The sequence below is a fragment of the Pseudophryne corroboree genome, chromosome 2, assembly GCF_028390025.1.
Source record: "Pseudophryne corroboree isolate aPseCor3 chromosome 2, aPseCor3.hap2, whole genome shotgun sequence".
Lineage (NCBI taxonomy): Eukaryota > Metazoa > Chordata > Amphibia > Anura > Myobatrachidae > Pseudophryne > Pseudophryne corroboree.
Window position 1 is genome coordinate 46471412 of NC_086445.1, and position 72089 is coordinate 46543500.

General features: G+C 46.1%; 1 protein-coding gene across 1 annotated transcript; it reads right to left on the minus strand.

The window, feature by feature from the left end:
• Positions 1 to 2582: 2582 nt before the first annotated feature.
• On the minus strand, positions 2583 to 57248 carry LRRC32 (leucine rich repeat containing 32). Its single transcript, XM_063951253.1, has 3 exons — positions 57077 to 57248; positions 24527 to 24617; positions 2583 to 6785 (listed from the first exon to the last, which is right to left on the minus strand). Exons 2-3 carry the CDS (start codon positions 24611 to 24613, stop codon positions 4893 to 4895), a joined length of 1980 nt encoding a protein of 659 aa, XP_063807323.1. The 5' UTR covers positions 24614 to 24617; positions 57077 to 57248; the 3' UTR covers positions 2583 to 4892.
• Positions 57249 to 72089: the final 14841 nt, after the last annotated feature.

Below are 72089 nucleotides of genomic sequence, written 5' to 3' on the forward strand. Positions count from 1 at the left end.
TCCTCACGGAACACTAACAGTTCACGTTTCCATGTCACCCGGCAGGTGCCCTGTGTATCACTAACTGTCACATTTTAACAGTCCACAGGTGACCTGGAAAACATGAACTGATAGTTCTCCTTGAGGACCGAGTTTGGGAATCATTGAGCTAAGGGAACTGTCATCTAGATAAATTCATATTTACGATTTTAAAGACGTCCAGGTGGGTTTATAGGGAGCTGAAGGACCTGATGCAGAATTGTAAAAAAAAAAAACATACACCTGACAATATAGCAAAATTCATGGTGCACCAAACTGGGCTTTTTAGTGCTCCATGGATTTTGCAACTTAGCTACATCAAGCGTCCCATGAGAGATAAAGTGGAGAGAGATAAAATACCAACCAATCAGCTCCTGTCATTATTCAAATACAGCCTGTAATATGGCAGTTAGGAGCAGATAGACTGGTACTTTATCTTTCTCCACTTTATCACTCTCCCAAGGGGGACATTTACTAAGCAGTGATAAGAGCGGAGAAGTGAGCCAGTGGAGAAGTTGCCCATGGCAACCAATCAGCACTGAAGTAACATCTATAATTTGCGTACTATAAAATGATACAGAGCTGCTGATTGGTTGATGGGGCAATTTCTCCACTGGCTCACTTCTCTGCTCTTATCACTGCTTAGTAAATGTCCCCCCAACAAGTCTTGGTACATCTCCCCCAGGGTGCACAACTCAAACAGGCCAATGTACAGCTCAGCACGGGGGCTTATTTCGGAATATATATAAATAAAAATGATTTTTTTTTTTACAGTAAAACATTTAGAAGTTGCGTCATGGTAATCAGAGAGCGCTCAGGCCGGGCTGGCCTTATTCCAGCAAACCTATCTTACATGTCAAACATGTATACATCCAAGAGGCCCAGTGCTCTGGTTTGTTGCACACAACTTCCCCTCGGTGCCAGCATGTTCTATAACACATCAAGTTCTCGTGGAGTTTGTTTGCATTTCCCGATGGCTTCTGCTGAGTTAAGTAGTGGATGGATTAAACTATGTAAACATCTGGCCGTAGGTTTGTGATGGTCCAGTGAAGGCGACAAGATCATCGCGTGGGGAAATAAACTCTGAGGGAATTTTTCACTAAATAATTCACTTTCACTAGTAGTACTGGGGTCTGTTTAGCTCTTTGCAGGGATGAATTTCCCCCCTTGGAGCCTGCACGTAATAGCGAAACTGAACATGGAGTCACCCCCATTCCTGGACTTCTTGCGTGCGGAGGAAGGACCATAAGCGCACGCGAAAGGGGGCATGAAGCCAAGTGAAGCCCCCTGGAGTATTATGTTTTGGGGGCGTGGCCACATTGGGGGGCTTACCAATCGCTGTGGTAGCTGCTGGGCATCAACCGTCCTCATCCAGGATAGTGTGCTGCTCGCCGTGCTCTGTGACACCATCTGAGGGTATGACATCAAAATAGCAGAGCCAGGGCCGGTTCTAGACCTTGTGGCTCCCAGGGCAGAAGTTTCCTTTAGCGCCCCCCTAACAGGCAAATCAGGGATAGTGTGCGCCGTAGGCATTCGTAAAAAAACAGGGGAGTGGCTTCATAGGGAAGGGGCGGGGCCACAGCTGTGCCTCCTGTAGTTGTGCCCCCAGTAGAGTTATGCCCCTGTAGCTGTGCCCCCAGTAGAGTTGAGCCCCCAGTAGAGTTGTGCCCCTGTAGTTTTGCCCCCTGTAGAGGTGCCCCCTGTAGAGTTGTTGTGCCCCCTGTAGATGTACACCCAGTAGCGCCGCTTACAAAAAAAAATACAAAAATACCCACAAGCCCCGCTCCTGCTTCCCGACCGCTGCTGCTGTCCCTGGCCGCCCACTCCTCAGACCTATGGGAGAGACGTCATGACGTCTCTCCCCCTAGCTCCGCACAGACACTAGAGGTCAATTAGGACCTCTAGTGTCTGCGGCCGCTCCCACAATGCCGTGCGGTGAGCGATGACATCAGGCGCACCGCACACGGCAGCATGTGGGAGGGTCAGGAGGCCAGTGGCGGCGGCAACGCCCTTAAGGATGCGGTGCCTCGGGCCAAAATCCTGCTTGCCCATGGCAAGAGCCGCTCCTGAGCAGAGCAGCTGTACTATTTTGGTGTTACCACCTTGGATAGTGTCACCCGGTGATGTCAACGCCCCCCTAGTGATGCCATTGTCACAGTCAGAGGAAAGAACTGATAAAGCTTCACACAGTTGGATGGATAGATAGATAGATAGATAGATAGATAGATAGATAGATAGATAGATAGATAGATAGATAGATAGATAGTCAGTCAGTCACAATTTCACTAGATTGTCCTGACGTTTTCTCTTAGAACCTGGAAACCTTACTTTAGTTCTGCTGTACAGGTTACCTGATGCAGGAGGAGATTTATCAAATCTTGGAGACAGATAAAGTGGAAAGAGATAAAGTATCAACCAATCAGCTTGTGACTGACATTTTACAGGCTGTGCTAGAAATTGATTAGTACTTTGTTTCTCTTCACTTAATTTACAAAGTCCATTCACAATAAATATCTAGATATGTCATTTCGCCAACTACCCGGAACATTATAATTTCCGCTGAATAAAATAATACTGATTTTATTGCATTGATACAATAAATATTTTTACATTGACTTCTTCTGAAACAATATTTCACATGTAATTTTAGGTCCCTTCATTTTTCTGCAAAAGGCTGAATATACAAAACTGATTTTCAAGTGAATAAATGTTTTTTTTTTTCCCTAGAAGGAGGATTCTGAAATACTAATTGCACTGCATATTCTTTATAGGAGTGTTTCCTAAACTCAGTCTCTGAGACCCCTAATGGTGCATGTTTTCCAGATCTCCTAGGTATCACAATTGAAACAAATGACATACCTGCGGATATGTTAAAATGTGTACCAGTAATGACTAGGCTAGGAGATCTGGAAAACAGGTTGTGCTGGAGGTCCCAGAGGACTGACTTTGAGAAGAGCTGCTTTAAAACAATACCACTGTTACTTTATCATAGTGGTTTTCAAGTCCAGTCCTCAAGTACCCACAACAGGTCATGTTTTCAGGATTTCTGTCTGTTGAAACAGGTGTGATAATTGCAGACCCAGCAAAATAGATTAACTCACTTGTCCATGATTAAAGAAATACGAAAACATGACCTGTTGTGGTTACTTGAGAACTGGAGTTGAGAACCACTGCTTTATCCAAATCCATCAATTTGTCCAAATGTACCCAACAGACATTAAATTAAACAGAATATTACAGGGGGGTGGGTTATATCAAGCCTTGGAGCGAGATAAAGTAACTGTGCTAAACAAATGACATCAGCTGATTGTTTAATTGCCGCAACTTTTCCTCTTTATATCTCTCCAAGGCTTTTTAAAGTTATCTATGGGGGTAATTCCGAGTTGTCCGCAGCAGGAACTTTGTTAGCAGTTGGGCAAAACCATGGCCCTCATTCCGAGTTGTTCGCTCGCAAGCTGCTTTTAGCAGCTTTACACACGCTAAGCTGCCGCCTACTGGGAGTGAATCTTAGCTTCTTAAAATTGCGAACGAAAGATTCGCAATATTGCGAAAAGACATCTCTGTGCAGTTTCTGAGTAGCTCCAAACTTACTCGGCATCTGCGATCAGTTCAGTGCTTGTCGTTCCTGGTTTGACGTCACAAACACACCCAGCGCTCGCCCAGACACTCCTCCGTTTCTCCAGCCACTCCCGCGTTTTTCCCAGAAACTGTAGCGTTTTTTCCCACACGCCCATAAAACGGCCAGTTTCCGCCCAGAAACACCCACTTCCTGTCAATCACATTACGATCACCAGAACGAAGAAAAAACCGTGAGTAAAATACCTAACTGCATAGCAAATTTACTTGGTGCAGTCGCACTGCGGACATTGCGCATGCGCACTAAGCGGAAAATCGCTGCGATGCGAAAAAAATTACCGAGCGAACAACTCGGAATGACCACCCATGTGTACTGCAGGGGAGGCAGATATAACATGTGCAGAGAGAGTTAGATTTGGGTGGGGTGTGTTCAATCTGCAATCTAATTTGCAGTGTAAAAATAAAGCAGCCAGTGTTTACCCTGCACAGAAACAAAAATACCCACACAAATCTAACTCTCTCTGCACATGTTATATCTGTCTCCCCTGCAGTGCACATGGTTTTGCCCAACTGCTAACAAAGGTCCTGCTGCGATCAACTCAGAATTACCCCCTATGCACTTTAAATTTTCCTGCAGTGGAATGTATAAGCAGAGAGGTAAGGGTTATCTAGCTCCGCGTATGACTTCATATAATCAACTTTCCTTAAAAGTGCGTTGTGTGTTTAAGGAATCATACAGAAATGTAAATGATCCAAAATTAAATTTGAACATACGTGATTTTACATCAAAGCTGTTTAATGCTCCATATGGTCTTCAGACCATATTGAAAAACTTTATTAGTATTCTCTTTGAGGCGTATGCAGTGCTCATGAATCTAGATGGAGCACGTTTACCCCCAAATTTGATGTTAATTGCTTTGAACATTTGCAAAAGTACATAACTTAAGATTTTCCACAATTATGCAAAACATAGCAGAAACCTGTATTGTAGCAAACATTTTCCTTTATATTGTGACCTGCCACAGGAAGTCCAATAGAAAGTACTGTTCGTCTCAGGAGATTACTTGTTTCCCCCAGCATTGCTAAATATTCCATTACTGCGCAAGAAAGCAATCACCAACAATGGCGACATAGTGTTCCTCAGAATATCATGACTGTCAGTGTTTAGGAGGGAATATAAAACACAAACCATTTGTATTAAAATGATTTAAGTGGGTGCACAATTGGCTGCCAATTTGCTGGCTACACTTCTCGCCTAAGAACCTCATCGTCCACCATGCTAACAGAAATCCTTCATATTAAGCCTTAAATTGTTGGTTAAGTTTGTGTTTGCAGTAACAAACCAAAGACCCAACACCAACCGCTGTCACCAAAAACACAAAGACTACCGTTAAAATAATGACAGTGTTCGTGTTTTTCAAATCCTCCTTTTCACAATTGTCCGGACTGTTTTGACCTAAAAGTATCTCCTCCTTTTGACCATTAGAGTTTTGACATGTTGTGTCCTCCAGACCAGTGATGGTTACTGTGTTTCTTCTGACCATGTGGATGACCCAAGAGTTTGCACAACAGCCAAGCGGGTTTCCGCGTAAAGACAACGTTTTTAAAGTGTTTTCTAAGGCAGGGATATTGCTGTCTTTCAGATTGCTGAAGCTATTGTTGCTTAAGTCAAGTGTCTCCAGGTGACAATTTCTGTTCCATGTGGGCAGCCACGTCAGTTGATTTCCAGATAGATTTAAATATCTAAGTTGGACTAGTAGAGGCAGGTCAACATTCAACTGAAGGAGAGAACTATCTTCGATATGTAGAACTTCTAGAGAACTTTCCAATCCCTTCAAGGCATTTGGTCTTATTGTAAGACCAAGGTTCAAGGAGAGATCGAGAAAAGTCAGTGGAGTGCCATAAAATGCATACTGTGGTATAGCTTCCAACATATTCTCTCTGAGGTTTAAAAGTTGTAAAGTTGGAATGTTGGAAAAAGATACACATCCATCTCTCTCTGGCTCTTGACTCACCTTGCTGAGGTCCAGACCACACAAACCAACACTATTGCTTTGAAGGTTAATGGCGGCAATGCGGGGAAGAACTTGAAAAACTCTAGATTCGATCATGTGCAGTTGGTTATTTTGTAGATCAAGTACTCTCAAAGAACGCAAGGAGTCTGAAGCCAGCGATATATTCTGTAAAGAGTTACTACTTAAATCAAGGTATTCCAGGGAGTTTAGTTTAGTAGAGCCCACAAAGGAAATAAATTCAAAGCAATTCCTGCTGAGGTTCAAGAATTGGAGCATTGGCATCGTAGCAAAGAAATCCTCAGGTATGGATTTTATATTATTGTAACTTAGGTCTAGATGGGTGAGTTTCAGTAAACTGACCATGCTCCCATTTCTTAAGCCTTCTTCTTCCATCCAATCAAGTTCTTCATAAGAATTGTTTCCTCCAAAACTTATGAGATTCATAGATAAGTTTAAGGAGATGATACTGTTGTTGTTCGGAAATACAGGAAAATTCCCAAGCTTGTTGTCGCTTAGGTCAACGTATGCTAGACTGTATTCCTCTTCGGACTCCGATGTGTAAAATGTTTGTATGCTATTTTTACTGAGATTGAGGCTGCGGAGTTGTCGGAGATTAAATTGGGAAATGCAGGTGATGGAATTCATTACAAGGTCAATTTTGGTGAGATGAGTAAGGTGCTCGAACGAGCCTTCCTCGATGTCCATGATAATGTTATTACGAAGATCCACCTCTTCTAAAAACGGGGTGCCCGAAAATGTTTCTGATGAAATCATAGTAATGCTGTTTTCTGACAACGAAAGGTAACGTAGGTGGGGAGCATTCTCCAGAAAGAATCCAGTCATATCGGTGTACAAGCTGTTTCTTGACAGGTCCAACTTTTGTACATTGGGTAAGAGTCCGATGCCTGGCAACCCATAATTTGAAAATCTATCTAAATAGTTGTTGGACAGATTTATTTCTTTCAAATTGACCATATCCTTGAAGGTATCTGGCTGGATAAAGCTTATTTTGTTGTTGCTAAGATCAAGGATCTCTGTGAAGGAGTAGTAAGACAGTGGTTCCTTGGTGATGTTCCGTAAGCTGTTATTAGATAGGTTGAGTGCTTTGATGGCTGGGTGAAGGGCTACAGGAATCTGTTGCAAGGATCGATTCTGACAGGATGCCACCATCTCTTTCTGTTGGAGAGAGGAATATTAGAAGTGAACTAGTTAATAGTAACACATTAAAGCATAGAATTTCTAACATCTTTAATTAGTAATTAAAAATACCCTGTTACAAATTATGATCTCCTTTTCAAAATCTCTCCGGAGCATGCAAAATATGACTGTTAGTCATACAAGTTCACAGCTATATGTATATCATGTGATAGCCTGACCGGTCTTTCAGCCACTTCAGGCTGTGAATGAAGATCGACTCCATACAATGTGCAGTGTATGGAGGCACCTCAATTATCGTTGTGTCACTCCTCCCCTCCCCCACCTCAATTATTGTTACGTCACTCCTCTGTGTCTGCTGGTCACCTGGCCTAACATGCAGTCTATGTCCAGCTTTACTCTGCTTTTTTTGGCGTGGCCTGTGTTGGGTAATGTTGCTTTCCCTACCTCTCTTACCTCTCTATATACAGCATGACATACTTTACAGCATACATTTTTTTCCAGAAAAGTTCCCAGTTCCTACAAGATCTATCTGGGACAGGCAGAATGACATCACTGTACGTGTCTGTGTAAAGTAACTTTTCTGTGAAGCTGTAGAGCAGCAGGTCTGTAGAGCTATGTGTGTGTGGAGTTTGTATGTCCTCCCCGTGTTTGCATCTTAAAGACATGTACTGGTAGGCTACTGGACTTCTGACAAAAAAATTAACCCTAACATGTATGCTGTCCCCCTGTTAAGGAAAATAGATTGTAAGCTCTGGGGCATTGAGTTATGAGAATGACTAAATATTCTTTGTTAATACAGTAAATTGGCACTATTTAAAAAACCTGTTAGTAAATAATACAGATGTTCTTTAATCTTCAGTGCATGTTCCTGATCACACGAGACTATGGGAGATTCATTTGAATCTCATCTATTCAATACTCAAGTGATATTTTTCTCAATTTGACCCAGGAGACTTATAGTAATACCCATGCACATCCCTAAATCAGCTCATGCAGGTATCAGGGAACAAAGAGGGACCCTTTAGATCCCTCTCCAGGGGACTCTTGCATGGGCTTTTATAGTTAATGCCATCTATAGATGGAAGTGGCACTGCCTGTTGGACAGAATTAAAAGAAGATAAAAAAATATTTTTCTACTGTCAAGCTTGCCAATCATTGTCTACTATCCGCTGTATCATTCAACATGTATTGTTATCAAGTTACTGTATACCTGGGGGGAGGGGGTTGTTAGGGATAGGCACTTACAGGGGGGGTTAGTTGTACCCCCCCACAAAAGTCTTAGCCCTAGCCGCCACCACCCCCTGTGATTATCGATAGCCGCCACCCCCCACTATCTCAGCCTTAGCCACCACCCCGGGTGGATTGGCATTAGGGTTGGGCGCAAAGGAGGGGTGAATTAATTACCCAGTCCCCTGTTTGCATTCTAAAAGTCGGGATGCCATAGTCGGTCATGTGACTGCTGGCATCGCGAACGTCGTTATATACTATCACACCCAGTAAAAGAGTTCATTACTTCTACTTTAGCTCTCGACGTCTCCATTAATTGATCACATATTTATTTATTAACGGCCCTGTATATAGCGCACACATATTCCGCAGCGCTTTACAGAGAATATTTGGTCATTTACATCAGTCGCTGCCCCAGAGGAGCTTACACTCTATATTCCCTACCATACGTACACATATTCACTCTGGGGTTCTATTTTTCCTGTCAGTATGTTTTTAGATTGTGGGAGGTCGGAGCACCTGGGGGGGGGGGGAACCCACACAAAGGTATTAGTGGCAGCGATGCTAACCACTAGGCCAACCGTGCAACCCCAGATAGATTGTTGCTGCTGCTGTTGTTGTACAGAAGCTTGTGGCATCTCTTGTACATTCACTGTATATTGACCTCCAGCGCCATAGCACGTTGTAGTGAATTATCCAAGTGGTAAGACGTTATTCTTGGAATGGTGGCTGCTATATATCGGGAGTGGAAATCTCTCTAGAAATAAGTACTGTAGCTCACAGCAGCACATTTTTTTAAGCTTAGACCAGCTGACACTCTAGAGAGTACTTACAGACACTTTTATGTGATAAGTGATGATTTTAAGGCTAAAGTATATTTCAACATATGTTGTCACATATGCCTCCAAGAATTTCACCATGCCACAAAGAGACGCCTCCTACACCCTCATGAGTAAATGCCCTGTGAAAGTGCACAATCATTCTCTCCAGAGAGTATTTTAGGAAATGATGTTTTTGGAATGTAAAGCCCTTTTCAATGGAAATATTTACCATTCCTTAACTCCTGCTGTGTGACTCCCAGCATCTGTGTTCAAACTGGAATCTCCGTCGAAGAACATCAAAGAAATTAAGAGAGCATTAACTGTAAGAAATGTGTTTTATGTGCCGTAATCTTTTCTTGTAACTGATATTTCTTCCAATAAGCCCCGGAATCCGAGCTAGAACAGTTAATAGTTGGCCGAGGAACATGAAATAATATTTAATCCCTTCGCATAGTTCCCACCCAATTTAAATGCATCATTTAGATGTCAATTTCAGTTGTGAGAAAAATAAAGTACAAGTCTTTGCAATTAAGGTGAAACTAGGGTTTAGGCCGATATGAGGGGAAATCTTGCAATTTTTAGCGCAACCATTAATTGGCCAATATATGCGCAGATGGGCACGCTACATCGTGCTGAATTTAAATCCCACCTTTTAGGCAGGTTCTGTTCAGCACAATGAGCTGTCGAACAACACAATTTCTCCATCGGTACCTCGAACACTGCTAGCTTTCCTGGCGTGTGGAGGAAAACTTGCGATGTCGCTGGTCACAATATGCCCTTCTGGAGCAGGAACATCACCCATCTTTGTGAACACCACCATTATAGGATAGTTCCAAGGGCGTAGCTACCATAGGTGCAGGCAGTGCAGCTGCTATGGGGCCCAGAGCTGAGAGGGGCCACCTTCCCTGTCACAGTTACATGTGTTATATACAGGGGTGTAGCTACCATAGGTGCAGGGATTGCAGCTGCTATGTGGCCCAGAGCTGAGAGGAGCCACCTTCCCTGTCACAGTTACATGTGTTATATACAAGGGCGTGGCTACCATAGGTGCAGGCAGTGCAGCTGCTATGGGGCCCAGAGCTGAGAGGACCACTTTCCCTGTCACAGTTACATGTGTTATATACAACAATGTAGCTACCATAGGTGCTGGCAGTGCAGCTGCTATGGGGCCCAGAGCTGAGAGGGGCCACCTTCCCTGTCACAGTTACATGTGTTATATACATTTTTCACCACTGGATGGTACGTAGGGGTCCTGTCAAATTTTTTCCTTGGGGCCTGCAATATATCTAGGTATGCCCTTGGACCTGCTCATTGTAGAGTTGTATAAAATGAACTGGAGGGCATTTTAATGTTATATAATATGAACCGGGGCACTGTAATGAGGCACAATATGAACGGGTAGCACTAAATATCATAACGTGAATTGGGGGTACTGTGCGGCATAATGTGTACTGGCAGCTCTGAAATGTGACATAGGGGGAACTTAAGCACTACTGCTATTCATAAAATAAACTAGGGCACTACTATGGGGCATAACATTAAATAAGGCTCAACTATGGTTCAGAAAATTAACTAGGGCACTATTATAGGGCATAAAATGAACAACTGCTGCAGAGAAGTGTCTCCCTAGAAGCATTGGGACGGGGGCCCTTCAAAATGTTGCTATGGGGCCCACAAAGTTCTGGCTACGACCCTGGATAGTTCAGCAGATATTTTGCTAGATCTTGAAATACATCTTTTTTTTCTAGGTCTGCTTCAGCTCCCAATTACAAACATGTTTTAGCTTCTGAGCCGCACAAGCAAAAATATCCTATGAAGTCTGGACTACAGGGCGAATGTAAAACATGTGACGGTATTATGCAACTCCATCTGTTGCCACTTCACCCGCGCAGCCTTCATGTGCAGCAGATGTCTCTGTACAACTGCACCAATGAGTAGAAACTCCCACAGCCCTGAACACGGAGATCCTCTGTCCAGCCTTTTGTGGCACTGCCAAGTGTAACATGTATGGGAGAGCCACCCAAGATCGATTAACACGGCTTTTACACACATTATCTGGAATAGGTTCTCGATGCAGTTCTGTAATGAGCGAAACATAGAGGACAAGTACACAGTATGGACCCGATTAAAACTTTATAAAAGCAATACAGTGTGTGTGTGTGTGTGTGTGTGGGGGGGGGGGGGGGGGTGTATTAATATACCAACAGTAAAATGTTTAAATGCTCAGGCTGCTTGGGCTTTTTATTTTTTCCAAATTTTTTTGTTTGTTTGTTAGTGTTTTTAAGGCATGGTCAGGGATTTTCATGGGTAAATTCAGACTTATTGTGGTGCTTGTGGTCATTGAGTGGTTTGTGGTTGTGTGACTTATAGATAATGAAAAAGCTGTAATCACACTTGCCTACCCTACCGGAACGGCTGGTAGGCTCCTGAAAAATGGGTTTCGTTCCCAGCCTCCCAGGAAGGCCGGCAAATCACCCGCTCCCCTGCTCGGCCTCCCACAATAGAGCACAAGAACCCAATGACACGATTTGCACTGAATTGCGTCATCGTTGCCCCGCCCCCTGCCATATAGTGCCTTTTTTCTTGGCACTGTAGAGCAAGGGGCGGAGCCATGATGACTCAATTGTACCGCCACGCCTCCCGGACAGCCCAATTGTGTGTCGGCAATGCCCCCCGTGCACCGACCACACTGCCCCCTCCTGGAGGAGGTTTTGTGTCAGAAATAAAGTACCTGAGGCCAGGTGCGTCATTGTGCATAGAAATGCAAGACAGTACAGGTCACCACCCATTATACTACATTAACCTTTATTTTGTTTTGTTGACAATTTTTGATTTTTATTGTTTTTGTGTTTAAGATGAATAATGGTCTAGACAATGTGACTGTTATAGTGTAGGTATACAAATCGCAAAAGCTAATGATTATTAGAGGTTAAATAATTTCAGCACCAACTTATTTTTTTTTTAAAAAGTGATTTTCTATCTCCCGCAGTGACGCACGCTACAATATCCGAAGCATCTGACGCTTTCCCCAGGATTTGGGATATCTGTTTCATTCTTAGCAGTTTCCCAGTATTAAAGCCATGATTTTCCTAGCGTTTATTTCTTGGCTCATGTAAATATCGTTTCTTGAAAATACAATTTTTTCAGGTCCTGGTGGATTTGCCGTCACTATTTAAAGCTGCATTTTAAGCACAGGGCTGAAGGAAACTTCCCAAAGGATAAACTCCCATTGGTTCCTTATTGCAGCCTCAGCTTGCTGGAACCTGGCTCAGCTGTTTCCTGTATGCGCCGCAGCCCCCAAGTTTCATGGCCTGGAGACCTCCATTACAGAGGTCACCTAGAACTGTACGTCAACTGTCCAGTACGCTGCTCACCCTAATATATAGAAAGATATTTCTGTGAAATAGCGCCATTTAGAGTTAAACTACACAAACAGACAATGCGCTTACATGCCGGGGTGCAGCGAGGGGGGGGTGAGTACTAATTACCCAGGCCCGAGTTTGCATAAAGATGCCCAGGCCACCTTAGCAGGGGGAAAAATGCCCCCCTCTGTGCGGCGGCACGCATAATAATTGTCTTTTTTTTTTTTATGGGGCGAGCTAGGCCATGCCCGCATAATGTGGCCATGCCTACCCCATCACCTGGGCCCATCAGTGCTCTCTACAACCCTGCTCACACAACCACTGGGCCTCATTCATACTTCCTACCAGGGAAGGACAGGGGGTATATTTTGGACCCAGCATTCTGTACGCATGGGCTCAGAAAAGGGGGTGTGGTCATACATTACAGGGTGGCGAGTGACCCATCAGGTCATCAGCCCTTCTGGCATTTCCAGAAGTGTCAGATAGGCAGTCTGGCCGTGCTTTTTACAGTACCATGCAGCAGATGGATTTGATGATGGATGTGATGATAAGTTAGGAAAAGGAGAGGTGGGAGGTTCCTCATCTAGTCGGAAGGGAATTTTGGAGCATGCGCTCTTTCAATGGCATGCTCCAAATAGCACAAAAGGGATGTCTATGAGGGCACATCTGTATGGTGTAAAAAGAACATGAATAGAACAGAATGTGACGGAAGATAACAACCACTTGGTCCATCTAGTCTGCCCATTTGGGATGCCGGTGGTCAGAAGACCAATTGCGGCATCCTGGTGCTTAGAATCCCAACAGAGGCTAGGTAAGTATACTTACCTGCCCCCAATGCTCCCCTAACCCTCCCTTTCTGCAGCCTAAATCTAACCTCCCCTCCCCGCAGCCTAACCCTTACCCTCCCTTTCCCAGATCCTATCCCTAACCCTTTCCCCGCAGCCTAACCCTCTCTTTCCCAGAGCCTATCCCTAATGCTTTCCCCGCAGCCTAACCCTCCCTTTCCCAGAGCCTATCCCTAACGCTTTCCCCGCAGCCTAACCCTCCCTTTCCCAGAGCCTATCCCTAATGCTTTCCCCGCAGCCTAACCCTCCTTTTCCCAGAGCCTATCCCTAACCCTCTCCCCGCAGCCTAACCCTCCCTTTCCCAGAGCCTATCCCTTACCCTCTCCTCGCAGCCTAACCCTCCCTTTCCCAGAGCCTATGCCTAACCCTCTCCTTGCAGCCTAACCCTCCCTTTCCCAGAGCCTATCCCTAACCCTCTCACTGCAGCCTAACCCTCTCTTTCCCAGAGCCTATCCATAACCCTCTCATCGCAGCCTAACCCTCCCTTTCCCAGAGCCTATCCCTAACCCTCTCCCCGTAGCCTAACCCTCCCTTTCCCAGAGCCTATCCCTAACCCTCTCACCGCAGCCTAACCCACCCTTTCCCAGAGCCTATCCCTAACCCTCTCCCCGCAGCCTGACCCTCCTTTTCAAAGAGCCTATCAATAACCCTCTCCCCGCAGCCTAACCGTCCCTTTCCCAGAGCCTATCCCTAACCCTCTCCCCGAGGCCTAACCCTCCTTTTCCCAGAGCCTATCAATAACCCTCTCCCCGCAGCCTAACCCTCCTTTTCCCAGAGCCTATCAATAACCCTCTCCCCGCAGCCTAACCCTCCTTTTCCCAGAGCCTATCAATAACCCTCTCCCCGCAGCCTAACCCTCCCTTTCCCAGAGCCTATCCCTAACCCTCTCCCCGCAGCCTAACCCACCCTTTCCCAGAGCCTATCCCTAACCCTCTCCCCGTAAACTAAACCTAACCTAATCACTCCCCCTACTTGAGCGCAGCCCTGTTAAACATTCGTTTGGAATCCCGTAAGTCAGGATTCTGGTGCTGGGATTGTGATCCCTGTTGAAGTGTCGGCATTCCGAGCAGTGTCGGGATTCTGGCGCCGGAATTTCAAATGCTGGGATCCCGACCGTCGGGATCCTGACCTGGATCCTAATGGATCACTATTCAGAGAATTTGCAGTTGTCTGCGAGTAGAAAGGTGCCGCCCCGACAGGAAGTAAAAACGCCCCGTGCAAGTTTGCGAATGCATCGCAGATTACTATGCACTCACAGATGTATACGCAATTTCAGGAACATCGAAGAATCTTTGCCGTCTGAACAAATTTAAGTTAAGGTCTGAGGCTGCCAGTAATCTGCGACTGAGACGGGCAGGAAGTGGTCTGTGCTGATGTCAGAGACCCTCCTCAAAAATGCCTGGGCATGCCTGTGTTTTTGCTGACACACCCAGAAAATGGCAGGTTTCCGCCCAGAAACGCCGGACTCCTGTCAGACAAACAGCGGCTGCATTGCGATTACGATCTGTACGCATTTTCTGTCGCTATTATCTCTCATGCGTGTGCAATGCGAACATTACACGTGTGCAGTCATTCGATAATCGCTCGATTTGCGATTTCTCTGAATAGCGATCCAGGCTGAATTAGGCCGCTGATCCCCTCCATACAGGTGGAGCAAAGTAAATGCTGTCACTGGCCTGTTAGTTTATTACATCCATACTTCTGTTCCTATGGATAAATTACACAGCTATAAATGATTTCTCCTGGGACAAGCACGCACAATCTCCCGTACAGTACTGCGCTATCAGACCCCAATGCTGAATGATATTAGGCAGCATCGAGTTCTGGGAGCGTTCAGCCGCACCCACCTGAGGGACACACTCCTAAAAACATGTGTTACATTAAATAATATATTACATATATTTCAGGATAATATCTCCAATATGTGGCTAAAGTTATAGAGCTGAGAAACACTTATGTTTAAATCCATATTATTTTGATGACTGAACATAATACAGATACTCCCATGTGTGAAGTGTGATTGTCTTCAGGTGTTATTACCAATCCAAGCAAAAGTGTCCACTGACGATTTTTATTTTCTGCAAAAGTACAGGCATAAATTTATTAACAGACTATCTAATTACTATAGATCTTCTATAACACGCCCAAATGTCAGTAATGAAGAAACAGAGTACACCTATACTTATTGTGCCATATGGTGCGAGACGTCTGTCGCAACATAGATGACCCACCATGGGTAGTAACTACTGGACTTCTCTACTAAGTGCAAGCAAAATAAAAAAGCAAGCAACTGGGCAAAACCATGCTGTAGTGCAGGTGGGTCACATGTAACATGTGCAGAGGGAGAGATAGATTTGGGTGCGGTGTGTCTACACTAAACTCTAAATTGCAGTGTAAAAATATAGGTAATATTTGTGGGCTACATGCAAAAGCAGCCAGTATTTACCCTGCACAGAAATAATATAAATGTATTTGTAGTTACTGGCTTTGGACCCGATTCACTAAGGATTGCAGTTTCTGCTAAAAAGCAGTTTATGCAAACAAATAGTTGCCGCCCATAAATAGAGAAAAAACGCCCATCGTAAAAATTGCGAATGCATCGCAATATGCAGGCTGATCGCAAAACCATACGCAATTACCGGAACATCGAAGATTTTTCCTATCTGCGCCAGGCAAGGTCGCCCACAATTTTTGCTAAATAAGTGGCTGGAAGTGGTCATCGCTGACGTCAGAGGCCCTCCTTAAAAATGTCTGGGCACGCCTGCGTTTTTTCAGACACACCCAGAAAATGTTGGGTTTCCGCCCATAAATGCCAGCTTCCTGTCACTCAAAGAGCGGCTGCATTGTGATCACAATGTGTACGCATTTTCTGTTGCTGTTTTTGCTAGCGCCTGCGCAATACGAACAATGCGCATGCGCAGTTGTTCGATAATCGGCCAGATTGCGAATCGCAAATTTTGCGATCCAACTTGATTTAGCCCCTTTATTTGCTTTTCTGACAAACATGAATCAAGTGCTATTTCCTGAATTTAGCATCTTATTTGCATCATAGCCACGTACAAAGTCGCTTATTGGCCCTCATTCCGAGTTGTTCGCTCGTTCTTTTTCTTCGCATCGGTGCGATAAGTCGCAAACTGCGCATGCGCAATGTTCGCAGTGCGCCTGCGCCAAGTAAATTTGCAAAAAAGTTTGGTATTTTACTCACGGCGTAACGAAGAAATTTCATTGTACTGGTGATCGTAGTGTGATTGACAGGAAGTGGGTGTTTCTGGGCGGAAACTGACCGTTTTATGGGTGTGTGTGTGTAAAAACGCTGGCGTTTCTGGAAAAAACACGGGAGTGGCTGGAGAAACGGGGGAGTGTCTGGGCCAACGCTGGGTGTGTTTGTGACGTCAAACCTGGAGCGAAACTGACTGAACTGATCGCAGTGGCAGAGTAAGTCTCGAGCTACTCGGAAACTGCAAAGAAATTTCTAATCGCTATTCTATTCGCAATTCTGCTAATCTTTCGTTCGCAATTCTGCAAAGCTAAGATTCACTCCCAGTAGGTGGCGGCTTAGCGTGTGCAATGCTGCTAAAAGCAGCTAGCGAGCGAACAACTCGGAATGAGGGCCATTGTGTATTAGGCTCCAGGATTTGTATTTTCGCTGCAAAGGAATTGTACAAAGCCGCAGATTAAGCACAAAGATATGTGGCGAAATGCGCAGCGTAGCTCACTCAAATTGGGCCTCCATGTTTTGCCTTTTTACTCCGGTGAGTGTCGCACACAACAGCTGCATGTATTACCGGTGCCCAGCGGACACATGCATTGTAGTTTTGTTGCATTAGCGATGTAGATAAGATGCATGATTTGTGAAAGTGTTGCGGGATGTACAGCAAGGTTATTTGGCGCAATGAGGATTAGTGTATGAGGACATATCTGTATATCTCTCTGCAAAATCATTTATGTTTTATTGATTATTTCCATACAATATTGGCTGCATGTTGGCCTTGTCCATCAGACTTAAAACATGCTGAATTACTCTGTTCTGCTGTTAGCATTCTAATGTTGTTATTGCTCTTTCCCTGTTTTGAAAAATTAATGCTCTGACCGTAGACAAACAAAACTCAGTATCTTTCTTTTGAACCAAAATTATATAATAAAATCTTACACTGATATTACAGGCCCCATTTAATAACAAGTCTTATTACCAACGGCATATTTCATTTAGTATCGCAGTGGTACCAACAAATATGCCATTGGTATTTAACCTTACTTACCTCTCTGGCAAGGCCAAGTGATGTCCCGCCCCTTGGCGCCATCCTCCGCTCTGATGCCGGCTGCCTACCACTGCCAGCGATGGCCTGCTGTGTCCTGCGCATGCGTGATGGCTAGCCTGCACCTGCATTTGTGACTTTCATCCAGTGGGGGGCCCGGCAACACCTGGAAGTAGGGATGGCCATCTGTGTGTTTGCCATCGATGGCAAAATTGAGAGTAACCATCAATGGTCACTAACAATGCTATGGGTGACCATCGATGGTTTCTCTCATCGATGGCCATCCCTGTTCTTTCTGTGAAAGACTTGCGGGCCAATCAAAGCCTGGGGCGGGGCTTCGCGGGTGTCGGGGGCGGAGCTATGCTTCGTGTCCCCGCATCTTGTAAAAGAAAAATATTCATTTAGGCCTAGCCATCGATGGAGAGAAACCATCTGGTTCTCCCCCATCGATGGTAAAAGTATGCGACATCGGTCATAGACCATCAATGATTTCGAATCATCGATGGTCGATGGCCATCCCTACCTGGAAGGCGTCGCTGAAGCCGAAAAAGGATGTCGCTGAGTCCCCATTGATCGTATCGTTCTCGGGTCTTCAACCTTGGAGCTCCAGCTGCTGTGGAACTACACATCCCAGCATGCCCTGCTACAGTTTTGCTATAACGCACGCTAAAACTGAGGAAGGGCATGCTGGGATGTGTAGTTCCACAGCAGCTGGAGGGTCGAGGTTGAAGACCCATGGTACAGTGATAAACAGCTGTAAGCTGAGCTTAGCTCTGTTTGTTTAGCAGTGCTAAAGGCAGGGCCCCTGACTCGCGGAACACCCTCGTACTTGCGGCACAATCAGGGTCGGTTCTAGGTCTTTTTGCGCCCCGGGTGGGAAATAGGGGTGTGGCTTCATACAGGGGGCTTGGTCAGTTACGCCCCCTGTACAGTAGTAGCGCAGCTGAAATGCTGTGCGGTGCGCGATGACGTCATCGTGCACCGCACAGCAAAGGTCCTCTCCACGAAGGGAAACTACACATCTAGTTCCCTTCGTGGAGAGTACCTTTGCTGTGCGGTGCGCGATGACGTCATCGCGCACCACACAGTAAAGGTCCTCTCCACGAAGGGAAACTAGACGCTACGCGTCAAGTTCCCTTCACAGCGGGTAGCGGCAGCGGGACACAGCGGGGGGCACAGCAGTAGCGGATCTTGCCATGGTGCGGCGCCCTCCGGATGGCGCCGGCGCCCTCCAGAAGGCGGCGCCCCAGGCAAAAGTCCTGCTTGCCCGTGTCAAGAGCCGCTACTGGGCACAATCCCCGCCTTCAGCGCACACGTTAAAAAATGCCCAGGCCGAAGTAGAGCCCCAGTCCACCCTGTCTGAAGGGGTTATGTGACGATGTTAGATGGGGACCTATATTATGTAGTTTCATCCTCTGTTTAGCTTATGTAGCTCTGCTTTCCTTCTGAACGCATAATATCTTCCAGTTGTTTTGCAAGAAGAATTGTAAACATGTTATAAATATAATTTGCCTGTAATAACAAGACCAAAGCCTCAGAATATTGAGATCACAAGATACATATGCACTCAGAGCCTTGGAAATCTGCATAGAAAATAATTGGCAACAATTAGACTGAATATTAAATTGATCCAAGCTGAAAAGAGAATTTTTCAGTGGGTGGCACAAATAAATGTTATAAAATCTTGGTCGGGGCATTGGCGGGACTGTGATTTTTAGAAGAGCTAGACAGACCACCTTCCAATCCACTGCATACCCCCCCAACTGCACCATTTAGTCCCACCCACGGACCGCAGTGTCCTGCAGAGGAGAATAAGTAGGTGATGAAAAGATGCCCCGTGCATTGAAACACTGTGGGGATGAGCCTGGGCACAGCACTCCATTCCCCCAGGGCAGGGGTGGGGAACCTCCGGCCCGCAAAGCCACTTGTTCCGGCCTACTGCTGTGTGTCAGGGGAGGAGAGCGCCTCTCCTGCCCCTTTGTGCTCAGTCCGGCGGCGGCGTGTCTCAGCTATCAGGGCAGAGAGGAGAGTGCAGCTATGTCCGACGGCAGCGGCATGTAGGAGCTCAAACCAGCCGCCGGTTCCTGAGCCAATCAGAGCTCGCGGACCGGCAGCCAATCAGGAGCCGCCGCTACCGGTCCGCGAGCTCTGATTGTCTTATGAACCAGCGGCTGGTTTGAGGTCCTACACGCCGCCTCTCCTCCCTGCCTGGCCCCTGACAGCTGAGACACACCACCGCTGGACTGAGCACCAAGGGGCAGGAGAGGCGCACACTGCGCTCTCCTCCCCTGACACACACAGCAGCAGCAGCAGCAGCGGTGAGCAGCACAGTGGGGTGGGGGGCATGTGTGGGGCAATGTGTATCTGGCACTTGGTGGGGCAATGTGTATCTGGCACTTGGTGGGGCAATGTGTATCTGGCACTTGGTGGGGCAATGTGTATCTGGCACTTGGTGGGGCAATGTGTATCTGGCACTTGGTGGGGCAATGTGTATCTGGCACTTGGTGGGGCAATGTGTATCTGGCACTGCACTACTGGGGGCATATGTGTATCTGGCACTGCACTATTGGGGGCATATATCTATCACGTCCCATTTTAATTGGCCACGCTCTGTGTGGCATGTGGCCACACCCATTTTTTGGCGCGCACACAATGTACCATTGAGGGGTATATCTACTGGGGCATATCTACTGGGGGCATATCTACTGGGGGGCAGGGTAATTTTCAAGTTGATCATTTTTGTATGGCCCCCGAAGGATTTTATAAATATCCAAATGGCCCTTGGTAGAAAAAAGGTTCCCCACTGCTGCCCCAGGGTGACGAAAATAGGTGAGTGTCATGGCCAGGGGTGTATCTTCCTATTGGCCAGGATGGCACTTGCCAGGGGCGCCGGCCAAGGAGGGGTGCCGCCCGGCAGTGCCACCCGCGCCAGGGGGTAGAATGACATAGTAGTTCTCACTGAGTACATCCCTTAGCAGTACTCATCCACTGCCGGACTCTCAGAAGCGTATTGCACTCTGACACTCTCTGTGACTACAGTCACAATGATGGTGAATATAGCCGGGGAGCGGGGCACTTCCAGGTATGGGGAGGGGCGAGGCTCCTCCTCTTCCTCATCCGCTCCCCTTCTCATTGGTCCCACGCGGTCTGTCACCAAACAGCAGCCACTACAATCAGCACCTGTCAGCAGTGCAGCATGAGCATACCTGTACATTTTCTGCCGTACCGTAGCTGCACTGCATGGTCTATCCTGGCAGTCTGGATCACAGCTTACAAAGAGCTCTGTATGGAGAGGTATCTATCTAGACCAGTGACTGCCTGTCCGGCTATGTTGAGACTACAAGTCCCAGCACACATTGTCAACTGGATTTACTGGGATATGTAGTGCCATCACACCTCGAAAGGGGTTATTAACTGTATGTAGTATGTATGTGTGCATATATCCCCTCGGTGTCCCTGCCTGCACCCTCCTTGTAATTCCCCCTCAGTGTCCCTGCCTGCACCATCCCTGTAACTGCCCCCTCAGTGACCCTGCCCATACACTCCTGTAATTCCCTCTCAGTGTCTCTGCCCGCACCATCCCTGTAACTGCCCCCTCAGTGACCCTGCCCATACACTCCTGTAATTCCCTCTCAGTGTCTCTGCCCGCACCATCCCTGTAACTGCCCCCTCAGTGTCCCTGCCCATACACTCCTGCAATTCCCTCTCAGTGTCCCTGCCCACACCCTTCCCATAATTCCCCCTCAGTATCCCTGCCCACACCCTCCCCGTAATTCCCTCTCAGTGTCCCTACCCGCACCCTAACCGTAATTCCCCCTCAGTGTCTCTGCCTGCACACTCCTCGTAATTCCCCCTCAGTCTCCCTGCCTGTACCCTCCCCGTTATTCCATCTCATACCCCTTTTCCACTAGCTCAAAAAACACGGGTAAATGCACGGGGGCGCGCATTTACCCGTGTTTTTTGATAGTGGAAAAGGGTCAACCTGGATCAAGTGATCCGGGAATCCTACCTGGGTAGCTTACCGGCTTGAACACGAGTTCAACCCGGTAAGCTGTGCAGTGTAAACGGAAGCCGTGTCAATGTGACACGGCTCCCGTTCACAGTCTATGGAAGGAAGGTGCTGGGAGATCATGTGATCTACCAGCGCCGCCCCTGCCGCGTCGCTAGCAGCGTCACCAACTCGGCAATATGCCGGGTTGGTGAGCGCAGTGGGAAAGGAGCTGAGCACGGGCCGCAGCCTGGTAGCACCCGTGTCAGGCCCCCGGATGCGACCCATGCTTTAGAGGTGGAAAAGGGGTATCAGGTTCCGTGCCAGCACCCTCCTCGTAATTCCTCCGCAGTGTCCCCGCCTGCACCCTCCCTGTAATTCTCCCTCATTGTTCCTGACCTCAGCCTCCCTGTGACTCCCCCCTCTGTGTCCCTGCCCGCACACTCCTGCAATTCCCTCTCAGTTTCCCTTCCCGCACCCTCCCTGTAATTGCCCCTCAGTGTCCTTGACCTCAGCGTCACTGTAGTCCCTCCCTCTCATTTTCCCTACCCGAACCCTTCCTGTAATTCCCCCTTAGTGTCCCTGACCTCAGCCTCCCTGTGACTCCCACCTCTGTGTCCCTGCCCGCACACTCCTGTAATTCCCTCTCAGTGTCCCTTCCCGCACCCTCCCTGTAGTTGCCCCTCAGTGTCCTTGACCTCAGCGTCACTGTAGCCCCTCCCTCTCATTTTCCCTACCCGAACCCTCCCTGTAATTCCCCCTTGGTGTCCCTGACCTCAGCCTCCCTGTGACTCCCCCCTCAGTGTTCCTGCCCACACCCTCCTGTAATTCCACCTCAGTGTCCCTGCCCGCACACTCCTGTAATTCCCCTTCAGTGTCCCTGACCTCGGCCTCCCTGTGACTCCCCCCTCACTGTCCCTGCCCACAGCCTCCTGTAATTCCCCCTCAGTGTCCCTGTACGCACACTCCTGTAATTCCCCTTCAGTGTCCCTGACCTCGGCCTCCCTGTGACTCCCCCTCACTGTCCCTGCCCACAGCCTCCTGTAATTCCCCCTCAGTGTCCCTGCCCGCACACTCCTGTAATTTCCCCTCAGTGTCCCTGCCCGCACCCTCCCATAATTCTCCCTCAGTATCCCTGCCCACACCCTCCCTGTAATTGCCCCTCAGTGTCCCTGACCTCAGCCTCCCTGTTAGCCCTTCACCTCATTGTCCCTACCCGCACCCTTCCTGTAATTCTCCCTCAGTGTCCCTGACCTCAGCCTATCTGTAACTCCCCCTTCTGTGTTCCTGGGTGGGGGAGGAGGGGGGCGCCAGTTCCTTACTTTGCCATGGGCGCTCAGACCCCTAGATACACCCCTGCATGAGGCCATGCCCTGTTGATGTTAGACCACGTCCCTTTTTTGGGCGCTTCTGTACTACCTTTTGTTGGGGGGGTATGCCACTATCCATCTATGGGTAACGTCATGTTAGCGAAGTGAATGCAGGCCATCAATACCAAACAAACAACACATATACAGTAATGCAATAAAAATACTATACGTTATGGTGAAATACTGGGGGAGGGAGGCAAGAGTCATGTATTAAGGAGAATTATAGAACGTGGTTCTTACAAAGCACAAATACCATCTACATGCAGCATATGTCAGCGCTACCAGATAACGAAGACACGAAGACATAAAACTAAAGATAAGAATCAAATGGAAAACATACAGCCGGCCAAGTTATTAACACTCTCAGGCACTCATCCATGTAGAATAATTACACCAGTCACCAATAATAACTACACCAATCTACAGTATAAAACTACTTAGTAATATACTTAGTGGAATAGTTATTAATCATCAGGAATTATTTCCGATTATTTAAATTTCTTATCGCAGCTTATCGCGGCAATCAGAAATGAAGTATCTTCCCCGTTGTACCATCAAACACATGGTAGGATAGGAGCCCATTCCTGCAGAGCATTACAAGTGCAGTGATCGGCCGCACTACTGTGCATGCATGGTCACCAGAAAGCAGAGGCGTCACTGATAGCTGTGACACCCGGCGCAGTAGGGTATGTTGTTACGTTGGTAAAAGGGGGCATGGCCTCACTGGTAAGGGGTGTGGCTTGGCGGCCTGAACGCCTGTTTCGTCACTCCAGGGGTCCCGGAGATACAGGCTGCCCCTGGGGACCAGTGACAGTGCAGAGCCGGCTTGTGACAGGAGCTGGGTGCTGCACCTAATCTCACACTGCAGAACCCGGCTCCTGTCACTGAAAGGAATTGGCACTATGGTGTCACCCCTCGGTGGTGACACCCGGGTGTGGCCCCCCTCCTGCACCCCCATTGTGACACCACTGCCAGAAAGCACACCTGCAGACAGCCAGGAAAAATATTTAGACAGTAACCCAACGGCTGCAATGGCGAATGGCATCACTTTTTAAATTCAACATTTTAGCAGAACACATAGGGGAGAATTCAATCATACGCTCTATTGAATAGCCCTGGGATGAATGAGTGCTCAGTGCTATTCAATTAGCCACATCACTACCCGCACTTACAGTAAGTCTGGAGATGCAGGTCACCGCTCCTAAAGAAGCAGCATTCTGCGACTTACTGTAAGTGCTAGGTGTGAAACTGTTAGCGTGGGCGGTAAGCCGTTACTGTAACTCAAGTTGCGGCACTAGTTTTGTCAGAAATCCGTAGCTAATTGAATAACTCTGGGCATTCATTCCCGGCACTATTCAATAGCACGTTTAATTGAATTCCCCCCATTGAAACCACAGGGTTTTGTGGTCAAAAACGGGGACCATAACAGATATCTCCAATATCTGCTGCGGTCCCCAACATAAAACCAAGTGATACTTATTTGCAGGTAGCCCTCAAAAACGGGTGTTTCAGGAGAAGTTTCCCTAATGCTGCTTGGAATAGACAGTACAGGAATTTACTAAGCAGTGATAAGAGCGGAGAAGTGAGCCAGTGGAGAAATTGCCCCATCAACCAATCAGCAGCTCTGTATCATTTTATAGTATGCAAATTATAGATGTTACTTCAGTGCTGATTGGTTGCCATGGGCAACTTCTTCACTGGCTCACTTCTCCGCTCTTATCACTGCTTAGTAAATGTCCCCCTCAGTCTACGCAAGTTCTATCTATTTAGCCACATAACGTGGGTGTTATCATTTATCATACATGTGGTAACACGTCAGCAGGTGACCCCTTAATGTTCACAATAAAAAAGACACAAAGAAATGTTGCAGTAGTCCCACTTCCTCCATACCGTTACACAAGGCGAGTCCTCTAGGGGGCGGTAGTTGGAGGATGCTTCGTTAACCGTTGCCAGTAATAATAGGAGATATAGGAGCATGGCTCTGTGTTGGGAAATAAAGAGATAAAATAACATTACAAATATGTTTTGTAATTGTTAAGAGAGTAACTTAAGTCAACAGTGAAACATAATTATCTAACACTGATCATAACGGTGGGTCTTATTTTAGAATGTAATTTATTAAACAAATATTATTACAGTATTGGCTGGATATCAAACATATATCTCCCTCTAAGACAGAATAGAGCACTAATAGGGTGAATCTAATTGTGGGTTGGGCGGAGCAGGGTGGGGTTTTGGTGGCTCTATGCGTGGGTTGGGTGGATCAATGATGGGGATTGTTTGTGTCACAGGTTTTTCTCTCTGTTGGGAAGTATGGTGGGATAGCCTTATGTTTATTCTACGCATTGTTACATTTATCTGCTGTATTAGCCTTTACCACCTTTGTTGGGAGGCTATTCTACTTATCCACTAACCTCTCAATGGGATCCGGTCAGGATCCCGACGGTCGGGATCTGGCTGTCAAAATACCAATGCTGGGATCCTGACACATCCGAGCTGGAATCCTGAATGGGAGGGTTAGGCTGTGCCCCGGGGTGGTTAGGTTTAGGCTTCAGAAAGGGAGGGTTAGATTTGGCCCCCCCCAGGGAGGGTTAGGGTTAGGCTGCAGGGTGGGGTGAGGTTGGGTAAGTTTAGGTTGCAGGAAGGGCTGTTAGGCTCCACCAGGGGAGCTAGGTTTAGGCAGCGGGGAGGGTGGGTTAGGGAGCCGGTGGGGAAGGTAAGTATACTTACCTACACCTGTCGGGCTATTCAAATCATTGGGATGCCGCGGTTAGTATTCTGACCGCCAACATCCCAACCGCCAGCAAATCAACCCCAACTCCTCTCAGACAAGTAATTCTTCCTCATATCTCTCCTAAACCAATTACCGTCAAGCTTTAGTACGTATACTTTTGTTCTAATACTACTTAAACTCTGAAGAATGTACTTATCCTGTACCTCGTTGAAGTAGCAATCCCACATAGAAGGTATAAGCTAAGTACCTTTCTAAAGCAGGCATCTGATGCCCACCTACAAATCATTATCACCTTTTCAAAATCTCTCTGGAGTATGGCTGCCAGTTACACACAGGCTCTCAGCAAGCGATGTGATGACAGAGTGGGGATATGGCGAGAGGTGTGAGCTTGTGTGTGACTTGCAGCCATTCTCCAGAGAGATTTTGAAAAGGAGTTAAGTGTTTGTACTGTAGGTGGTCAGCTAAGAAAAAAGGTGTGCTGTGGACATTTTACATTACACAGAGAAGACAGAGTTCTGAGCAGTGTTCCAACGCCTCTCTGATTACTACAACAGCATGTGGTTGATATGTACATTACCAGTCAAAAGTTTGGACACACCTTCTCATTCAATGGTTTTTATTTATTTCAATTATTTTCTACATTGTAGATTAATATTGAAGACCTCAAAACTGTGAAAGAACACATATGGAATTATGTTGTAAGCAAAAAAGTGTTAAACAAATCAAAACATGTTTTATATTTTAGATCACAGGTTCTCAAACTCGGTCCTCAGGACCCCACTCAGTGCATGTTTTGCAGGTTACCCAGCGGGTGCACAGGTGTATTAATTACCAACTGACACATTTTCAAAGGTCAAGCTAATTATTTCACTTGTGATTCTGTGAGGAGACCTGGAAAACATGCACTGTGTGGGGTCCTGAGGACCGAGTTTGAGAACCTGTGTTTTAGATTCATCATGCTTTGATGACAGCTTTGCACACTCTTGGCATTCTCTCAATCAGCTTCATAAGGTAGTCTCCTGGAATGGTTGAATTAACAGGTGTGCCTTGTCAAGAGTCAATCTGTGGAAATACTTGCCTTCTTAATGTGTTTGAGACCATCAGTTGTGTTGTGCAGAGGTAGGGTTAGTACACAGTGGACACCCCTATTTGACTACTGTTGTAATCCATATTATGGCACGAACCACTCAACTCAGCAAAGAGAAATGACAGTCCATCATTACTTTAAGACATGAAGGTCAGTCGATACGGAAAATTTCAAGAACTTTGAATGTATCCTCAAGTGCAGTTGCAAAAACCATCAAACGCTATGATGAAACTGGCTCTCATGAGGACCGCTCCAGGAAAAGAAGACCAAGAGTAACCTCTGCTGCAGAGGATAAGTTCATTAGAGTTACCAGCCTCAGAAACCGCTACTTAACAGCACCTCAGATTAGAGCCCACATAAATTCTTCACAGAGTTCAAATAGCAGACAAATCTCAACATCAACTGTTCAGAGGACACTGCGTGAATCAGGCCTTCATGGTCGAATTGCTGTAAAGAAGCCACTACTGAGGATGAACAAGAAGAAGAAGAAGAGAATTGATTGGGCCAAGAAACACAAGGAATGGACATTAGACCAGTGGAAATCTGTATTTTGGTCTGATGAGTCTAAATTTGAGATTTTTGGTTCCAATTGCCATGTCTTTGTGAGACACAGAGAAGGTGAGCGGATGGTTTCTGCATGTGTGGATCCACTGTGAAGCATGGAGGAGGAGGAGGTGTGATGGTGTGGGGGTACTTTGCTGGTGACACTGTTGGTGATTTATTAAAAATTCAAGGCACACTTAACCAGCATGGCTACCACAGCATTCTGCAGCGCCATGCCATCCCATCTGTTTTGCGCTTACTGGGACCATAATTTGTTTTTCAACAAGACAATGACTACAAACACACTTCCAGGCTATGTAAGGGCTACTTGACCAATAAGGAAAGTGACGGAGTGCTGCGTCAGATGACCTGGCCTCCACAATCACCCAACCTAAATCCAATTGAGATGGTTTGTGATGAGTTGGACCACTGAGTGAAGGAAAAGCAGCCAACAAATGCTCAGCACCTCTGGGAACTCCTTCAGGACTGTTGGAAAACCATTCCAGGAGACTACCTCATGAAGCTGATTGAGAGAATGCCAAGAGTGTGCAAAGCTGTCATCAAAGCAAAAGGGGGCTACTTTGAGGAATCTAAAATATAAAACATATTTTGATTTGTTTAACACTTTTTTGTTTACAGCATAATTCCATATGTGTTCTTTCATAGTTTTGAGGTCTTCAGTATTAATCTACAATGTAGAAAATAATTAAAATAAATAAAAACCATTGAATGAGAAGGTGTGTCCAAACTTTTGACTGGTACTGTATATATAAATCAGTAATAGTAGCCAGAAGAAACAAACCAAGGAGAATTGGTTAATAATACCAAGATTCTTCCTACAGTGGGTCATGGCCAATTTTTTTAATGTTTACTGCTTTAAACCTGGCATATATATACTACGGTCTTATCCCAGTGTAAAATCTGGCGAATATTCTACTGTTGTTACTGGCACATACTGTATGCTACCACTGTAGACCTGGATGTCCGTCTCTACAACCCGTGCACAATGCATTCAACTCTACAGGAGCCCATCAGTGTCTCAGAATGATCCAGGTTGTTGCACCTGAAGATATAACTGAAGAGAAGTGAATTCCCAGGAACGGCTAAGTAAACATTTATTTTCCCTGCAGCCGCATGGCGGGGTCTTCTATACAGACGTCCTGTGAGAAGGAAGCACCATTGTTCTGCAGCGCATTCCACAGCGCGCGGAGTCCTGGAGACAGCTCACATCTGTACACACTGATTACAGGGAATGTGCAGGAAGCGGCATTGTTTGTTTGTACACTTTGACAATAGCTAAGTAAAAGTAAAAACTACACATAAGTAGATTATCCTCTATCGATCGATCTATCTATCTATCTATCTATCTATCTATCTATCTATCTATCTATATATCTGTCTATCTATCTATGTCATATCTATCTATCTATCTATCTATCTATCTATCTATCTATCTGTCTATCTATCTATGTCATTATCTATCTATCTATCTATCTATCTATCTATCTATGTCATATCTATCAATCTATCTATGTCATATCTATCTATCTATCTATCTATCTATCTATCTATCTATCTATCTATCTATCTATCTACAGTATCTATCTATGTCATATCTATCTCTCTATGTCCCATCTTTGGTCTATCCTCGTTTATACATGCAAGCCAATTTGGACGATATAGATGTAATGTACTGTCATATCGTTCCAAATAGCCCATAGATATCATCCAGTGTGTATGCAAATATCGTTGGTGAAAAACCAACCAATGATAATGTGTAGTGCCCTTAACTATGTCATATCTATCATCTATCTATCTATCTATCTATCTATCTTTCTATCTATCTATCTATGTCATATCTATCATCGATCGGTCTATCTATCTATCTATCTATCTATCTATCTATCTATCTATCTATCTATCTATCTATCTAATATCTGAAACATATCTCTCTCTAATATAGGTATAATTTATTTATCTATCAGTATATCTATGTAGCTCATATCTATCTATCTATCTATCTATCTATCTATCTATCTATCTATGTCATATCTATCTATCTATCTATCTATCTATCTATCTATCTATCTATCTATCTATCTATCTATCTATCTATCTATCTCATATCTGTTATCACCAGTCTATCTATCTATCTATCTATCTATCTATCTATCTATCTATCTATCTATCTATCTATCTATCTATCTATCTATCTATCTATGTCATATTGATCTATCTGTCGTATCTCTCTATCTCTCTATCTATCTATCTATCTATCTATCTATCTATCTATCTATCTATCTATCTATCTGTCTGTCTGTCTGTCTGTCTGTCTGTCTGTCTGTCTGTCTATCTATCTATGCTCTCTCTATCTATGTCATATCTGTTATCAGTCTGTCTATCTATCTATCTATCTATCTATCTATCTATCTATCTATCTATCTATCTAATATCTGAAACATATCTCTCTATCTAATATAGGTCTAATTTATATATCTATCAATATATCTATGTAGCTCATATCTATTTATCTATATATCTATGTATGTCATATCTATCTATCTATCTATCTATCTATCTATCTATCTATCTATCTATCTATCTATCTATGTCATATTGATCTATCTGTCGTATCTCTCTCTCTCTCTCTCTATCTATCTATCTATCTATCTATCTATCTATCTATCTATCTATCTGTCTGTCTGTCTGTCTGTCTGTCTATTTATGCTCTCTCTATCTATGTCATATCTATCTATCTATCTATCTATCTATCTATCTATCTATCTATCTATCTATCTATCTATCTATCTATCTATCTATCTCTCTAACTAACTATCTAATATCTGAAACATATCTCTCTATCTAATATAGGTCTAATTTATATATCTATCAATATATCTATGTAGCTCATATCTATTTATCTATATATATATGTATGTCATATCTATCTATCTATCTATCTATCTATCTATCTATCTATCTATCTATCTATCTATCTATCTATCTATCTATGTCATATTGATCTATCTGTCGTATCTCTCTCTCTCTCTATCTATCTATCTATCTATCTATCTATCTATCTATCTATGTTCTCTATCTATTTCATATCTGTTATCAGTAGTGATGTGCACCGGAAATTTTTCGGGTTTTGTGTTTTGGTTTTGGATTCGGTTCCGCGGCCGTGTTTTGGATTCGGACGCGTTTTGGCAAAACCTCCCTGAAATTTTTTTGTCGGATTCGGGTGTGTTTTGGATTCGGGTGTTTTTTTTTACAAAAAACCCTCAAAAACAGCTTAAATCATAGAATTTGGGGGTCATTTTGATCCCATAGTATTATTAACCTCAATAACCATAATTTACACTCATTTTCAGTCTATTCTGAACACCTCACAATATTATTTTTAGTCCTAAAATTTGCACCGAGGTCGCAGGATGGCTAAGCTAAGCGACACAAGTGGCCGACACATACACCTGGCCCATCTAGGAGTGGCACTGCAGTGTCAGGCAGGATGGCACTTCAAAAAAATAGTCCCCAAACAGCACATGATGCAAAGAAAAAAAGAGGTGCACCAAGGTCGCTGTGTGACAAAGCTAAGCGACACAAGTGGCCGACACAAACACCTGGCCCATCTAGGAGTGGCACTGCAGTGTCAGACAGGATGGCACTTCAAAAAAATAGTCCCCAAACAGCACATGATGCAAAGAAAAAAAGAGGTGCACCAAGGTCGCTGTGTTACTAAGCTAAGTGACACAATTGGCCGACACAAACACCTGGCCCATCTAGGAGTGGCACTGCAGTGTCAGACAGGATGGCACTTCAAAAAAATAGTCCCCAAACAGCACATGATGCAAAGAAAAAAAGAGGCGCACCAAGGTCGCTGTGTGACTAAGCTAAGCGACACAAGTGGCCGACACAAACACCTGGCCCATCTAGGAGTGGCACTGCAGTGTCAGGCAGGATGGCACTTCAAAAAAATAGTCCCCAAACAGCACATGATGCAAAGAAAAAAAGAGGCGCACCAAGGTCGCTGTGTGACTAAGCTAAGCGACACAAGTGGCCGACACAAACACCTGGCCCATCTAGGAGTGGCACTGCAGTGTCAGGCAGGATGGCACTTCAAAAAAATAGTCCCCAAACAGCACATGATGCAAAGAAAAAAAGAGGTGCACCAAGGTCGCTGTGTGACTAAGCTTAGCGACACAAGTGGCCGACACAAACACCTGGCCCATCTAGGAGTGGCACTGCAGTGTCAGACAGGATGGCACTTCAAAAAAATAGTCCCCAAACAGCACATGATGCAAAGAAAAAAAGAGGTGCACCAAGGTCGCTGTGTTACTAAGCTAAGCGACACAATTGGCCGACACAAACACCTGGCCCATCTAGGAGTGGCACTGCAGTGTCAGACAGGATGGCACTTCAAAAAAATAGTCCCCAAACAGCACATGATGCAAAGAAAAAAAGAGGCGCACCAAGGTCGCTGTGTGACTAAGCTAAGCGACACAAGTGGCCGACACAAACACCTGGCCCATCTAGGAGTGGCACTGCAGTGTCAGGCAGGATGGCACTTCAAAAAAATAGTCCCCAAACAGCACATGATGCAAAGAAAAAAAGAGGCGCACCAAGGTCGCTGTGTGACTAAGCTAAGCGACACAAGTGGCCGACACAAACACCTGGCCCATCTAGGAGTGGCACTGCAGTGTCAGACAGGATGGCACTTCAAAAAAATAGTCCCCAAACAGCACACGATGCAAAGAAAAAAAGAGGCGCACCAAGGTCGCTGTGTGACTAAGCTTAGCGACACAAGTGGCCGACACAAACACCTGGCCCATCTAGGAGTGGCACTGCAGTGTCAGACAGGATGGCACTTCAAAAAAATAGTCCCCAAACAGCACATGATGCAAAGAAAAAAAGAGGCGCAATGAGGTAGCAGTGTGACTAAGCTAAGCGACCCAAGTGGCCGACACAAACACCTGGCCCATCTAGGAGTGGCACTGCAGTGTCAGACAGGATGGCACGTCAAAAAAATAGTCCCCAAACAGCACATGATGCAAAGAAAAAAAGAGGCGCAATGAGGTAGCAGTGTGACTAAGCTAAGCGACCCAAGTGGCCGACACAAACACCTGGCCCATCTAGGAGTGGCACTGCAGTGTCAGACAGGATGGCACTTCAAAAAAATAGTCCCCAAACAGCACATGATGCAAAGAAAAAAAGAGGCGCAATGAGGTAGCTGTGTGACTAAGCTAAACGACCCAAGTGGCCGACGCAAACACCTGGCCCATCTAGGAGTGGCACTGCAGTTTTCTAGCGAGAGGATGAGTGCTTCCATCCTCATGTGAATCTGAACCACTAGCCATGAACATAGGCCAGGGCCTCAGCCGTTCCTTGCCACTCCTTGCCACTCCGTGCCGTAAATGGCATATTGGCAAGTTTACGCTTCTCATCAGACACTTTCAATTTTGATTTTTGGGTCATTTTACTGAACTTTTGTTTTTTGTATTTTACATGCTCTCTACTAGGACATTGGGCATCGGCCTTGGCAGACGACGTTGATGGCATTTCATCGTCTCGGCCATGACTAGTGGCAGCAGCTTCAGCACGAGGTGGAAGTGGATCTTGATCTTTCCCTATTTTAACCTCCACATTTTTGTTCTCCATTTTTTAATGTGTGGAATTATATGCCAGTATCAATAGCAATGACCTACTACTTTATATACTGCGCACAACTGAAATGCACCACAGGTATGGATGGATAGTATACTTGACGACACAGAGGTACAGTAGGTAGAGCAGTGGCCTTCCGTACCGTACTGCTATATATACTGGTGGTCACTGTCAGCAAACTGCAAAACTAAAATGTACCACAGGTATAGAATCTAGATGGATAGTATACTTGACGACACAGAGGTAGGTAGAGCAGTGGCCTTCCGTACCGTACTACTATATATATACTGGTGGTCACTGTCAGCAAAACTCTGCACTGTACTCCTATATAATACTACTGGTCCCCAGTCACCACAATAAAGCAGTGTGAGCACAGATATATGCAGCACACTGAGCACAGATATGGAGCGTTTTTCAGGCAGACAACGTATAATACTGGTGGTCACTGGTCAGCAAAACTCTGCACTGTACTCCTCTTATATATACTGCTGGTCCCCAGTCCCCACAATAAAGCAGTGTGAGCACAGATATATGCAGCACACTGAGCACAGATATGGAGCGTTTTTCAGACAGAGAACGGATAAAACTGGTGGTCACTGATCAGCAAAACTCTGCACTGTACTCCTCCTTTATAATACTGCTGCTCCCCAGTCCCCACAATTAAGCAATAAGCACAAATATTTGCATCAACATTAATAAACGGAGAGGACGCCAGCCACGTCCTCTCCCTAACATTTCCAATGCACGAGTGAAAATGGCGGCGACGCGCGGCTGCTTATATAGAATCCGAATCTCGTGAGAATCCGACAGAGGGATGATGACGTTCGGGCGTGCTCGGGTTAACCGAGCAAGGCGGGAAGGTTCGAACCTGCCTCGGACCCGTGTAAAAAGGGTGTAGTTCGGGGGGGTTCGGATTCCGAGGAACCGAACCCGCTCATCACTAGTTATCAGTCTATCTATCTATCTATCTATCTATCTATCTATCTATCTATCTATCTATCTATCTATCTATCTATCTAATATCTGAAACATTTCTCTCTATCTAATGTAGGTCTAATTTATATATCTATCAATATATCTATGTAGCTCATATATATCTATGTATGTCATATCTATCTATCTATCTATCTATCTATCTATTTATCTATGTCATATCTATCTATCTATCTATCTATCTATCTATCTATCTATCTATCTATCTATCTATCTATCTATCTATCTATCTATCTATGTCATATCTGTTATCACCACCAGTCTATCTATCTATCTATCTATCTATCTATCTATCTATCTATCTATCTATCTATCTATCTATCTATCTATCTATCTATCTATCTATCTATGTCATATCTGTTATCACCACCAGTCTATCTATCTATCTATCTATCTATCTATCTATCTATCTATCTATCTATCTATCTATCTATCTATCTATCTATCTATCTATCTATCTATCTCATATCTGTTATCACCAGTCTATCTATCTATCTATCTATCTATCTATCTATCTATCTATCTATCTATCTATCTATCTATCTATCTATCTATCTATCTATCTATCTATCTATTAAACAGGGTGAAGCTTTATCAGTTCTTTCCTCTGTCTGTAACAATGGTGTCACTAGGGGGGTGCTTAGAGGACCAAAGGATTCATCGTTATATCCCATGGTCCCTCATCAATTATAGAATACAACTCGCTGCAAGTTGCAGTGGTGGATACTAAAATACCTTAGTTCAACATTGCTCCGAGGATCAGCTGTCTCCATGTGCCCGGAAACTGCTACTTCTGTATAATTAATAGTTATTGCACATTGCTGGGTCTGACCTACTTTTGTAGAAATTAAAGGGTAATGAACAGGCCCCTAATACTCTTGTTGACTGTCACTGGTCAGGAGCGTACGCTATCCCTCTGCCGGACAACAGCTCAAACCCTAAACACGGGAAGAGACTATAAACTAATATCAGTAGCACACAGAACAAAATAATAAATCTAATACAAATGTTATTGGGGTCATTCCGAGTTAATAGCTCGCTACGGATTTTCACAGTGATCATGGCATAACGGGGCTAATCTGCGCATGCATATGCACTGCAATGCGCAGGCGCGTCGTACGAGTACACAGTGCTTCGTTACCCAGCGATGGCTTCTACGACAATTCCGTTTGCATGGCTGGTTGCAAGGAGATTGACAGGAAGAGGGCATTTGTGGGTGGCAACTGACCGTTTTCTGGGAGTGTTTGGAAAAACGCAGGCGTGTCCAGGCGTTTGCAGGGCGGGTGTCTGACGTCAATTCCGGCACCAAAAGGACTGAAGTGATCGCAAGGGCTGAGTAAGTCCAGAGCTACTCAGAAACTGCACAAAATGTTTTTGCAGAGCTCGGCTGCACAGGCGTTCGCACACTTGCAAAGCGAAAATACACTCCCCCGTGGGCGGCGACTATACGTTTGCATGGCTGCTAAAAGTAGCTAGCGAGCGATCAACTCGGAATGAGGGCCATTGTACGGAGGCTCTCTAGGAAAATCACCAGAGCCAGATTCCCAATATTTGCTCTGCACCAATCTGGCGCAGTTTCCTAATAACAAACGCGGCTGCATTTAATGTTGCGTCCCTTCACCCCAGACCTCACTGGGTGATGTCTTCTAAGTAAAATGTGTTTATCAGAGTTTCACTCCCCACACACAGCCGTTTCCTCGAGCATTTCAACAAAAGAATCTCTGGATGTTTTGCTTCATTTCTCATCTGTACCCAAGAAGTTTCCTGTTTTTAAATGGCTTTTACCGTCGTTTTTTTCTGCACAGAGAAAAAACAAAAACATTTCACCAGGAAACGGGTAAGGGGACACGGTCCACCTATTGTGAGTTATATCAGTGCTCATCCAGCCCTCCACATACTATACCAACCACTTAAGGAAAAATTGTCATTTGTTGATATTGAAAAGCGTTCTGTCCTGCTAGCTACGCCAAGTGCAGACATTGTTACCGATGCTTTTTCTTTTCCCGCATCGGCTGCTGTATGTTTAATTGGGAGATGTTAAATATTAATAATAATAATTATAATAACGATAAAAAGATTAAGCTCCTTTTTTATATGACTGCCACAGGAACTCTATTAATTACCCCGCTCATTAAACATGAGAGAAGTTATGTTGTTTCACATAACATATTATTGTTTCGCTCAGCTATCCGTTTATGTCACCGGGGTGGAATGTCACCTCTTCCTGCTCTCTGGCTGTCTCACACTAATCGTGAAGCTGTTTGACCTGATCTGGTTTCCCCAATATTCCAGGTGATTTCCAGGTGAAATGAAAGATCAAAGACATGTCAGGTATTGTTCCACATTGTAACAGGAGACTACGAACACAAATGACTGAGGGGCGTCATTATACATATATGTATATACTGTATACCAGGGTTCAAATTTATATGTTACAGCCATACTTATAGGCAGAAAAATGTCTTTAACAATAGCCAGTCTCGTTTTATGACTGTGCTTGTTTCCAGTTGTACAGCACACTGGAATATGCTGGTGCTATACGCTGTAAAAAAATGTTGATAAATAAATGTTAATAAGTAAATGCATTACATATATTACCAGTGCCACAACTAGGGGTGTGCGAGCGGTGCCACTGCACAGAGTGCAGAGCGATGTGGGTGGCACCGCTCAAACATGGCCCTGGCATATGGCTGCAAGTTGCTTGGAATGGCAACCTGCAACTGGAATCTCTGCTGCACTGCCACTGGTGTGTCCTTTGAACGCTGTAGCCATGCACACCGCAGCTCTTACAGCCCCCCCAGAGCATCTTGAGGATGCTTCCGGTAGGGCTGTAAGTCCTGGAGCTACCGGCCCTGCCCCCTCCACATGTTGGACCCACCCCCTCGGCATGACGTTGTGCAGAAACACCGTGTTATGTCTCTGTATATTACTAAGCAGCTGTAATTTAATTGCAGTACCATAACACCACCTACATGTTATATTATTACACTACAATGGTAAATAATGAGTAGCTAATTATTATTATTATTATTATTATTATTATTATTATAATACATGGGGGCCCATTTATCAATGTGCTTTAGCTATTTAAAACTCATTGTATATGATAAGTGTGCTCCATCCAATCAGCTCCCAACTGTCATATGTTGATAGTTGGGAGCTAATTGGCTGGAGCATCACTTATCATATGAAACTAGTTGATAAATGGGCCCCTTTATTTGTAAACATTTTATGCCACACTGTACATTAAGGTGATTATTATTATTGAATTTCATTTATAAGGCGCCACAAGTGGTTGGCAGCGCCGTACATACGGCACAAATTAGAACAATACAGTTACAGTTAAAAGCTGGTTGCTATGAGCAACTTTTCCACTCTAAATCTCTCCGAGACTTGATAAATCTCCCAGATGGTGTTTGACTGAAATTAGGAACATTTGGGAGGCACCAGTAGCCCAAGGCTGTAGGAGGAAGGGGAAGGGGGGGGGGGGGGGGGGTCAAGACATTGCCGATTCCACCTTGGTGGCACAGCTGTTCCCTTGATGAGATCAGGTAGAGCAGGCATTCCCAACCATGGTCCTCAAGGCACACCAACAGTGGAGGTTTTAGTGATATCCAGGCTTTAGCACAGGTGGTTAAATCAAAATAACTGACTAATTAAGTCACATGTGCTGAAGCCTGGATATCACTAAAACCTGCACTGTTGGTGTGCCTTGAGGACCGTGGTTGGGAATGCCTGAGGTAGAGGCTGCTGTCTCCTTCAGTATACGTAAAGAGATGTTCTCGATGTGTATTTCAATGACCTGGAGTATGAGGCTTGCTGAGCAGTTTCATAGGTGACCCAGAGATGGTGTAAATAAGAATTTACTTACCGATAATTCTATTTCTCGTAGTCCGTAGTGGATGCTGGGGACTCCGTAAGGACCATGGGGAATAGCGGCTCCGCAGGAGACTGGGCACAAAAAGTAAAGCTTTAGGACTACCTGGTGTGCACTGGCTCCTCTCCCTATGACCCTCCTCCACGCCTCAGTTAGGATACTGTGCCCGGACGAGCATACACAATAAGGAAGGATTTATGAATCCCGGGTAAGACTCATACCAGCCACACCAATCACACCGTATAACTTGTGATCTAAACCCAGTTTACAGCATGATAACAGAGGAGCCTCTAGAAAAGATGGCTCACTACAGCAATAACCCGATTTTTGGTAACAATAACTATGTACCAGTATTGCAGACAATCCGCACTTGGGATGGGCGCCCAGCATCCACTACGGACTACGAGAAATAGAATTATCGGTAAGTAAATTCTTATTTTCTCTGACGTCCTAGTGGATGCTGGGGACTCCGTAAGGACCATGGGGATTATACCAAAGCTCCCAAACGGGCGGGAGAGTGCGGATGACTCTGCAGCACCAAATGAGAGAACTCCAGGTCCTCCTCAGCCAGGGTATCAAATTTGTAGAATTTTACAATGTATTTGCTCCTGACCAAGTAGCTGCTCGGCAAAGTTGTAAAGCCGAGACCCCTCGGGCAGCCGCCCAAGATGAGCCCACCTTCCTTGTAGAGTGGGCATTTACAGATTTTTGACTGTGGCAGGCCTGCCACAGAATGTGCAAGCTGAATTGTACTACAAATCCAACGAGCAATAGTCTGCTTAGAAGCAGGAGCACCCAGCTTGTTGGGTGCATACAGGATAAACAGCGAGTCAGATTTTCTGACTCCAGCCGTCCTGGAAACATATATTTTCAGGGCCCTGACAACGTCTAGCAACTTGGAGTCCTCCAAGTCCCTAGTAGCCGCAGGCACCACAATAGGTTGGTTCAGGTGAAACGCTGAAACCACCTTAGGGAGAAACTGAGGACGAGTCCTCAATTCCGCCCTGTCCGAATGGAAAATCTGATAAGGGCTTTTTCAGGATAAAGCCGCCCATTCTGACACGCGCCTGGCCCAGGCCAGGCCAACCTCATGACCACTTTCCATGTGAGATATTTTAACTCCACAGATTTAAGTGGTTCAACTTCAAACCAATGTGACTTTTGGAACCCAAAACTACATTGAGATCCCAAGGTGCCACTGGAGGCACAAAAGGAGGCTGTATATGCAGTACCCCTTTTACAAACGTCTGAACTTCAGGGACTGAAGCTAGTTCTTTTTGGAAGAAAATTGACAGGGCCGAAATTTGAACCTTAATGGACCCCAATTTCAGGCCCATAGACACTCCTGTTTGCAGGAAATGTAGGAATCGACCCAGTTGAAATTCCTCCGTCGGGCCTTACTGGCCTCGCACCACGCAACATATTTTCGCCAAAAGCGGTGATAATGTTTTGCGGTTACATCCTTCCTGGCTTTGATCAGGATAGGGATGACTTCATCCGGAATGCCTTTTTCCTTCAGGATCCGGCGTTCAACCGCCATGCCGTCAAACGCAGCCGCGGTAAGTCTTGGAACAGACAGGGTCCTTGCTGGAGCAGGTCCCTTCTTAGAGGTAGAGGCCACGGATCCTCCGTGAGCATCTCTTGAAGTTCCGGTTACCAAGTCCTTCTTGGCCAATCCGGAGCCCCGAATATAGTGCTTACTCCTCTCCATCTTATAATTCTCAGTACCTTAGGTATGAGAGGCAGAGGAGGGAACACATACACTGACTGGTACACCCACGGTGTTACCAGAGCGTCTACAGCTATTGCCTGAGGGTCCCTTGACCTGGCGCAATACCTGTCAAATTTTTCCCAACGGTTTATAATCATGTGGAAAACTTCTGGGTGAAGTCCCCACTCTCCCGGGTGGAGGTCATGTCTGCTGAGGAAGTCTGCTTCCCAGTTGTCCACTCCCGGAATGAATACTGCTGACAGTGCTATCACATGATTTTCCGCCCAGCGAAGAATCCTTGCAGCTTCTGCCATTGCCCTCCTGCTTCTTGTGCCACCCTGTCTATTTACGTGGGTGACTGCCGTGATGTTGTCCGAATGGATCAACACCGGCTGACCTTGAAGCAGAGGTCTTGCTAAGCTTAGAGCATTGTAAATGGCCCTTAGCTTCAGGATATTTATGTGAAGTGATGTCTCCAGGCTTGACCATAAGCCCTGGAAATTCCTTCCCTGTGTGACTGCTCCCCAGCCTTGCAGGCTGGCATCCGTGGTCACCAGGACCCAGTCCTGAATGCCGAATCTGCGGCCCTCTAGAAGATGAGCACTCTGCAACCACCACAGGAGAGACACCCTTGTCCTTGGTGACAGGGTTATCCGCTGATGCATCTGAAGATGCGACCCGGACCATTTGTCCAGCAGGTCACACTGGAAAGTTCTTGCGTGGAATCTGCCGAATGGGATTGCTTCGTAGGAAGCCACCATTTTTCCCAGAACCATTGTGCATTGATGCACTGAGACTTGGCTCGGTTATAGGAGGTTCCCGACTAGCTCGGATAACTCCCTGGCTTTCTCCTCCAGGAGAAACACCTTTTTCTGGACTGTGTCCAGGATCATCCCTAGGAACAGAAGACGAGTCGTCGGAATCAGCTGCGATTTTGGAATTTTGAGAATCCAATCGTGCTGCCGCAACACTACCTGAGATAGTGCTACACCGACCTCCAACTGTTCCCTGGATCTTACCCTTATCAGGAGATCGTCCAAGTAAGGGATAACTAAAATTCCCTTCCTTCGAAGGAGTATCATCATTTCGGCCATTACCTTGGTAAAGACCCGGGGTGCCGTGGACCATCCAAATGGCAGCGTCTGAAACTGATAGTGACAGTTCTGTACCACAAACCTGAGGTACCCTTGGTGAGAAGGGTAAATTGGGACATGAAGGTAAGCATCCTTGATGTCCAGAGACATCATGTAGTCCCCTTCTTCCAGGTTCGCAATCACTGCTCTGAGTGACTCCATCTTGAATTTGAACCTCTGTATGTAAGTGTTCAAAGATTTTAGATTTAGAATCGATCTCACCGAGCCGTCCGGCTTCGGTACCACAACAGTGTGGAATAATACCCCGTTCCCTGTTGCAGGAGGGGTACCTTGATTATCACCTGCTGGGAATACAGCTTGTGAATGGCTTCCAAAACTGCCTCCCTGTCGGAGGGAGACGTCGGTAAAGCCGACTTTAGGAAACGGCGAGGGGGAGACGTCTCGAATTCCAATTTGTACCCCTGAGATACCACCTGAAGGATCCAGGGTTCTACTTGCGAGTGAGCCCACCGCGCGCTGAAATTCTTGAGACGGGCCCCCACCGTGCCTGAGTCTGCTTGTAAAGCCCCAGCGTCTTGCTGAGGGCTTGGCAGAGGCGGGAGAGGGCTTCTGTTCCTGGGAACTGGCTGATTTCTGCAGCCTTTTTCCTCTCCCTCTGTCACGGGGCAGAATGAGGAATCTTTTGCCCGCTTGCCCTTATGGGAACGAAAGGACTGCGCCTGATAATACGGCGTCTTCTTATGTTGAGAGGCGACCTGGGGTAAAAACGTGGATTTCCCAGCTGTTGCCGTGGCCACCAGGTCTGAAAGACCAACCCCAAATAACTCCTCCCCTTTATAAGGCAATACTTCCATATGCCGTTTGGAATCCGCATCACCTGACCACTGTCGTGTCCATAACCCTCTTCTGGCAGAAATGGACAACGCACTTACTCTTGATGCCAGTCGGCAAATATTCCGCTGTGCATCACGCATATATAGAAATGCATCTTTCAAATGCTCTATAGGCAATAGTATACTGTCCCTATCTAGGGTATCAATATTTTCAGTCAGGGAATCCGACCACGCCAACCCAGCACTGCACATCCAGGCTGAGGCGATTTCTGGTCGCAGTATAACACCAGTATGTGTGTAAATACATTTTAGGATACTCTCCTGCTTTCTATCAGCAGGATCCTTAAGGGCGGCCATCTCAGGAGAGGGTAGAGCCCTTGTTTTTACAAGCGTGTGAGCGCTTTATCCACCCTAGGGGGTGTTTCCCAACGCACCCTAACCTCTGGCGGGAAAGGATATAATGCCAATAACTTTTTAGAAATTATCAGTTGTTATCGGGGGAAACCCACGCATCATCACACACCTCATTTAATTTTTTCAGATTCAGGAAAACTACAGGTAGTTTTTCCTCACCGAACATAATACCCCTTTTTTTGGTGGTACTTGCAGTATCAGAAATGTGTAAAACATTTTTCATTGCCTCAATCATGTAACGTGTGGCCCTACTGGAAGTCACATTTGTCTCTTCACCGTCGACACTGGAGTCAGTATCCGTGTCGGCGTCTGTATCTGCCATCTGAGGTAACGGGCGCTTTAGAGCCCCAGACGGCCTATGAGACGTCTGGACAGGCACAAGCTGAGTAGCCGGCTGTCTCATGTCATCAACTGTCTTTTATACAGAGCTGACACTGTCACGTAATTCCTTCCAACAGTTCATCCACTGAGGTGTCGACCCCCTAGGGGGTGACAGCACTATTACAGGCAATTTTGCTCCCCTCCACATCATTTTCCTCCTCATACATGTCGACACAAACGTACCGACACACAGCACACACACAGGGAATGCTCTGATAGAGGACAGGACCCCACTAGCCCTTTGGAGAGACAGAGGGAGAGTTTGCCAGCACACACCAGAGCGCTATATATATACAGGGATAACCTTATATAAGTGTTTTTCCCCTTATAGCTGCTGTATTTTTAATACTGCGCCTAATTAGTGCCCCCCTCTCTTTTTTAACCCTTTCTGTAGTGTAGTGACTGCAGGGGAGAGCCAGGGAGCTTCCCTCTAGCGGAGCTGTGAGGGAAAATGGCGCCAGTGTGCTGAGGAGATAGGCTCCACCCCCTTCTCGGCGGCCTTATCTCCCATTTTTCTGTGTATTCTGGCAGGGGTTAAAATTCATCCATATAGCCCTGGGGGCTATATGTGATGTATTTTCGCCAGCCAAGGTGTTTTTATTGCTGCTCAGGGCGCCCCCCCCTAGCGCCCTGCACCCTCAGTGACCGAAGTGTGAAGTGTGCTGAGGAGCAATGGCGCACAGCTGCAGTGCTGTGCGCTACCTTGGTGAAGACAGGATGTCTTCTGCCGCCGATTTTCCGGACCTCTTCTTGCTTCTGGCTCTGTAAGGGGGCCGGCGGCGCGGCTCTGGGACCGGACTCCATGGCTGGGCCTGTGTTCGATCCCTCTGGAGCTAATGGTGTCCAGTAGCCTAAGAAGCCCAATCCACTCTGCACGCAGGTGAGTTCGCTTCTTCTCCCCTTAGTCCCTCGATGCAGTGAGCCTGTTGCCAGCAGGTCTCACTGAAAATAACAAACCTAAAACTAAACTTTTCACTAAGCAGCTCAGGAGAGCCACCTAGTGTGCACCCTTCTCGTTCGGGCACAAAAATCTAACTGAGGCTTGGAGGAGGGTCATAGGGGGAGGAGCCAGTGCACACCAGGTAGTCCTAAAGCTTTACTTTTTGTGCCCAGTCTCCTGCGGAGCCGCTATTCCCCATGGTCCTTACGGAGTCCCCAGCATCCACTAGGACGTCAGAGAAATCGGAATAATCAGTGTTTCTGTCTGTGATCAGGCATACAAATAAATGTTCAGCGGTTAAGGACCAGAGTTTTGGTATATAATAGATAGACAGTCAATAGGTCAACTCCATATGGTCGACATGCCAAAGGTTGACTGGATCAAAAGGTCCACAGTGAAAATGTCGCCTGTGTCTAAGGTTGACAGATACCAAAGGTCAACGGGGTCCACGTGGATGGCAAATGAAGCAAACAGTTGACAAAAAAACAAAAAAAACCTCATGTCAACCTTTTGAACCTATCGACCATTTGTCCCCACCGACCATAAACACAGTCAACCTTTTTACCTGTCGACATTTTGACCATACCGTCCATATGGCTCGATGTATTGACTAGACACTGTCTATCCATTGATTTAACCCAAGGACCAGAGCCCTAATCATTTGGGAATTTAAATCCGCCCAATTTGTGGTGTTTGCTGCCTTGAAAGGAGAAGAAGAATCCATGGGGGGAATTCAGACATGATCGTAGATGTGCAAGAAAATGCACATCTATGATCCAATTCTTTGACATGTGGGGGGAAGCCCAGCACAGGGCATGTCCATTCCACATGCCGATCCAGCCCCCCCGAAGGCAGACGGCTACCCGCCATGTTAAGGGTCACAGCAGCTGCGTGTGATGTCACGTAGCCGCCGCAACCTGCCCAGCAACTTCGGACCACGCCCCTTAAATGGAGTGTCGACGCCCACAAAACACAGTGTCGATGCCCCGTTCCCGCACCCTCCAGGTCTTTAACTGCATTCTGAAAGGAGCACAATTTAGGCCCTTGCACTTGCAAGATCTGAATTAGGCCCCAGATCCTCTACAACAAGATCCAATGTAGATAAAGTCCTTTTTGGAGCAGGTTCCCCCAATTGAAGAATGTACTGTATGATATATTTATTTTTAAATACCTGTATATATTACGGATTCATCATAGATCATAAATGCAATCACATCTGTGTCTTAAAATGTGCAAATCCGATACAGCGTACATCACTTCTGCATAAACTTTTCCTACGCGTTTCATGGGACGGTTGCCCGCTTCTTCAGACCGTTTGTGTCTGAAATGTTTCTGATGATTGAAATCCCAAATATTGAGGTAAAAATAGAGCACTTCATTCCTTCCAAAGTGGCAGGATTTAGGTGGAGATGTACTAAGCAGTGAAAAGAGTGGAGAAGTGAGCTAGTGGAGAAGTTGCCCATGGCAACCAATCAGCATTGGCGTAACATTTATAATTTGCATACTATGAAATTATACAGAGCATCTGATTGGTTGCCATGGACAACTTCTCCACTGGCTCACTTCTCCACTCTTTTCACTGCTTAGTACATCTGCCCCTAAGCCTGATTCCTGTCAGGAGTTCAAACAAATGTACTGCTGAATGTACGGAAATAAAATTACTTCCATCTATAAAACAGTGGCCTGGGTGAAAATCAGGGCCAGATTAACAATGGAACACATTGAGGTCCAGGCCTCCACATAAAAAAAGGCCCATCATTATTGCAGCATGGTGATAGCCAGCTACCTATCTGGCCACACAGTCAGCAATAAATTATAAGAAATACATTTGTTTTACTTTTTTACTCAGAAAATTATGCAATATACTGTATGTTCTATTTTTATGTATTTAGGGAGACACGAACTGGCAGTGTAGGAAGTGTGCAGGACCACACACCACTGGCCCCGCCCACACAACACTGGCCACGCCCACACCACACTGGACACACTGCACTGGTCACACCTACACAGCACTGACCGTGCCCACACATCACTGACCACATCCACACAGTACTGGTCATGGCCACACCTACACAGCACTGGCAACACCCACCCAGCACTGGTCACAGCTATTTAGTATAGAATCGATCCTTGAACATTTTCAGTCCATGCACATGTGGCCCTTAATCTGGCCCTGGTGAAAATGGCCATTTACACCACTTTGAAAGTTATCAGCCCCCCCCCCCTCACAACATTTCATTTGTTGAAAGAATCCTAGAACCAAAAAGGGGGCGTGACTTCGCAGGAAGGGAACATGTATTTTCATCACTCTGGGGGTGTGTGTCCAGCACCCCCAGATATGTGTTGCAGAGACACAGTGGCCTGCACATGCGACAGTCCCACCTTCTTCTGCAGCCTGATGCAATGGCGTAAGTTTGTCCCAGTTGCCCGGAGGCAAGAAAAATATTGGTGCCCCCCCCCCTCCCTTCCTATATATCATCCGTGAGCAAATAAGATGCCGCTTTGATATCCGAGTAAAACCGAACCCGCTCATCTCTCATTCTAACTATATGAAGCTACTACAAAACCCGTTGCAACTAGGCAGATCTATGTAGGGGTCCAGCCACACACTACATAGATCTGCTCAGTCACTCACAATGCTGATTATTTCTCTGACAATTAATTTGCAAGTGTCATATCCAGGATTAGAACCCCCAACCTATTACACTGGAAGCATACACCTTACTGATGGAGATATCTGCTCTTGCATAGGAAGTATGAGAATTCTAACTACATGAAGTTACTTGTAATTGTCAGAGAAATAACTTCATATAATTAAAATTCTCATGCTTCCTTTATAGGAGCAAATAGCTTCATCAGTAAAGTGTCTGCTTCCAGTATATCTATAATAAAGAGGGTGTGATTTGTAAGGTGCAGTGACTAGTGGGGAAGTCGGCCACGGAAGAGATACCGGCTGCTGTCAATTAACTTAATTGATTAATGTCGCTGAACACACGGAACAGGAGGAGAGGTGCCCCCCTTCAAAGTTGGAGCCCGGCGGCAGCTGACTCCATTGCCTCCCAGAGTTCTGCCTCTGGCCTGATGGTTGGATGATGGGAGAGTCCCCAAAAAGTGGTACTGTTGGGAGGTATGCACCCCCAGCGCTTACACCAATCCTTGCTGAACTCTGACCTCTTACCATTGGCGTCTCTATAATGGATGCAGGATACACGGTACACTCGGGCCGCTAAGTCTGTGCACCCATGTTTAAATACTTACGTCTCCAAAGTCCCGCGTTGCAGCAGCACAAATCACTTGGGAAATGGTGCAGCGGCCATTTTTGCAGAGACCTGCACAGAGAAGAGGGGGCCTGCTCACCGCCTTACTGTCCCCAAATAATCCCTCCTATTGAAATTAGCATGAAACAAAACTATAGAGCGCAACTCAATAAAAAATGCTGGCATGCAAGAACAGGCAAATGAGATGACTTACTGTCACGGGTGTTTCCCGGTTCTCTGTTTATAAGGACAGGACCAATGTAACAGTAGTATCAGTAGGTTCTCTGCTCCCTCCCTGCAGACTGCTAATCCCTGGCCATTTATCATACGATATGGTAGCGACTGACGACGCAGGGATCCCCAACAGCCAGAGAGTAAAACTAGTTTTTCCTGAAGTGGGAAGGTGGGCAGGACGGTGCGGTTACATTTTATGTCAGACAAGTTGCTTTGTGTGATGCTTATAATAACAATAACATTAGTGTTTTGTAGTTTACGCTGTTATTCATCTATATTTTTCTCATGGCTTTGTCTGCCCTGGGGTGGACTTTGCAGAGACAGGTTCGGTAGGAGCACTGTACGTTATATCAATGGTTTGTTTATTGCACATTTGTGTCATTTTAATTAAAGGCACCCAGTCGGTTCCCAGGCTAAAAACTTTAACGGTATACTGTACTTTTCAGGAACGTGTCACTAGAAGGGAAAGAATGAACCATTGTTAAAGGGACACCACAATTTAGAAGTGGAATTGGCCTCGTGTAAAAAAGCTGCTTTTAATATTTGCATATTCAAAGTAATGTAATAACTGCCAAATATGTATCCCAATGAGGTCGGGTCTGATAAACTTGACAATTTTTGTAATCTCCCCAATGGCACTTGACCCCTTCGGTGCTATGCTATGTCGCAAAGTCGTACAGCAGGAGTGGGAATAAGGCATAGCTGTCAACTGTCTGGCTGTACCCCCTGGGAGGGGGGCAGCCAGGTTGGCACAGCAGTGGGTGATGCGGGGGAGGGGGGAAGGGAATCACATCATCGGCCACAATGTCCGTCCACTTTGCTCGGTAAGTGGGTGGAAGGATGCGGGAGACGCTGGGAGACTTGTCCACTTTCCCAGGGGGAGGGAAGAGGGAGCGCCGCTCAATTTTTGGGAGCCTCCCGGCCATTCCAGGAGAGTAGGTAAGTATGGGATAAGCTTAGAGAGGCAGATGTACTAAGCCTTGGACAGTGATAAAGTAGAGAGAGGGATAAAGGGGCCTATTTATCAACGAGTGATAAAACTCGTGAATGATAAAACTTGTTGCGTATGATAAATGTTGCTCCAGCCAATCAGCTCCCAACTGTCATTTTTCAAACCGAGCCTGTAACATGTCAGTTAGGAGCTGATTGGCTGCTACTTTATCTCTACTTTATCACTCCTCAAGGCTGAGTACATCTTCCCAAGATGACATATTTTGGTGAGATTCGCTTCCGCACAAATCCCATTTTACTAGGAAGTGGGTGGGATAGGCAAGGGTGACCCGCTCTACCGGAAGTTTGCGGGGACTCCCTGAGTTTCTCGGACAAATATTAGGAGAGTGGGTAAGGAATTGTATGGGTGCGTCCTATACAATGTGTGAGCACACGATGTAGGATGGAATGGGAGCATTGTGCAGGGAGAAAACAGCTCATTGGTTCTACAATGAACATTGTGTCCCCACAATGCGCCTTTTCCGTCCCTCAAATCCAATTTAAATATTCTTATCAAGCAGACTTACCTATTTTCCCAGAATGATCAGGAGGCTCCGTGGATCTCGGGTGGCAACCCCAGTTGCCCAGAAGAGTATTAAAGTCTCCTGAAGCTGCCCTAGTCTGCCCGCCACCGCCCATATCTCGTCATCGTAGCCCCTCTCTGCATTATAATGCTGGTAATCTCAGCACTGTATAGCGGGGGGCAAGGCCAGGTCTAATGGAGGTGCCCAGCGGGTGTCCTGGTCCTCCCCCCGTTACCTGGCAGCAGCAGCTGGAGCTCCACTCCTCGACCCAGCACGTGCTGTGCTGCAGTGTGGCCAGGGAAGCGCTTACACTACTATTTTTTCTGTATTTTATTCTAAGGGTGCATGACCACGCCTCCTGCAATTAGGCCATACCCCCTGAAAAGTACCTGGGCCCGGCCAGGCTCTCTCCTGCTCTGCATCCGTGCGCAGAGTTGTATGCATCTATAAAAAAAAAAAAAAAAAAAAACACAGGTACCAGCGCTGGCTGTAAGAGTTATATAAGGACGGTTTGCTGAATAAAATGTCAATTTATTAAATCATTTAAAAAGACAGGTATAAAGTCCTGTTATTAATCAGGATAACACTTAAAATATAGAATATAATAGTACCCACTGGGTATAGTCACTTATACATCCACTCTCCTTTGGGACATATGCAGATTTACACGGCTAGGACAGTCTCCAAATAGCAATCACTGTAGTAGTGCCCAGGTGGGGTATAGAGCTCCAAGCGTTTCGCTGGCAACAAGGTGATCCAGCTTCCTCAGGAGCATGCTCCTGAGGAAGCTGGATCACCTTGTTGCCAGCGAAACGCGTTGAGCTCTATACCCCACCTGGGCACTACTCCACGACACATTGGTCTCTGACACTCTCGACACTCTCGGCATTCGTTTGGACTTTGCTCCTATCACTGGGATTTATTCCCCAAGGATAAAGAACCGGATCCACACCAACAGCTAGCAATGGACCCTTCCTAAAGCTGATGCCATTTAACATCTCATCTGTGGAAACCGGTAACTATCTGCTGCTACAGTGATTGCTATTTGGAGACTGTCCTAGCCGTGTAAATCTGCATATGTCCCAAAGGAGAGTGGATGTATAAGTGACTATACCCAGTGGGTACTATTATATTCTATATTTTAAGTGTTATCCTGATTAATAACAGGACTTTATACCTGTCTTTTTAAATGATTTAATAAATTGACATTTTATTCAGCAAACCGTCCTTATATAACTCTTACAGCCAGCGCTGGTACCTGTGTTTTTTTTTTATTCTATTATATTCTGGGATCTGACCATCCCTATACCAGCTGCTGCTGGCTGCGCACTTACATATTTCTCACTTTTCTATATTGTATGCATCTATGCCTATATACAGTATGTGGCTGCACCTTGCGCTTGGATTCATAGCCGCCATCTTTATCAGTGCGCCTAAGCGCCACCTCTCTCTCTGCTGCAAGAGGTCCTCTGAAAACATATGTATGTAAGCGCACACGCAACTCTGCATTTCCCACAGTTCTGTAACTGTACCCCCAACACATGCACGCCAACATAACCTGCGTTATCTCCCAGTTACGCCACTTCAGCTGCGAGCGGACAGATGCATGTGGTTCAGCATCGCCTGCAGATGTGTGCATGAGGTTCCTGAATGTGAGCTGTGCAAAAACACCCGACGTTTGTCTGCAAAACTGAATTGCAATCAACTTTTTTTTTTTAAGGGAAAAAAATGTCAGATGTGAATTAACTTTAACTTAAGTTCATTTCAATTTGCTTGATTTTAAGTTAACGTAGTTTAATTTGTGTTTGCAGCTTTGAAAAAAGATAACTTCTCATCGGAACGCGTTAGCTGGGTAGGAGCGGTATACTTGGATGACCCACCAGACCAACGGGAAGCAGCTTACATCTGAGACAGCAGCTGGATCCCGGGAATACAAGTGTGACTCTCTGATGGGACCTCATCTCACTCTAACGGAGCTTTATGTGTTGCTGCACGACGTGGAAGATACATACAAGGGCACACTGTTTCCTGATATCACTTACCGTATCACCTACCTAGCCTGTTACATGCAGTATCACCTACCTAGCCTGTTATCTGCAATATCACCTATCCAGCCTGTTACCTGCTGCAGTATCACTTACCCAGCCTGTTATCTGCAGTATCTCCTACCTAGCCTGTTACCTGCAGTATCTCCTACCTAGCCTGTTGCCTGCAGTATCACTGACCTAGCCTGTTACCTGCAGTATCTCCTACCTAGCCTGTTACCTGCAGTATCACCTACCTAGCCTGTTACCTGCAGTATCACTTACCTAGCCTGTTACCTGCAGTATCACCTACCTAGCCTGTTACCTGCAGTATCACTTACCTAGCCTGTTACCTGCAGTATCTCCTACCTAGCCTGTTACCTGCAGTATCACTTACCTAGACTGTTACCTGCAGTATCTCCTACCTAGCCTGTTACCTGCAGTATCACCTACCTAGCCTGTTACCTGCAATATCACTTACCCAGCCTGTTACATACAGTATCACCTACCTAGCCTGTTACCTGCAATATCACTTACCTAGTCTGTTACATGCAGTATCACCTACCTAGCCTGTTATCTGCAATATTACCTATCCAGCCTGTTACCTGCTGCAGTATCACTTACCCAGCCTGTTATCTGCAGTATCTCCTACCTAGCCTGTTACCTGCAGTATCTCCTACCTAGCCTGTTACCTGCAGTATCACTTACCTAGCCTGTTACCTGCAGTATCTCCTACCTAGCCTGTTACCTGCAGTATCACTTACCTAGACTGTTACCTGCAGTATCTCCTACCTAGCCTGTTACCTGCAGTATCACCTACCTAGCCTGTTACCTGCAATATCACTTACCCAGCCTGTTACATACAGTATCACCTACCTAGCCTGTTACCTGCAATATCACTTACCTAGTCTGTTACATGCAGTATCACCTACCTAGCCTGTTATCTGCAATATTACCTATCCAGCCTGTTACCTGCTGCAGTATCACTTACCCAGCCTGTTATCTGCAGTATCTCCTACCTAGCCTGTTACCTGCAGTATCTCCTACCTAGCCTGTTACCTGCAGTATCACTTACCTAGCCTGTTACCTGCAGTATCTCCTACCTAGCCTGTTATCTGCAGTATCTCCTACCTAGCCTGTTACCTGCAGTATCACTTACCTAGCCTGTTACCTGCAGTATCTCCTACCTAGCCTGTTACCTGCAGTATCTCCTACCTAGCCTGTTACCTGCAGTATCTCCTACCGAGCCTGTTACCTGCAGTATCACTTACCTAGCCTGTTACCTGCAGTATCTCCTACCTAGCCTGTTACCTGCAGTATCACTTACTTAGCCTGTTACCTGCAGTATCTCCTACCTAGCCTGTTACCTTACCTGCAGTATCACCTACCTAGCCTATTACCTGCAGTATCACTTACCCAGCCTGTTACATACAGTATCACCTACCTAGCCTGTTACCTGCAGTATCACTTACCTAGTCTGTTACATACAGTATCACCTACGTAGTGTGTTACATGCAGTATCACCTACCTAGCCTATTACCTGCAGTATCACTTACCTAGCCTGTTACCTGCAGTATCACCTACCTAGCCTGTTACCGCAGTATCACCTACCTAGCCTGTTACCTGCAGTATCACCTACCTAGCCTGTTACCTGCAGTATCACCTACCTAGCCTGTTACCGGCAGTATCACCTACCTAGCCTATTACCTGCAGTATCACTTACCTAGCCTGTTACCTGCAGTATCACCTACCTAGCCTGTTACAGCAGTATCACCTACCTAGCCTGTTACCTGCAGTATCACCTACCTAGCCTGTTACCGCAGTATCACCTACCTAGTCTGTTACCTGCAGTATCACCTACCTAGCCTGATACCGGCAGTATCACCAACCTAGTCTTTTACCTGCAGTATCACTTACCCAGCCTGTTACATACAGTATCACCTACCTAGCCTGTTACCTGCAGTATCACTTACCCAGCCTGTTACCTGCAGTATCACTTACCTAGCCTGTTACCTGCAGTATCACCTACCTAGCCTGTTACCTGCAGTATCACTTACCTAGCCTGTTACTGGCAGTATCACCTACCTAGCCTGATACCTGCAGTATCACCTACCTAGCCTGTTACCTGCAGTATCACCTACCTAGCCTGATACCTGCAGTATCACCTACCTAGCCTGTTACCTGCAGTATCACTTACTTAGCCTGTTACATGCAGTATCACCTACCTAGCCTGTTACCTGCAGTATCACCTACCTAGCCTGATACCTGCAGTATCACCTACCTAGCCTGTTACCTGCAGAATCACCTACCTAGCCTGTTACCTGCAGTGTCACTTACTTAGCCTGTTACATGCAGTATCACCTACCTAGCCTGTTACCTGCAGTATCACCTACCTAGCCTGTTACCTGCAGTATCACCTACCTAGCCTGTTACCTGCAGTATCACTTACCTAGCCTGTTACCTGCAGTATCACCTACCTAGCCTGTTACCTGCAGTATCACTTACCTAGCCTGTTACCTGCAGTATCACCTACCTAGCCTGTTACCTGCAGTATCACCTACCTAGCCTGTTACCTGCAATATCACTTACCCAGCCTGTTACATACAGTATCACCTACCTAGCCTGTTACCTGCAATATCACTTACCTAGTCTGTTACATGCAGTATCACCTACCTAGCCTGTTATCTGCAATATTACCTATCCAGCCTGTTACCTGCTGCAGTATCACTTACCCAGCCTGTTATCTGCAGTATCTCCTACCTAGCCTGTTACCTGCAGTATCTCCTACCTAGCCTGTTACCTGCAGTATCACTTACATAGACTGTTACCTGCAGTATCTCCTACCTAGCCTGTTATCTGCAGTATCACTTACTTAGCCTGTTACATGCAGTATCACCTACACACACGCACACGCACGCACGCACGCACGCACGCACGCACGCACGCACGCACACACACACACACACACACACACACACACACACACTATGTCTCTCCTAAGTATGTCACTACAGCCCGGCTGTGAATGCATTGTGTGCCTGCACTTTGTGACATACGTTGATATCTAGCCTCTCTGATGTGCATAAGAAAGTCAGCTGCAGATCCTCCTATGGCCCTTTCCGCACACTGATAATGATAGCCACTAGGTATAAATGAATTAGGTGTTTTCCATGTCACATGTGTGCCAGTAATCTCATTCATTTCGCTCCTACTGATATTATAGCAAAGTCATTATATACTCTGATTACAGTGTACAGTGATATAATTATCTCGTTATAGGCCAGTGAACAGGCAGTTACCCAAATTCCCATTGCTATTGTCAGTTACTGGAAGTAATTCTAAAGGGGGGTACTCACGGAGAGATCCATGCTTAAAATCTAAGCAATCTGACTAGATTGCTTAGATTTTAAGCACAGATCACTGGTGTGTAGCCCCCTCAGCGATAGCGATGTGCAGCCCCGCCCATTGCTATCGCCGCTGCTAGATTGAGCCTGCTGGGTGAAATGAGCGGCCCCCGTCCTCCCCCCGCATCGCTCAACAGACATTGCGCTGTGCTGAGCGGTGGGAGAGATGTGTGCTGAGCGGTTCGCTCAGCACACATCTCTCCCGTGTATACCCCCCTTTAGACAGTTTTGCGATATCTGCAACACTTGTAATCAGCTCCGTCCCCTGCTGTACAGAATGATTACTGGTTTGGGGGTGTCCTGGCAGGATTACTTTGGCAAATTTGTTATCCAGGGTTACGAACTGCACCTTAAAGTCAGTGACATTAAATAATTGCTTGTAAATCTCTTCCTGCAACTTTAACTAAGGGGGTAATTCAGATCTGATCGCTCACTAGCTATTTTTTGCAGCGCTGCGATCAGATAATCGCCGCCTATGGGGGGGGGGTATTTTAGCTTTGCAAGTGTGCGATCGCATGTGCAGCCGAGCAGTATAAAAAAGTTTTGTGCAGTTTCTGAGTTGCCCAGAACTTACTCAGCCCTTGCGATCACTTCAGCCTGTCCGGGCCTGGAATTGACGTCAAACACCCGCCCTGCAAACGCTTGGACACACCTGCGTTTTCCAAACATTCCTAGAAAACGGTCAGTTGCCACCCACAAACGCCTTCTTCCTGTCAATCTCCTCGCGATCGGCTGTGCAAATGGATTCTTCGTAAAACCCATCGCACAGCAACGATCCGCTTTGTACCCGTGCAACGCGACGCGCCTGCACATTGCGGTGCATACGCATGCGCAGTTGTGACCTGATCACAGCGCGGAGAAAAAACCTAGCGTGCGATCAGGTCTGAATTACCCCCTATGTGCACTACAGGGGGGGCAGTTGTAACATGTGCAGAGAGAGTTAGATTTGGGTTGGTTATAGTGTTTCTGTGCAGGGTAAATACTGGCTGCTTTATTTTTACACTGCCATTTAGATTGCAGCTTGAACACACCCCACCCAAATCTAACTCTCTCTGTACATGTTACATCTGCCTCCCCTGCAGTGCACAGGGGTCATATCAGGGGACAACGGAAGAAAATCCCTCTTTCTCCTTCTATAAAGATTTTGCTGAAATGCACAAAGGGAAAGTAGAAAGAAAATCAGTACGTTCTAAGGGCCTAATTCAGAGATGAACGCAGATCGCTGCATACGCACCCAGATCTGCGTTCATCTCCTCACATGCCCAGCTCAGGGCAAGGACCCCCAGAATTAGATTGCAGACGCATTGGAACTAAGGTTGACCCCTGATAGCGCAGCCTGGCTGCACTGTCAGACCGCCGCCCCCCAAAAACGGTCCCGGCGTGCCCCTGTTCGGGACACCCCGCCCTGCATCCAGGTTTATAACCCCCTATGTACTAAGACATTAGTATTTATTAAACACTTGCCTGATATTCTCTCTGTACATAACAGGCAGAAATGAATGTTTTGAGTTGACACAGTAGTGAATCAGAACTCTCCTGGTTACCTGTACTGTACCGCCCACATATTCAGCACTGCGCACAGTGTGGTCTGTAATAACAGTAATATATTAGTAATATATCTGTGGCACCCCTGGTTACCTGTACTGTACCGCCCACATATTCAGCACTGCGCACAGTGTGGTCTGTAATAACAGTAATATATTACTATCTGTGGCTCAGAGCTTTGGAGAACCATATCGCTGAGTCAGTAAAACGGATCCTTGATGTCATTTTGGTACACGCAGAGAATTGCACAATCACAAGCTATAGATCTGATGTGGAATCATGTATTTTATTTACTAGAATATATTCCTCGTTATAATGGCAGATAAATGTATATGTATAATTATTGAAAGGTCCTCTCGGCTCTTAAGCTTCTTCAAACATACATTAAACCTCAGTACAGTACAGCACAGTATATCAGGTGTACAGTAGTACTGTAAAGTATTCCAAGAGTACAGTACAGTATGTTAGGAGAAACGTATTGTTGGGTATGTCAGGAGTACAGTACAGTACGTCAGGAGTACAGTGCAGTATGCCAGAAGTACAGTGTATAGTACGTCAGGAGTTCAGTACTGTACATTACAGTGTGCCAGGAGTACAGCATCTGAGGAGTACAGCACAGTATCTCAGGAGAAAAGTATTGTAGGGTGGTTATGTCACCAGTACACATCAGTGTGTCAGGAGTACAGCACGGTATGTTAGGAGTACAGCATGGTACGTAAGGAGTACAGAACAGTATGTGAGGAGTACAGTACAGTATGTCAGGAGTACAGCACAGTGTGTTAGCAGTACAGTGCAGTACAGCATGTCAGGAGTATAGTATATTACAGTGGGTAATGGGTACAGCACAGTATGTCAGGAGTACAGTACAGTACGTCAGGAGTACAGTACAGCATGTCAGGCGTACAGTATGTTGTCAGGAGTACAGTATATTACAGTGGGTCATGAGTACAGTACAACGTGTCAGGAGTATATCATATTACATTGGGTCATGAGTACAGTACAGCATGTCAGGCGTACAGTACAGTATGTCAGGAGTACAGTATATTACAATGGGTCATAAGTACAGTATAGTGTGTCAGGAGTACAGCATATTACATTGGGTCATGAGTACAGTACAGCATGTCAGGAGTACAGTACAGTGTGTTAGCAGTACAGTACAGTATGTCAGGAGTACAGTATATTACAATGGGTCATGAGTACAGTACAGTGTGTCAGGAGTACAGCATATTACATTGGGTCATGAGTACAGTACAGTGTGTCAGGAGTACAGCATATTACATTGGGTCATGAGTACAGTACAGCATGTCAGGAGTACAGTACAGTGTGTTAGCAGTACAGTACAGTATGTCAGGAGTACAGTATATTACAATGGGTCATGAGTACAGTACAGTGTGTCAGGAGTACAGCATATTACATTGGGTCATGAGTACAGTACAGCATGTCAGGAGTACAGTACAGCATGTCAGGAGTACAGTACAGTGTGTTAGCAGTACAGTACAGTATGTCAGGAGTACAGTGCAAATGGCACAATAGTTGTGTGTTGTGTTATGGAAGCAGCACTGTGCAATAAGATAACACTACACTATAAATTGACCATAAAATGCAGAAACAACTGCACAACATACAGTATGCAGCTGGCTAGATACAACATACTGTAGCACACACTCTATGCTGAACAGCAGACAGCCAACACAACGGATTATACTGTTGCATTTACTGTTTGCTATCCCAGCTGACAAAAAGTGAAGCCTTAAACATTGTTTCCTCTCCACCAAACAACTAGCACCCACACACCCCCACCCAGAACAGGCAGAGGCAGCACGTGTTCTCCCATCTGCAGTGGAACTATAGGTCCCAGCAAGCTGACAAGGACTTGTGACCTACAGCTGCTGGAAATTCATGGCTTGTGTACCTCTTCCCTAAAATATAATATGATGCAGAATATCTGCTAGGAAGTACAGATGAGCAGTGTGGTACTTGTAGTTCTGCACACAGACACCAGTCGATCTCTCTTTACAACAGCTGCATGCAAAGCAACATGAAAAGTTATATTAATAAACCATGGGGAAAAAAGCAAATCCCAGTATCCATCAGTAATGTAGAAGTGAATCTGCTCTGGAGATAGCAGCAGCCATGGTCTCATGCACTGAGAATAAGCCCCCTCTGCGCAGGCAGGCAGTACATCACTTGTTACCTTATCTATGGTGAAGGGTGACTTGGTCCCTTGGTTTTGTATGGAGTAATTCTGCAGATTCCCTGGAGTCATTCATCCCTGTGGCTGGTTGTTCCTATGTGGGAAGTCTGACTGGAAACTTTGCTAACTGAACAGGAACTAAGACATTTTAAGGGAAATATCCTGATATCCTTATATGGGACTCTGCCTGCTTTAATTTATGTTAAGAGCAGGATGTGTACTAGGTCATAGTGCTAGAAGTGTTAATGGGGAGGGACTGGGGCTGTCATTATTTAAATCATTGTTAAAGTGAAACTTTAACCCAGAAGGCAAACGCTTGAATCAGACAAGTACTCTTGTTATCAAAGTAATACCCTTATTTATCAATGAGTGATACATTTCACCGTGAGTGATAAATTGCACCAGCCAATCACCTCCTAGCTGTCATTTTTCAAACACAGCCTGTAACATGGCAGTTAGGAGCTGATTGGCTGGTGCAATTTATCACTCACAGTGAAATTTATCACTTATTGATAAATAAGGGCATAACTATTTTGTATGTTACAGTTATGACCTCAGCCTGTGGTGACCTGATGATCTCTTTCCGAGATAGGGCTAAAGAGATCTTAACCAGTGGTGTGCAACCTGTGCTGCTGCCCGTGGCGCAAGGGGGCGGGGGGGGGGGGGGGGGGGGCGTATGGCCAATGCCCAGCTCAAATCTTCCTGCTCCACCAGTGCTGTTCTGTGATGTTATGACAACATGGGGGAGATTCAGCATTCAACGTTGAAATGTGGAAATCACTATTTGGTGGTTTACGTACTTTTGCACATGTGTGCACGATGCTGTGCGTATGCGCAAGGACTTAGATTGCAATCGCACTACAGGGGGGGGGGCAACAGGGTAAGGGCGTGAAATTTTGGGGGCGGCGTTGTGGAGTTGGGGGGCGGGGTGCGGTTCGGACAGCAGAGGCATGTCTGGACCATTTGTGGTGTGGGCTACGGTGGCCGAAACATGGCGACCCGGCGACTGGGGCAACTCTTAAGATGCGAGCACATTGATGTTTAGCGATGCTCTCGCAGCTCAGCGGGGCGGAGGGATCCGGCACATGCTAGAGAAATGAGATGTAGTTTTGCGATTTTTGAACTAGGCCCCATATGCGCTGGGAACAGGTCAGCGGGTGGTACCAGGCCAGAGCACCCTTGTGCCCTGCCATAGCTCTGGGTGCTACCATGGAATACACATTGGGGCTGGCACCATCGGTGCAAGTGGGCGGGTACGGGTGGGTACGGCATACCCTTAAGAATTTAGCCGTGGGTACGCCGTACCCACCACTGATGTGTACTTGGCCCTGGGGCATATCTGGCACTGCGGGGACATATGTATCTGGCACTGGGGGCATATCTGGCACTGAGGAGGACATGTGTATATCTGGCACTGGGGGAATATCTGGCACTGCGGGGACATGTGTATCTGGCACTGCGGGGACATGTGTATCTGGCACTGGGGGCATATCTGGCACTGAGGGGGACATGTGTATATCTGGCACTGGGAGCATATCTGGCACTGCGGGGACATGTGTATCTGGCACTGCGGGGACATATGTATCTGGCACTGCGGGGACATATGTATCTGGCACTGGGGGCATATCTGGCACTGCGGGGACATGTGTATCTGACACTGCGGGGACATGTGTATCTGGCACTGCGGGGACATGTGTATCTGACACTGCGGGGACATGTGTATCTGGCACTGGGGGCATATCTGGCACTGAGGGGGACATGTGTATCTGGCACTGGGGGCATATCTGGCACTGCGGGGACATGTGTATCTGACACTGCGGGGACATGTGTATCTGGCACTGCGGGGACATGTGTATCTGACACTTCGGGCACATGTGTATCTGGCACTGGGGGCATATCTGGCACTGAGGAGGACATGTGTATATCTGGCACTGGGGGCATATCTGGCACTGCGGGGACATGTGTATCTGGCACTGCGGGGACATGTGTATCTGGCACTGCGGGGACATATGTATCTGGCACTGGGGGCATATCTGGCACTGAGGGGGACATGTGTATATCTGGCACTGGGGGCATATCTGGCACTGCGGGGACATGTGTATCTGGCACTGCGGGGACGTGTGTATCTGGCACTGGGGGAAAATCTGGCACTGCGGGGACATGTGTATCTGGCACTGGGGGCATATCTGGCATTGGGGGGACATGTCTATCTGGTAATGGGGGCAAATCTGTATCTGGCACTGGGGGCATATCTGGCATTGGGGGGACATGTCTATCTGGTAATGGGGGCAAATCTGTATCTGGCACTGGGGGGGCATATCTGGCACTGGGGGCATATCAGGAACTGCGGGGACATGTGTATCTGGCACTGCGGGGACATGTGTATCTGGCACTGGGTGCATATCTGGCACTGCGGGCACATGTGTGTCTGGCACTGGGGGCATATCTGGCACTGGGGGCATATCTGGCATTGGGGGGACATGTGTATTTGGCACTGGGGGCATATCTGGCACTGCGGGACATGTGTATCTGGCAATGGGGGCATATCTGGCACTGGAGGCATATCTGGCACTGGGGGGACATGTGTATCTGGCACTGGGGGCATATCTGGCACTGTGGGGGCATTTGTGTATCTGGCACAGTGAGGCAATGTGTATCTGGCACTGTGGGGCAATGTATATTTGGCACTGTGGGGCAACGTGTATCTGGCACTATTGGGGTCATATGTGTATCTACCCCTTCCCCATATGTGTATCACGCCCCCATTTTCATTGGCCACGCCCCATGTGGCATTTGGCCACACCCATTTTTTTGGGGGCGCGTGCACACAGTACCTATAAGACATTTTTTCTACTTGCACCACTGGCTGGCACAGAAGGGAAGATGTATCAGAGCTTGGAGAGAGATAAAGTGGAGAGAGAGAGATAAAGTCTCCACTTTTAACTGATTTTTCTAGCACAGCCTGTAACATAGCAGTTAGAAACTACTGGTGGGTACTTTATCTCTCTCCAATGCTTGATACATGTCCCCCAGAGTGAGTCCCATGCTGGACTGAGTAGCGTATTTGGAATGATTTTGCACCGCTTATGCACGGAAATTTATGACCAGAGAGGTGACATGCGGGTGGGAATGGGCGTCCTCAAGTACTTTTAGGCAAAGATCAGAGGGTGTGTGGGGTAACTGCAGCTCATGCAAACTGGCAAATATGTGCCCACTACACCTCCAGGGATGGGTGTGGATCTTTGGGTCGACAGTATTTAGGTCGACAGTCATTAGGCCGACCACTATTGGTCGACAGTGACTAGGTCGACACCTGAAATAGGTCAAAATGGACATTAGGTCGACATGGAAAAAGGTCGACATGAGTTTTTGACTTTTTTTCGTGTTGTTTTCTTCATAAAGTGACCGGGAACCCCAATTAGTGCACCGTGTCCCCCTTCAGGCAAGGTGCCTCGCACCGCTACCACTGCGTTCAGCACAGGCTACTGGCCCTCATTCCGAGTTGATCGCTCGCTAGCTGCTTTTAGCAGCATTGCACACGCTAGGCCGCCGCACTCTGGGAGTGTATCTTAGCTTAGCAGAATAGCGAACGTAAGATTAGCAGAATTGCTACTAAATAATTCCCTGCAGTTTCTGAGTAGCTCCAGACCTACTCCTAGACTGCGATCAGCTCGGTCCGTTTAGTTCCTGGTTTGACGTCACAAACACGCCCTGCGTTCGGCCAGCCACTCCCCCGTTTCTCCAGACACTCCCGCGTTTTATCCTGGCACGCCTGCGTTTTTTTAGCACACTCCCTGAAAATGACGAGTTGCCGTCCAGAAACACCCACTTCCTGTCAATCACACTCCGATCACTCGAGCGACTGAAAAACGTCGCTCGAGCTTGGGTAAAACTACAAAGTTTTGTGTGAAAGTACTTAGCGCATGCGCATAATTGACGTTTTTTTCACTTGATCGCTGCGCTGCGAGAAACGACAGCAAGCGATCAACTCGGAATGACCACCACTATTCCCAATTGTAGTCCACGTGGATCGTAAAGTATGAAAAAGTAAAAAGAATATTTTTTAAGTGAAAAACTCATATCAACATTTTTCCATGTTGACCATGTCCGTGCCAACCTAGTGGCCATGTCGACATATAGACACGTCGGCCTAATGAATGTCGACCAATAGTGGCCGACCTAATGAGTATCGACCTAAATGCTGGCAACCTAATGCAGCCTGACCCTGCGATGTGTTCTGAGTGCCGCCGGGGCTCCTGCGCAGTCCCGTGACCGCACCTGTGTGGCGGCCATTGCCGGGGAAAGTTCTGGGGGAACCCTTTGCCAGATCATTATGTGATGTGTAATTAGGCTACAATGAGCTCACTGTGGGGGTCAGTCTCCAGAATGCTTCTAATTCCAGAAGATGGTAAACTGGCGCTACAGACTATGTGTGAGCTATAGAAATAACTGGTACCAGGACAGGGGAAATTGTACAACCTATAGGAAGGGGTCCAGATTTTGGGATAAGAGGGTATGGAATTGTCTAGAATACTTAGGATGGATACACACTAGGCGATGTTTTCTGATCCCGCGGGTCGGAGTGACAAATCGTTCACATCGTGTAGTGTGTGCACGCTCCCGCGAGTCGTCAGTGGTGCCGACGCATCTGATGTTCTGCACGTCAGAATTTCTCCTGGATCGGATGCGGCCACTGAACAATATATCGTGTGCTATATTGCTCTGTGTATACGGACGACCAATGTGGCTTTACATCCATCATCCTGTTGGCCGCTATCCTCGTCGCTGTAGTGTGTACCCAGTTTATATTTTGTAAAAGTCCCCCGCCCTTCCCCAGTGGAGGTAGAATTATAGGCTGTCAAAGTCGGAAAAATATCATGCTACACGTTGCCATATATTCACCCCATGCGCTTGCCCGCTGCACGTGCACGTTCTCTCCCGTGCGTGCGCATATTCGCAGCTGCGTGACGGCGCCTCCACGGCCGAGCGCATTGGCGCGTGGTATGCGCACTTACGGTAGAGTTTGTGTGCGTCTAGCGGGCGACTCAATCGTTACATAATAAATCCAAATAGTGTTTTATAGATAATGTTCCCCTTAATAATAACTGTAAGTTTGTTTAATGTAACTGATCCCTGGACAGAGGAATCCCTCTTTACGTGATACAAAGGGTCTGACTAAGGTTGAACAGTGGTGTCTGGTACCTAACCGGAGAGTATTTTAATAGCAACAATCCGGTGTTGGTTAGGTAAAGATTAATCGCTCCTGCATATAGTTATGCCCATTAGTAGTTTCTGGACATTTCCTATGTTTGCAGTTCATTATCCATGCGGCGGGAATTCTGAGATTCCCTCCCACCTGAGCAGTTTGATATAGTCACAGTCCACCTGTTCAAACTAACCTATGACCTTTTGTTATGATGCGAGGAGACATTCCTGTGTCCAATGAACAATGAGATTATAGGTCCCTTTGTACTGTACTGTATGTAGTGTATATAAGAACAAGCCAGCCTGAAGCAGCTCAGTCTTCTCTCCACAACGGTTTTCATCATTGACTAACCCAGAGCTGGTAACCAGGACTAGCGCAGCGATTCATTCCTATGTGTGTAAGTACTCTCTGTGACCATTCTTAAACTCTGACTGTATTTATGCCACGTTCTCTCTCTCTCTCTCTCTCTCTCTCTCTCTCATTGTATGTTATTATTTGCGATTGTGCCGCTATTGTGTATTTATGTGTAGTTATTCTGTTAGATTTGATGTTAGCATGTAGAGTATAAGCTGTAACTGTGTACCCCTTTTGATATATCTAAAAGCTCGTTAGTAAAGGTTTTGGAGCCTCAGCAGGGTGTCTGTGTCTCTCTAGCTAGTACAAAGGGTTTCTGAGTATCTCAATTGCTCAAACAGCTTGCATACTCACAAAGGTTCAGTGTTATACCATTATAGTACCACGGTATTAAGGTTTACAGTGTAAGCATATTCTGTGTTTAAAGTTTATATAGGTTACTGTCTGTGTGTACGCTCGCTGTGTGTATTCCGTACACCCAGCACAGCGTGTGTACTTAATTTGCGTACCACGTGCGAGGTCTTCATACGCAAATAGCGTACGGAGTGCGTAGCATGTGCACGTGGTTTAGCAGCCATTACGGCTACACGGTATTAGTATATAGCTAATGTTAAAAGGTAGATATCTGACTCTATCAAGGCCCTACACACTGCGCGATCTCGTTCATTAATGAACTAGATACCATTCATATCTTTCAGTGTGGAGGCACCAGCGATGAATAATGTGTGGCCCCGCGCTCGTTCATCGCTGGTGCCCCGTCGCTTGTGAATGCAGGCCAATATGGACAATCTCGTCCATATTTGCCTGCACTGCTATGGAACTCCAATTTATAAACTCTTGCGCTATATTAAAAAAAAATTATTTTTAAAATAAGATATGGCTGAAAATAATAACAACAAACTCCTATTAAATTAAAAAATATTTAATAATGTAAAAATAATCACAAGTTATAAAACAAGACCGGTCTTAGTAATTTAAGCATCTAAGATAACAAGTATACATATTTTCTAATAGAAGGAGGTGGACTTGAGCATATTCTGTGCACAGAAGTGTGTAAACTAGCTCTATAGCTCATACCCCTTTTCCACTAGCTGTTTTTACCCGTGTTTTTGCACGGGGGCGCGCATCAACACGGATTTTTAGTAGGTGGAAACGGGTCAACACGGGTTGAGTGACCCGGGAATCCAACCCGGCTATTTACCTGGGTAGAACACGGTAATGACACGGATAGCGGTGCAGTGGAAACGGTCATTACACGTGTTTTCAGACCCGAGTAACGCTCTGAGACGCTGATTGGTGCTTCTGGGGCACTGGAAGATGATGTCATCCCTGGGAGACACGCTGGGCACATGCAGGCATTGAGGCAGCAAACAAAACACTCTGAAGTCGCGCTGGGTACATACAGATCTTTTTATTGCAGCAGCTTCCAGACAATATACAGCAGCAGAAGCTCCAGCACAGCAACATGGCTAGCCATATCTGGTCAGACACAGAGATCAAGGAGCTGCTTAATATTCGGGGAGAGGAAGAAATAAGAAGGCAGGTGACTGGAACAGTTAAGGATGCTATCGTCTACAAGAACATATCCCTTATGCTGGCAGAAAGGGGCATCCAAAAAACCCAGCAACAAGTCGTTAACAAATTGAAGGCACTACGCAGACAATTCACCAAAGTACACGACCATAACCGCAAGAAAAGTGGTGCTGGGCGTATGGAATGGCCATATTATGACCTATGCTATAGTGTCTTCGGCAAAACTGCGATAACAAATCCCATAGCACTATCGTCATCCAGCTCTGCCAGTCGCCAGATGTCAGTCGACGAGGACTGTGACGAAACACAGCACAGCCTTCCCAGCTCACAATGCAGCCCATCATCCCCGCTGCTTATATCGGACAGCAGTTTTGAAGACTCGACCGTCAATGATGATTCCATCAGTGCCACTATTGAGGACGTACCACAGTCTCAGGCGGAGACGTCGCAACCCCCCAAGACCACGACTTTGCGCTCAAATAGTAAGTATTACCATTACAAATACAGTTGCAGCAGTCCCTATATGTAAAGGCATGGTAATGTTGCAGAGTATAGCTAGTGTGCAGGTGGGAGAAGGCCACAAACACGTATATGCTACCACTGCTATTTTTAAATTGTTGCTTACATTCTGTTTCATCTCCTTCACAGTCTACAACGTTCCACAGCGGAAAAAGAAACTGAACAAAACAGAACAAACGGTCAAAGCAATGAAGTCCATTATCTTGGATCACCTGCGTGAGGCAGATAGTGAGCTCAATGCCCAGGAAGATGCACGGCTTGAGAGATTCCTTGCGTCAGAAAAAGAAATGCATCAAACTTTTATGAGTCAGTTAATGACCATGCATGATAGGCAGATGACATTTTTTGAACGCACGTTTGCACGTACCATAGGGAATACCACACAAACACAACAGCAAGACACAGCCTACCCACAGCACCCATATGGTCCATACAACTATGAGCCTCCCTCAAATCCCCCAACACAAATCCCGCAGTCCTCAGAATTTCGGGTATATAGACAACTGCCCTAGAGCAGCGGGTTATAAAACAATGTTTGTGTTTTAAGGTTATGTTTGCACTGTATCCTCAACCCTGATACCTACAAATGCAAACATTATTTTGATTTTACAGAGTGCCCTGTTGGCACTTTAAAGTTTTATAGTGTTACCTCAGAAAATGGGCAGTGGGATCCAGATATTTGGGCTACCTTTTTATATTGTTACCTCAGAAAATGTGCGGCAGTGCGATCCAAATATTGGGGGTGACCCGATATCTGCCAAACCAAACATTAGGGGTTTTTTTATACAGAGTGCCCTGTTTGCACTTTACTCTTTTACCTCAGGGCAGGTGTCTTCACCATGTGGCCCTCTAGCTGTTGTGGAAACACATAGCAACACATGCTGGTACATGTTGTTCCACAACAGCTGGAGGGACACATGTTGAAGACCCCTTGCGTTATGTGGAATTTTACATGTTTGCACTTAAATATTTTATAATGTTACCTCAGAAAATGTGCGGCAGTGCGATCCAAATATTGGGGGTGACCCGATATCTGCCAAACCAAACATTAGGGTTTTTTTTATACAGAGTGCCCTGTTTGCACTTTACTCTTTTACCTCAGGGCAGGTGTCTTCACCATGTGGCCCTCTAGCTGTTGTGGAAACACATAGCAACACATGCTGGTACATGTTGTTCCACAACAGCTGGAGGGACACATGTTGAAGACCCCTTGCGTTATGTGGAATTTTACAGTGACATGTTTGCACTTAAATATTTTATATTGTTACCTCAGAAAATGTGTGCCTACTGTTTAAAAGGAAAAATATAATAACAACTTTTGAACCAAATTTTTATAACTTAAAAAACAAAATAAACAAAAATTGTTTGCACACAAAAACTTGTCTGTTTTCTCTACTGCAACATTGTTTGAAGATTAGCTGCAATGGTGGCCCTTATGCACTCGCTGGCAGCGTCATGCCGCCCCACCAAGCCTGGTGCATCATGTACAGTGACCCCCGCCCCATGATCATGTACATTCCACTCGGGGAGAAAGTTTTCCTTTTGTATCTCACAAATGTTATGGAGAATGCAGCAGGCCGCTACTATATCTGGCATTATTTTCAAGTCCACATCATTCCTCTTCATGAGGCAGCGCCAGCGTCCTTTTAAACGCCCAAACGCATTCTCCACTGCCATACGGGCCGAACTTAGGGCATGGGTATATGATGTCTGTTCGGGGGATAAGTGAACATGCTGGGTGTAGCCCTTCATTAGCCAGCGCTGTAATGGGTATGCTGCATCACCAATGAGATGGACCGGGATGTCCACACCATGTACGATCACCGATTTCTGTTAATAAAACATTAATATTATTACAGGGGTAAAACTTGACTATTGGTTTATGGGCGAACATTAGTTTAAGTAGTAAATAATCTTACCTCTCGAGGGAAAAGCCATCCACCAAGCTTGTCCTCAGCAATACTGTAAAGATCGGAGTTGGCGAGAACCCTTGCATCATGTGACCGTCCGGGCCACCCTATGAAGACATCTGTGAAACTAAAAATAAAGGTTTATGCATTATCATAAAACAGGCCAAGCCTATTTCAAACACATTAGTGAAACAGTGCTTACCAGTATTTGTGGTCCACTACAGCTTGCAGAACAATGGAATGCCAACCCTTACGATTGTAATAGTCTGCTGGGTTGTCATGGGGGGCGATGATGGGGATGTGGGTCCCATCTATGGCACCAGCACACTGTGGGTAGCCACGCTTCTTAAACCCTTTTATAGTCTCATCTAGCCGCTGTCCTTGTGGCAAGGAAATAAAGCGATGGTACATGGTATCCAGCAATGCCCGCGTGACCTGGTAGACAATCTTGCAGACCGTGCCAATCCCTACTCCAAATAAACTGGAAACTGTGCGATACTCTCCAGGGGTAGCATACCACCAGAGAGCAATCGCTAATCTCCTGGCTGGCTCAATGGGCTTACGGAACCTGGTGGTCTGCATGGTTATTGCGGGGGACAGTAGTTCCAAAACATACTCGAATGTAGCGCGAGACATTCTGAAGTTTGACATCCACTGCTCCTCCTGATATGCTAGAATAGTCTGCATGAATGCTTCCCCATGTCTGCGATCTCTCATCCACATTCTTCGGCTTGGTGTACAGTTCATTGTTATTAAAGAAATAACAACAGTGGATGATATACGCGCTCTCCTCCTTTTCAAATATTTGCGTCGATAGGTAGCCCTCTCTGCAAAGAATTGAGCTCTCCTTCTCCAGCTCTGCAGTAGGTAGCACAAGGTGAAAAGCATCATCAAGCTGTCTGTAGCAGAAAGCAGCAGTAAACTGCAAACAGTCTGCGACTCCATGCTAGACACAGCTACTGCACTGGCGTCCATTGCTGCAATGCTGTGAGCAGGCCCCACCCCTCCCTTTTGGTCCTTTTGATGACATCATCTTGATGAGACAGTAAAAAGTCCATTTGTAATGACAGCAATAGGCTTTTACAGAGCTTACCCGGGTTAAGTGGAAACAGATCAGACACGGGAATAACCCGTGTCGAAGTGTAGTGGAAACGGGGGAGCCGACACGGGTTGTAGCCGTGTTAAACATCCCGGATCGGACACGGTACGTAGGTGGAAAAGGGGTATCAATGACTCAGTTCAAAAAGTCAAAGATAAATCAAATATAGCTGCTGGTGATGCCCGTATAGTAAATGTTTCCAATTGACAGTCACCTTGTATCAAAGTTCCTTTGAACGTGACAGTCCAACATAAAACAGTGAACTGAGTGAGAGCCGTTCCAACCGGAATCTTACGTGAGATGAAGACAGGTTGTGTCAGCAGAAATACTTCCCAATGCCCACCGTACTGGCTTCGAGCTACGGGAAATGAGGCACTTGCACTGGCGCCTGCTGTAATCTGACCTCCTCGGTCTGGATGCTCCACAAATCTCCACCTCTACGTGCCATTTGCGGGCACCGGTGAGCGGCTCCTCTTCACTCGGAAGTGAACAAACCAGCAGATAAATGCTGCAGCTGGTATATAATACGGGTCTCACTCCAGCGGGGGTTCAACTGTAAAACTTCTGACGCGTTTCGCTCCTCCTACAGGGGCTTCATCATTCTTTGATACAAGGTGACTGTCAATTGGAAACATTTACTATACGGGCATCACCAGCAGCTATATTTGATTTATCTTTGACTTTTTGAACTGAGTCATTTAGCTATAGAGCTAGTTTACACACTTCTGTGCACAGAATATGCTCAAGTCCACCTCCTTCTATTAGAAAATATGTATACTTGTTATCTTAGATGCTTAAATTACTAAGACCGGTCTTGTTTTATAACTTGTGATTATTTTTACATTATTAAATATTTTTAAATTTAATAGGAGTTTGTTGTTATTATTTTCAGCCATATCTTATTTTAAAAATATTTTTTTTTAATATAGCGCAAGAGTTTATAAATTGGAGTTTTGTGGTTAATTGCACTTGGGTGGTCCAGTGCAACTTGATTGACCTGCTAACCCCAGGTCATTAACTTTTTGCAGCTGATTATTATAACATCCAAAAGGATTTTTTGATAATATTCGTTAATAGCGCCTGATATAAAAGGTATTTTCTGCACTGCTATGGAGCCGGGTGATGGGGGAGTGACCAAACTTCATTCCCCCCGTTACTGCCTTCCCCCGGCCACCGGGTCGCCCGTCGGCCGTATGCACCGTCGGGCAGCTCGGCGGCGGATCGCGCTTGTATAGCAGGTTAAGGGTTAATGCACAAGGGATACAGTTGCGGTATTGCTGTATCTATAACTGTTACAACGTGTACACATACAATACATGAATGAAACACTGTTTTTGTGTCAGTGACCTTCCGCATTACTCAGCTAAACAGCCCCAGAGTTGTTACATACTTATATAACTAGTGCACATTACGTCCCGCTGACAGGCAGGAAATATTCATATTTTGCTGATTAAATGATTGATTAAAGGGGATACCGACCTCCATAGAAATCTGTGGTGAGGTCGTATTTGGTTATTTTTGTTTTGAAACATCTGCACAAAATTAACCGAAGCCCCTGAGCCACCCACAAATGCCCCCTATCGGGTGAAATGCAGCCACTTTCATGTAAATCTCATCCCTTCTGAGATCCGGCAGTCAGGACTATCGCACAGAAATCGGATCAGTTAGGATATAAGGTGCCTACATACATATAGGGGGGTTATTCAGAGTTGTTAGCAATTGGGCAAAACCATGTGCACTGCAGGTGTGGCAGATGTAACATGTGCAGAGAGAGTTAGATTTGGGTGGGTTATATTGTTTCTGTGCAGGGTAAATACTGGCTGCTTTATTTTTACACTGCAATGTAGATTTCAGTTTGAACACACCCCACCCAAATCTAACTCCCTCTGCACGTTACATCCACCCCACCTGCAGTGCATTTTTTGTATAGACCCTGACACAGATCTCCAGGAATATGGCATCTGCGCAAATTCCCTAGGGCACCCACACATTTTTATCAAAAATATAAGTATAGGAGACTGTGTGTGCAGGGTGTGTGTCCTCCTCTATCCAGGAGACAGTGTGCACTGCACACCCTGCCCCTATGATAGATATGCCCATGCCTCAAAGATTAATTTACCCCAAGCGGCTGCCCCTTCCTTAGTTTTATTCAGGAGTGGTGTACACCGGATCATCCCCTCTGCTTCTCCCCCTGATGCCCTCAATGTTTAGCTGTGTGCAGTCCTCCCTCCTCCCACAGTGTCTGTGTCTCCACACCACCCTGTGTGTCTCTGCCTCCTCTTCATATGTGTCTCTAGCCCTTCACCCGCCTCCCCTTTGTGGGTATCCCAGTTTGTCTCCCTTTACCCCTCCTATCATCTTTATCTCCCATCTGTACTTCTACCATTTGCCCCCACAAATCACCTTTCTCTGTGCCCCTCCCAACCCACTTTTCCTTTTGCTCCGTCTCCCAACACCCACTTTCTTCTTCCTCTTCTGCCCTATATTCCCTTGGGGATCCGGTCTGAAGATCGACAGTGTCTAGGTCGACAATGTTTAGGTTGACCACTATAGGTCGACAGTCACTAGGTCAACATGGATGGAAGGTTGACAGGGTTTCTAGGTCGACATGTGCTAGGTCGACAGGTCTAAAGGTCGACATGAGTTTTTCACATTTTTTTTTTTTGGATTTTTTCAGACTTAACGATCCACGTGGACTACGATTGGAACTGTAAAGTGTGCCGAGCGAAGCGGTAGCGGAGCGAAGGCACCATGCCCGAAGCATGGCGAGCGAAGCGAGCCATGCGAGGGGACGCGGTGCACTAATTTGGGATCCCGGTCACTTTACGAAGAAAACGACAAAAAAAATCCTCATGTCGACCTTTAGACCTGTCGACCTAGCACATGTCGACCTAGAAACCCTGTCGACCTTCCATCCATGTCGACCTAGTGACTGTCGACCTATAGTGGTCGACCTAAACATTGTCGACCTAGATACTGTCGATAAAACGAACCACACCCATTCCCTTGACCTTCCTCCTCCTCTTCTGCTCAAGTAGCTGGAGTCCTGCTGGCCGCTGAGCAGAAGCGCTGTGGACAGATCTGAGGATGGCACGTAAGTGAAGTCTTCTGATTTGAAAAATAAGGGGGTCATTTTGAGTTGATCGCACGTAGCAACTTTTTGCTGCTCGTGCGATTAACCTGATGCCGCCTATGAGGGAGTGTCTTATAGCATAGCAGGGCTGCGATCGCTTGTGCAGCCCTGCTATGCTAAAAAAGTTTCAAGTAAAACAAGACCAGCCCTGCAGTTACTCACCCTGTGCGATGGATCCAGCGACGAAGGTCCTGGTCCTGACGTCAGACATCCACCCTCCAAACACCTCAACACGCCTGCGTTGGACTCACCACGCCTGGAAAACGGTGAGTATCCATCCCAGAACGCCTCCCGTATGTCCGTCTTCTTGTGATCGCCGCTGCTATCACATTTCTCGCTGGCGGCGGCGTTGCCCGGCGACAATCATCGCCAGGCAATGATGCGCATGCGCAATGTGTCCGCCGTGCGTGTGCATTTCTGACCCGTTCGCACCACAGCGAAGAACCACTTCGTGCAAACGGGTCGGAATGACCCCCTATATTCCCAATTAAACTGCTATTGGCGGTTGCCAGAATACAAGCTACAAGGTAGGTGGCCTTCAGTCTATGAGACTTTATTGAGTGGACATTTCATCCCCCAGTCCAATGCTGTCCCTGCTGTTTTATTTTACCACTTCATATTGGCCACGAACCCTGCTGCAAGCACACTGCAGTACAGAGTTTGGCGTGGGGATCACCATTCTCCAGGCGCCATTTCGCTATTTAGTCTAATTTATATTATTATCCTTTATTTTATGTGGTGCCACAAGGGTTCCGCAGCGCCTAACAACGTACATTAACAAGGAGCAAAACAAGCAAAACAGTGACTTACAGTACATGGAATATACAGAGCAGTACGGACGGTGTAATGGTTAGTATTATTGCCTCACAGCCTGAGGTTATGGGTTCGATTCCGACCATGGCCTTGTGTGGAGTTTGTATATATTCTCCCTGTACTTGAGTGGGTTTCCTCCGGGTACTGCGGGTTCCTCCCACAATCCAAACATATACTGGTAGGTTAATTGGATCCCAATGAAATGAACCTTAGCGTGAATGCGTGAACATGTGGTAGGGAATATAGATTGTAAGCTCCACGGGGGCAGGGACTGATGTGAATGGGCAAATATTCTCTGTAAAGCGCTGCGGAATATGTGCGCGCTATATAAATAACTGGTAGTAATAATAATAATAATAGTAGTAAACATTGCTGCCGCAATGGTCATACCTCTCACTAAGCATCAGAGTGGCAGAAACCAAGGATTAGGTGCCGCTGTAAGGAGT

Coding starts and splice junctions, on each gene's coding strand:
- LRRC32 (XM_063951253.1), bottom strand. CDS start 24,613: ATGCTCCTATATCTCCTATTATTACTGGCAACGGTTAACGAAGCATCC. Junction 6,786..24,526: donor AGGACTCGCCTTGTGTAACG/GTATGGAGGAAG, acceptor TCTCTCCAACAG/AAAGAGATGGTGGCATCCTG.